We start from the raw sequence: 72,089 nt of genomic DNA, 5'->3' as shown, positions 1-72,089 counted from the left end.
TAAGGAGCTCACTACCCCTGATGTGGACTTGCAAAATTGAGGTGCACAACCTTAGGGAAGAAATATAAAGACGTGTGGAAACTAAAGATCACTTCTTTAGGGAAAGATACATTACATTTAAGAGAGATGCACTAATATGATTGAACTATAGGAAACCATATCCACTGATATGTTGATTACAATTCTTTGTTAAAACATATTTGAAAATGCCTTCATTACTATTCTATTGTGCTTGCACACCTTTACACAACTTCACAAATGGTTCATACAACATACTAATCGCATACATACATCTTCAAACTGATCTAATCCCTTATATACCATTCACACTCAAAATAAGATCAATTAGGTTGGCTTAATGTGATGTAACATGTTGGATAAAGATAGTCGGCCCAAAAGAAATCTCCAATGCAATGCAAAAGAAAAGTGAAATGTGCGATGCATCACACCATGTTGGCATGCCTTCCTATTCATTCCAAAATAGCTCCTATGATTCCACACGCTACCACTCAAACCAAAACATTATAGGTCAAATCTAAAAATAGTTAAGACACAATAACTCAAATAACTCTAATTCCAATGCGACCACCAAAGACACGTGGATGCTCAAGAAAGAATCACTTGATATTTAGAACACTAAATAATCAAGCCACATGACCAAATACTGGAAGGAAAAATAATGCAATGCATTCCTTTACATTGTCACTTTGTCACTACACAAAATTGAACTCAGATCAGCATACCTCTATCACTATATAAACAACACCAACTATAGACCACCAAAATTATCTTCAAAGATTTTCATAATCCATTTATGACAACTTGATATACCATTTGAAGTGACAAAATTTAGTCACCAACCATCCACATGACTAAAGAACTAATCCACTATAAATGCACTACTCTAGATTACATATGAACCAAATATATCATTGAGTTAAATGTCTAAATCAACAAATTTGGTATTAATGACAACCAGAACTCATATTCATAATAATTTACTCTTGAATCTTTGAAAAGTTATATGAAAATATTGTCTTCCATACCATGCGTAAAATCATGCCACACGATAGCCTCTTTTATCATTTTTCTATTTTTAACGACCAATTTTTTTGGTGTATTTATCCTCTTGCAACATTATAGTAGAATGAGATTGCACATTTATTTTGAAAATTTTCCCTATTTTTCTGTCTTAAAAATTTTTTTTCCTAATTTTCATAGAAGCTCCTTTTATTTACTGTAATCATATAATTTGTATTTTCATTAAATCTTAGGAAGAATGCTAGGAACCCTATTCTTCATGAGGGTTTAATTCTCCTTATTCTTGAATATTTCAAGTCACTTATCTCTCCTTCCAATTTATAAGAGTGGTCCCCCTCCCCTAAGCGATGAGGAGGAATTAGATTCTAAAGAAAGAGATGAAATGGATACTAAGACAGGGACTCCAATACTAACAACAATGAGTCTAACTCCTAGGAGATTGGCTCCATTGCCCCTCTTGATGTGAAAGGTAAGGGTAAGAAAAGGAAAAGAGATAATGTGATTATCTCTAGTTCCAATGGTTTTGATTTTGAGGGTAATAGTTTTTTTGGAAAGTGTAATTCAGCTGACGAGAGAGGAAAAAAATTAAGATTGGGGACCAAGTTACTACTCCCATGGGAAAATGTTTTTTTTGGGTAAGCCACTTCTCCTCCTCCTTCTCCCCCGAGGAGAGGTGGGGATAGAGAGAGTCATCCTCCTTTTCCAATAAATTTGTAGGACTTTTTGAACCCATGATGGGGTTGAGATGCAGGGTGAATCAGTCTAGAACTTCAAAATGGATTAATTATTAAAAACATTAAACCATCCTACAACAATACTAAAAAACACATCAACCATCAACACATGAACACCAACTTTATGTGGAAAACCCAAATAGGGAAAAGTGATAATGAGAATAAAACTCACAATATGAATAAAATAATTACAATGTATTAGGTTTATATCCAACGAGAAACATGCCCGTTATGGACTTCCAATAGTAACACACAGTACCTTAGAGAAAGATACATGGACTTGCACAAATGAGGCACATTACTTCAGGGAAAGATACAAAGAGTCGTTGAAGGATCAATTGCCAATTAGCAACAATGAAAATAGAAAAATGATATCAGAAGGACTTCCTAATCATCAAATCATCCTTGAATGTTTATATCAATATACCAACATCATGGAAAAAAATTCTGAAAAACAATCATTTTCTCAGCACATTGTCTCAAAATGTATCACCTTCAAAAGTCTTCACAAACTAACTTTCACACATCTATAGTTTCCAATTTGCTTTCTGTAGTCACATAAATCTGTCCACTTAATTAAATGAATATTTAGTATTTATTTGATTATTTAACCATCAATCAAGAGTTAATTAAATTAATATTTAATTAATTCATCTTAACCCTCTTCTCCTATTAATTAAATAAATTATTCCATTTATTTGATTTAATTCACTTAACCAAATTCAAGCCATTAATTAAATAAATAAATCATGTTTGTTTAATTAAATCTTCTCTCAAATTTAAATAATATTTATTTAAATCCCCCAAAATCCCATCTCTCACATTTAAATAAATTAACATTTATTTAAATCACCTTTATCCTCCACCCACTTGCATTTTCCTACAAATACAAGTTGCACAACTATTTTAAATAAATAAATTATTTATTTAAAATCCTATTTATCCTCACCCACTTGAAACCTTTAATGGTTTCCCTTAAAGTTTTCAAACTTAATGGCTTCCTTCTAGAGTCTTCTCAAACCTTTAATGGTTTCCTTAAAGTCTTCAAACTCAATGGCTTCCATCTAGAGTCTTCTTCAGCCTTTAATGGTTTCCCTTAAAGTCTTCAAACTTAATGGCTTCTTTCTAGAGTCTTCTTAAGCCTTTAATGGTTCCCCTCAAAGTCTTCAAGCATTTAATGCTTTATCTTCCTTTTTCTCATGTAAATAAATTTAGATTTATTTAAATAAAATCCAAAATTCACATTCACATTTAAATAAATTAATATTAATTTAAATATCTATCCAAATGCAAACTACACCATTTAATTGAAATAAATGATTTTATTTTAATTGAAAATCCCAAAATTTCTCCCACTTGCATTCTCCTACAAAATCCACTTGCGTGCCTAAATCCCTTCTAGATTCTTCTAACTCCTTCTAATTAGCCTAATCCTATCCTAATCATTGTCACATTCCTAAATAAAAGGAAGTCATTTCTCAAAAACCTCCAAAGTCTTCAATAACCATTAAAGGCTTTATGTCTTCAAATGGTTAACCTCTAAAGTCTTCCAAACCATTAAAGGCTCTTACATAACCATTTATGGTTAACTCACCTTTTACCTTTGGTTAGAGACTTTCATCTAACTTAACCATCCTTTTGACTCATGGGTCTCTTCAAAGCATTTATTTCTTTGACTAAGGTAACCATTTAACCCTTGCACATTCATTTATCTCTTGGATAAAAGGAATATCCATGAACCTAACCCTAACCCAACCCCCCAAGGTAACCATCATGTCCCCTCAAGCATTTAATGCTCCTTATCTCTCCTCTCAAGCCTCCTCATGGTGGCACTTGTCAACATGGGATTGGGTTGAAAGTCTCACATAGATTGAATATCTTTCAATCCTAACCCTTATTAAGATTGCTCAATCTTAACCCTTCATTTCCCGATTTCTTCTATAAATAGAACCCTTCTCCTCAAGCAAAGAAGGAAGCATTAGAGTATTGTTGCTATACTGGTATTAGCATAGTTTTTTCATAGCATCTCTATCTACACTTGCATAAAATTTGTCTATCACATCCAACCATCTTGAATCTCCATATGGCATCCATGGCTAGTGCTCAACGATGAGAGCTACACTCATTTGGGACTTGGAGAGGAGAGGAACAAGGGAGAAGCATCAAAAGGCATCATGGAAGCATCTTAGGGAGGCTCTTCTCCTTTCTTTTGTTTTGTTAAACTTCTTTCATGCTTTTTGAAATCTCTTTTGATATGTTTGGAATGGTTTTTAGTTCTTTGTTTTGGTTTTTTGGTGTTATGGTTTTAGTTGTAGATTTTCTAATAATTTTTTTGTGCAGGTTTTAGGAGTTAGTTTAAAACATTTTAATTTCTTTGGTTTAAAACTTAATCTTTCTTGTTTTTCACAAGTGGATAAAAATAAGTTCACATTTTCTATTTGGTGCAACTAAAACAAACTCAACTTTTTCATTTGGTGCATAAAAAAAGAACTTCATCTTTCTTGTTTTTCAGAAAGGGATAAAATGAACTTCACATTTTCTATTTGGTGCAACTAAAACAAACTCAAGTTTTCATTTGGTGCATAACAAATAACGTCATCTTTCTTGTTTTTCACAAATGGATAAAAAGAACTTCACATTTTCTATTTGGTGCAACTAAAACAAACTCAAATTTTTATTTGGTGCATAAAAAGAACCTCACATTTATCTTTTTTGCTACAAAGGCTACACGACATTTTGATATTTGGGTTAAAAACAACACCATATCTATTGGAGCAACATCTCCAAATAGTTAGATCACATTGCAATGAAAATCAGTTAAAAAGAACAAGTGTTTTCAGTGATTGGCATGCTTGTGCAAAGTTTGTCAAGTGGTCCTACTTCTAACACACACTATCCTCTCCCTTGGATTTCATGGTCCTAGGTGCAAGAGAAAAGTGTTAGTAACACTCAAAGTTTATCTTTTTAAGAGAGGCCTACCAAGAGACACATCACTCCTGGGAATGACCTCGCACGGTAAATCCTTCTAGCCACTATAGAAATCAGGTGTGAGCAAAAGTTGTAGCCTTGGGTATAGTTGTTCCTATAGTGTAACTTGCCGAAAGGACAAATGGGCCCCACCACAAGTTACAAGACTCTTAATTGAGTCACTGCAAAATGAACTTATGTCCAAAAACATCAAAAAGTTACTAGACACTTTTTTATGTAGAAACCCACCCGTTCTATTGATTGAAAATATTTGTGATAAATTCAGTGTAAGAGCATAGATTGTTTTGCTCCCAAGATACTCACCATACATATTTCCTTGAGTAGAAACATAGCTTTTTGAAAGGATACTTGTAGCTTGATAAAAGTGGTGACTCCCCCATCATAGGGATCATCTATTTGTTATGCTTGCGCAAGACTTAGTATATCACATCCTTACCTACCATGGTGGGATTCATAAGGTATGTAGTACCAAAGTTGAAGAAATATCAAGATGTGGGCTGAAATTATCGCAACTAGCCATTTGACCTTAGGGATGAACTGAGCCAACTTCAAGCTTTTTTATGGAAAAACATACGCAAAAAAATTTGGAAAAAGGGTTAAAAAGTTCAAAGATTGGGTTGATTTAGACACACCTATTTGTGCCTTTTGAGACAACATTATTGTGTTTGTGTGCTTGCTCTATTTTCTTATCAAAGAAAATCAAAACCAATTCAAAAACAAGTATTCATCCAACACAAAATTTTCAAAAACCACCATTTGGCAAAAATCAAAACAAAGTGCAAACAAGATATCAAACTATATGACCATCCTTCACATTTTGAGAAGGAAGAATATTCATCAACATATCAATTTGAAGAAAAGACCATTGAGCTCAAAGGCTTTCACCAAAAGAAGGAAATTTTTCTATCTCAATAGACAAATTTTTGTCTCACATAGAGCCTTCTTGCGTCATATGCATCTATATCTTCAAGGAAAATCCAACAAGTTTGATGAAGAGTCTTTAAACCGCAGAGATTTTACTCAATATAGAGCTTTGAGTTATCATAAAAACAAGGGAGGCAAAATCAATCCTACCTTCTTTCCAGACATCTGCATCACATATAACATAGCTCGGGAAGAACCACCAACCTCCGAAAGAGAAGAGGAAGAATTTGTCCCATTTGTAACACAAAGTTTTTATTGAAGTTAACATTTCATCCATTCTCACATTCACACATCATCAATCCATTCCAAATATCGGAACATAAAGAGGTCTTGTCCTAAGTTCTTTTTCAATATTACTTGAATCAAACACAACACATCACTTTTTAGAGTGTCTCTACATCTAGGATAAACTCATCCTAGGAGGCATTTCTACGCAGGTTAAAACTAGTCTATGAGTGCATCCTCTCATTACTTGGTAGTTGGGTCTATAACACATCTCAAGCCTCTCTAAACCTTATCATATCAAACATTGTCAACCAAACACAACAAACAAATCACAGGACTTTGGTAACATCTACCTTTACTGTTAGAGATCCATATGCAGAACACTTCACCAAATATTTATTTCTCATTCCATCACCAACTCATAATCATTTTCACCAAACTTCAACAACTACTTTCAAACAGAATGGCTCAAACCAGATCAAGGTCTAGACAACTAGAGATCGAGGAGGAAGTGGAGGAAAATCTCAATGAATTCCAAGAAGCCCTTAGAGGAAACACAAATGATGAAAATCCGAGTACTCCTACTCTTACAGCAATAGAAAGGGCACAACACAACCCCCTCTTCAATCGACTTTTTGACGAAATCCTCAAGAACAACGCTAATGCTCACTTTTTAAGACTTTCCCAAGAGGGAGCCAAACTACACTCTAATTTTGATACTGCACAATTAAGGCAAGCATTGGAACACCATAGTTGTAATGAGGGTGAAAGAGGTCGCAATAACTTCAGATATGACCTTCATCAAGAAAATTCCCCACCTCCTCCTCCTAATGACATTGACATATTGAGGCAACAAGTCGAGAAACTAGCCCAACAACTCCACAATGGTGTGAAAACTACCCAGTTTTCACTTAATGATATTTGTCCCTATCCCTTTGATAAGACTCTACATATGCCACCTTTTCCATGAGGGTTTGAAACACCTAAGTTTGAAAAGTATCGGGGAAAAGGAGACCCTCGAGATCATGTCAGAGAATTTCATTCAGCTTGCCTAGAAGTGGCATATGAAGACACATACCTAATGCGCTTCTTTCCTCAGAGTTTGGGAGGGATAACCACGCAATGGTTTTCCTAACTAACAGGCGACATTAGGATATTGGAAGAACTGGTCCAGAAATTCATTGCATATTATTCACATAACATAGAACACGATGTCACCATGGCCGATTTGTGTAACATCAAGCAAAAAATAGGGGAGTTATTTTCAGCTTTCCTGCAACGATGGCAACAAATGTCTAGCAGACGTTCTCTTTAGTTACCTGAACGAGAACTGGCAGAAATATTTATTTCCAACTTGAACGAAGAAATAGAATTCCATCTAGACATGAAAGGCACAGATTCCTTTAATGACATGATCACCCAAGGTTTAAAATGTGAAAGGGACCTCATCAAAAAGGGACTTATCAAGATATAGAATGAACCAAAAGATGGCCCTCGACCATGTTTTAATAGTGATAAACCCAACTTCTAGAATAAAAACAAAAACATCTTCAATGATGAGGTTGTAGATGCAAGGACTATCAAGAGTGCACAACCTGTGGTCCGATTTGTGGGGCAAAACCCCCCTCCTAAGAACAACACGGTTTCTCCCTCGCCAAATCAAGGATGCAATGTACTGCAAGAGGAACCGAGACAACGCCAACCAAATTATAAACCAAAATGTACATACACTCCCTTAGGAGAACCTATTGAAATAGTGTTATGTCAGTTGGTCTCTTCAAATCTTGTGACCTTACCAAAGACATCCAATTACGAACCTTAGGTCAAACCTCCATGGTGGAGGGATAATGAACATTGCAAATTCCATCAAGGGAAAGGGCATAAAACAAGTAACTGTCATAGATTGAAAGATCTTGTTCAGGATCTTATAGATCGAGGAGAGATTGAAATTGAAGGACACAACCCAAAAACCACAAATAATGATCATCTTATGTTTAAGAATCTGCTTCCATCACAAGATCAAAGGGGTCCTTCCACTTCAGGATGAAACACAGATACAACCGATTATACATGAGCCACCTATAATTACATTGTGAATCACCTATATGATGCCAATGAACAAATTGCAACCATTACCATCAAAGATCCAAGCTCTACCTGCAATGTTGTTATGCATCGTGGCAAGATCACCATTAAAGCAGCTCCACAAGGCACAACTTCCATCCCAAAGTAGTATAACCTTGTGGATCAGTTAGATAAGATGACCACACTTATATCCATCTTAGAGATTTTGTGCCTATCCCCATCTCATAAAACAATCTTGGATCAAGATCTCCAAGAGGTGTCAATCCCTGCCAATCTAAATACAAATCAATTTCAAGCTATGGTTGGTAGTTTGAGGTCATCACCATGTCTCACTTTCTCTAAAAGTGACAATACATCCTTCCAACAACCTCATAACGCCTCACTCCATATTGAAGGATTTATCAACCAACACATAATCAAGCGAGTCTTGATCGACAATGGAGCGGGCCTAAATATCTGTACATTACAATTGGTCACAACATTGGGATATGTAGTTGAATTAGTGGATCCCCGCAAAAAGATAACCATAAAAGCTTATGATGATGCAAAGCGTTCATCCAAAGGAGCAGTTGTGTTACCAATCCAAGTGGGCCCAGTGGTGAAACACATCATATGTCAAGTTTTGGACCTTCCTCTGCAGTATAATTTGTTGTTAGGAAGACCTTGGATACACACCATGCAAGCCATTCCATCCACCTATCACCAGTGTATCAAGTTCCCTCATAACGTTGTAGAAATTACAATCCTTGGTGATGCAAATCCATTTGCATATTGTAATAATATCAACCATCAACTAGAGATTATCATTCCCAACAATAGAGAAGCTATCCCATCCACATCATATGTAAGCCCAGACTCTCTTTCCAGTTCAAACACCACTATACCAAAGCAAGTGAATCTAAAGATGAAAATGGCAGAGGACGGTCCTGGGGAGTACAATCTAAGCCAACTCTTTTGTGTTGGGCAACTACCAACTTCCCCTAGAACTCATGGTAAGCCTCAAAGGTTACTTAAAACACCATTGGTCAAGCCAACATGCACTTTGGCACCTTTTATCCTTGGAAAGAGTCAAGAAGAAGAGACCAGAGATGAGGACTTAGCAGAATGGATCTATAAAGATCCTATCACCATGGAAATCCCACAAGCTAAGCTTCCCATAGATCAATACGGAAATGACCTTCTCATTATGCAAAGAATGGGCTATGATGGTCAGAGTGCTTTGGGACCTTGCAAGCAAGGATGACATGAGCTGTTGCAGTCAGAATAAAAGCCTAAAGATAACACTGGATTAGGCTTTCAAAAGGAGATTCTTCTTAAGCTCAGATTGAAAGGAAAACCGAGCAAACCTTTATATTAGCCTAATACTCTAAAGAGGCCACCCTTGATTATATCAGTAGCACCAAGAACCACACCAACTGCCCCAATACAACTAAGAATCCTAGCAATACCATCTACAACACCAATCATCCCACCAATCAAACTAGCAACCCCATCAGCAGCAGCTGCTGCATCAATAGCACCATTAGTAGTATCAAAACCCCCAACCGTATCGACAACACCGACAATTCCATCAGAAGCAGCAGATTCAACAACACCAATACTCCCAGTATCGGATTCACTAATCCCAATCATCCTTCCTACAGTACCAATCATTCCATCTCCAAAGGTACATCAACTGGTCACACCTATGATATTTAACTCAAAGGATATCCCGGTATGGTATAGTAATCGGATACTGGAAAGTGACTCAGAGACCGACTCACATGACTGAGAATTTGATTCAGTACATCTTAATACTTCAGATAAGGAAGATGCATCACCACCTCCACCTCACAAAGAAATCCCTCTTTACAGAGAAGCACAGATTAAAACCTCTATGGTTCCTGAATTGGAGACATCTTCCACAGACCCTACGTCACATCCTACGCCTAATTCTGACAGGGAGAGTACCATCAATGACCTTCACCACAACGTCTTAACCCTCACTGACACATCTTATGAACTTAACCTGATCGATGAGGTAATGCCCATTATTCATCCTGAACTCATCAAATGGAACCAATCTAATCCCCCATGCCTTGACCATTTTCAAAATGATGAGGCGATCATTCTTTTTGGAACTATGGGATAACATACCAAGCAGGGATCACAAAGCTAGATTCACCATTGAACTTAATAGCACAACATACTTCGGGGCAGATGCCAAACCTTTCATCTCCAAAAATATTACAATAAAACAAGGATCTTCTAGTGAAAACCACACTATGGCACTGTTTGATCCCAAAAATGTAAAAAGAAAGAGCGTATCCAATGGTGAAAACCTCTCTGAGGTGCCTACGGATGAAAGGTTTGACATTCTCCCTTCTAGTGCAAATCAGAAATGATCAACAATCCTTATTGAGGAAACAAAAGAATTCAACGTAGGGACCCCTGAGACTCCTCATCACATACATCTGGCATCTCTTTTAACTTTAGAGGAATAGCCTAAGTTTGTCAAATTCTTCCAGAAGTGTCAGATCAACTTCGCATGGTCATATGCAGGCATGCCTAGTCTTAATCCTAATTTATTCATGCATCACCTCACCGTGGTAGATGGAGCTAAACTAGTAAAATAGAAGTTTCGTAAGATGAACCCCCAGATTGTGGTACTAGTCAAAGTAGAACTTAAGAAACTCATGGATGTTGGTTTTATTAGACCAATTGATTATGCAGATTGGATCTCCAACATTGTACCTATCGGCAAACAAAATGGGGTCATCTGTATTTGTACTGACTTCAGAGATCTAAACAAGGCATGTCCTAAAGATGACTTCCCCCTACCAAACATTGACATGATCGTGGACCTAACAGTAGGACATGCTATTCTTTCTCTCATGGATTTCTTTTCAGGGTACAACCAGATAAAGATCGGTCTGAAGGATCAACATAAAACTGCCTTCACATGTCCATGGGGAACATCCTGTTGGAATGTAATGGCTTTTGGTCTAAAGAAAGCAAGGGTGACCTATCAAAGAGAAATGACCACCATATTTCATGATATGATGCATACCATAATGGAAGATTATGTTGATGATTTATTGGCAAAATCATTAACAAGAGAAGGTCATCTAGTAATATTAGAGAAAATCTTTGATAGACTAGAACAATATCATGTTCAACTCAACCAAAAGAAATGTGTCTTTGGAGTAACCTCAGGGAAGCTGCTAGGATACATTGTCTCAAGAAAAGGCATTGAGGTTGATCCTGCAAAGGTCAAAGCAATCATGGACATGCCACCTCCAAGGAACATCAGTCAGCTAAGGACATTACAAGGGCAGCTACAATCCATCTGAAGATTCATTGCACAACTGTCAGATAAGTGTCACCCCTTTACACACCTATTACACAAAAACATCCACTTTCAATGGGATGCCAGATGCCAGCAAGCTTCCAGATACTTAAGGACTATCTCATGAATACACCATTGTTGATCCCACTAGCTCCAAGTAGACCTCTATTGCTCTATATTTCAGCAACTAATATAGCATTGGGAGTACTACTGGCTCAACATAATGTAGAAGGGAAAGAGTTTGATGTTTACTACATCTCTCGCACACTAGTCGGATATGAACTCAATTACACACCTATTGAGTGAGCTTGCCTAGCAGTAATCTTGGCAGCCACTAAACTGAGGCACTACCTGTTAACACATAAAATACAATTCATTGCAATGATCGATCCACTAAAGTACTTACTCAGCAAAGCAGCATTAACAGGCCGCTTGGCCAAATGGGTGATGATTCTGAGTGAATTTGACATCGAGTATGTGGACCATAAGGCTATCAAGGGGCAAGTTATTGTAGATCAGTTGGCCAATGCACCCCTCATAGGTGATCATCCTCTTGTTTCCAATTTTCTCGATGAAGAGATCTTCATGATCACAGTAGCACAACCATGGATTCTATACTTTGATGGTTCATATACTAGGCATGGGTTGGAGGCAGGCATTCTGTTTATCACACCTCAAGGTGACCACATCCTGAAGTCTTACAAGCTAACTTTTCCATGTACAAACAACATAGCAGGATATGAGGCCTTGATCACAGGACTCAGACTAGCCATACAATGGAAACTAAAAGAGCTACAGATATATGACGACTCCCAAATGGTCATCCAACAAGTCACAAATGAATATCAGACCAAGGATAACAAACTCATGCCATACAAGAAAATGGTGGACAACTTAAAAGAATAATTTACTACTGTCATCTTTCAGCAGATATCTAGAGATCATAATCGAGTTGTTGACGCTATGGCTACCATTGCATCTCTCCTAGATCTTCCACAGAATTCAACACGCTACGAGTTCTTGGTAGAACAACTTTGGATTCCCGCTTATGATATCCCCGAATCTAAGATGATATGTTGCCTTGTCAGTTCTGAATCCCTATGGTACAGTCAGTTTTACACCTATCTACGCGATCACACACTTCCTCCTAACCAATCGAATAACCAACGTAAAACCTTCATTCACCAAACTGCTCGATATACCATCATTGCTAAAACCCTATACTGACGCAGTCTTGATGGTACTCTCCTTTGATGTCTAGAATAGGATGAGATAACAAAGGTCTTGGAAGAGGTACATGAAGGAATTTGTGGGACTCACTCAAGTGGTCCTTCACTAGCAAAGAAGATCTTGCGTGCTGGATACTATTGGTCGTCCATGGAAAAAGACTCCTACTATTTTGTCAAAAAATGCAAGAAATGCCAAGTTCATGGAGACCTGATACATGCACCGGCACAAGAATTGCAACCAATCACAGCACCATGGCCCTTTTGTCAATGGGGACTTGACCTTGTGGGTAAAATTCATCCATCTTCATCCTACGACCACAAATTCATTATTACCGCCACTGAATACTTCACAAAATGGATCGAAGTTGTTCCACTTACCTATGTCACCGGCAAGAAGATGCCTCATTTATCCTTAATTAAATCATCTGATGGTACGGTGTACCCATGTCCATCATCACAGATAATGAGCTTCCTTTCAAAAATCAAGATGTCGGTGAGCTCTGTGAGAAGTTCCACATCCAACACCGCTTTTCCACTCTCTATTACCCACAAGGAAATGGTCAGGCCGAAGCATCATACAAGAACATATTAAGAATCTTCAAGAAGACAGTCAATGATGCCAACCGTGATTGGCATGTTTAACTAAATCCAACACTATGGGCGTATCAAACTAGCATTCGAACCCCTACAGGCACAACTCCCTACTCACTGGTCTATGGCGTAGAAGCCATCCTTCCTATTGAGGTTGAGATACCATCTCTATGGGTTTCCTTGCATAATCTCATAGATGATGAAGCATATAGAGTACCATGTCTCCAAGATTTAGAGCTACTTGATGAAAGGTGACAAGTTGCACACAACCACCTCAAAGCCTATCATCAGCGAATGAGCACAAGCTATAATCATCGAGTAAGACCTCGTACATTTGAGGTAGGTGATCTTGTTCTTCGAGAGAATCCTCGTAACCAACCAAATGGTGAACATCAGGGAAAGTTTGAATCAAATTGGTTGGGTCCATATGTTATCACTGTTGTACTTGGGTCTGGAGCATATCAGTTGGCTACTTCAGAAGGAGAACCGCTAGCAAATCCTATCAATAGAATGCACCTCAAATGGTTTCATACATAAGTTGTACAGAGCATCAGGCTCCCATACATATCAAAAAAACACCAAAAACATTCAGATCAATGTTTGAAAAAAAATTTAAAAATAAAATCAAAATATTAAAGAAAAATCATGCATCCAAATGGTGAACAACAACTCTGGTGGCACCTTGGGTAAGTACGATGGTGAAAACCTAGCAAACAGGCACCACTCATAAAGGCTATGGCTCCATTGTCTTTCAGACTTGTTGTGATCACAGTCATTGCATCCACTCATCCATCAGTCAAAGCCATGGCTTGTTATTGATCTGCAATCAAGGATAGTACTTCATGCGTCTTGCATCCCGCTTTTTCATAGTCATGTCTAAACTGGGGGCAATGCCCTTAACCTATTTGATGGAAGTGGATTCTACATTACTTGTGATTCATTGAGTTAATCATTCAAAACTATCTCACAAAATACCAAAAACATTCAAAACTGTCTCACAAAATACCAAAAACATTCAAAAACACTCACAAAATCCATAAAACATCAAAAATCAATCAAAAACTTGGCAACGCCTTGTAAATGTGCATCCAAGAAGATACCAAACACACATTCTGAAATACTCGAACGATGACCCCTTATTACATCAACCAAACATTCAACATCGACACACAAACTATCTTAACAGGGATAAATCTTTCCTCACCAAAACAAAGACAAGATAACATTTTTCTTTGAAAAAAAAATTATGTTTAAGCTATCAAGTACTTGATCGGTTTGTTAGTCATTTATTCATTTATATCAGGTTCCTACGCTACTATGGGATATCCACAAGTGATTAGAGTAGCCAGGATGGTTCCTAAAATATCATTTGTTTTAATGTCTACAATTTATTTCAATGAAGTTTTGGGGCATGTACTAATGGTGTCTACGTGGGAAGTTCACTAAGCTACGTAACCGTATGCAAAATACAGTCATAGATCACTATGGCTTGCTGACTACAGCATATACGTCAACCATATGAGCATGAACCATTATGGAGGGTCCATATTCTTTATTTATTTATGCTGCTTGCTTGCAGGTACAATGCTCCAAACTTGGTTCCTATTGCCTCATCCAAGATTGATGCTACCATGCTCAATGATGAAAAATAAAAGCACTATGGATCGTCATTCCATCTCATCTGTATATATTGCATTCCATCCATCCATACATTCATAATAGATGCATATCATGCATACATAGTAATGACACTAGATACTCTATTTTCCTCTTCTTCCATAGGAATGAGTCATAGGTCCTCCATTTCTTCTATCTAAAATCGAACCCCCCCTCACCCTCCCCATCTCGATAATCAGCATCACATACCCTGCATCATTTTCCATCAACCCAATCAAGCAAGTTACTCTATCTACACAGATACATCGACTCCCACACACCTAGACTATCAACAGATACTCAGATCAAGTATCTTCCGGTCTCAACAGGTAATCAATGATGGCACACCTAGACTACAACATGCATTTCTCATAATGACCTAGTCTCAACGGGGCTGCTATAATTCACCACAACCATCCATCACACACACACACAATCAATTGATCAACCAATCAAACACAATCACAACGAACAATTATATCAATCCTCTAAGTTTCAATGAGTATTTTGCTTCAGATACCTTGACTTCATCGGGCAATTACATCAATTGTCTAAGTCACCAACAGGTCACTTTGATTCACTTCCTCGGACTTTATCCTATCCAAGCAAACAATTGACATCAACTATCATGCTTTGACTCGACCGGCACAATTTAACCAATTGCACTAGATTGTCCAACCATTTTGATCAATTATATAGCATCAATCAAAATCACAACACCACATTTACACCATATCTCCTGCATAACCTACAGGTACTCACTGGCTTGCCATTTCTCCGTATATTTTCTTCCATTCTTCCACCGTTATTGCTAATTTCTTCTATTCTACCTCCCCTCCACTTCTCATTCTTTTTCGAGAGATCGCCCGACTTTTCAAAATGTTTCGGCTCATCTCTCGAGGGGGCATACCACCCACTAAATTAACATTTATGGGGCATATTTCTTCACACCTATTTTTCTTTCTTTGAAACGACGCGATAAAACCGCACCATCTCATAGAGGGGCAAATGTAGTCACATAAATCTGTCCACTTAATTAAATAAATATTTAGTATTTATTTGATTATTTAACCATCAATCAATAATTAATTTAATTAATTTAATTAATTCATCTTAACCCTCTTCTCCTATTAATTAAATAAATTATTCAATTTATTTGATTTAAATCACTTAACCAAATTCAGACCATTAATTAAATAAATAAATCATGTTTGTTTAATTAAATCTTCTCTCACATATTTATTTAAATCCCCCAAAATCCCATCTCTCCATTTATTTAAATCACCTTTATCCTCCACCCACTTTCATTTTCCTACAAATGCAAGTTGCACAACTATTTTAAATTATTTATTTAAAATCCTATTTATCCTCACCCACTTGAAACCTTTAATGGTTTCCCTTAAAGTCTTCAAACTTAATGGCTTCCTTCTAGAGTCTTCTCAAGCCTTTAATGGTTTCCCTTGAAGTCTTCAAACTCAATGGATTCCTTCTAGAGTCTTCTTAAGCCTTTAATGGTTTCCCTTAAAGTCTTCAAACTTAATGGCTTCTTTCTAGAGTCTTCTTAAGCCTTTAATTGTTTCCCTCAAAGTCTTCAAGCATTTAATATTTTATCTTCCTTTTTCTCATGTAAATAAATTAAGATTTATTTAAATAAAATCCAAAATTCACATTCACATTTAAATAAATTAATATTTATTTAAATATCTATCCAAATGCAAACTACACCATTTAATTGAAATAAATGATTTTATTTTAATTGAAAATCCCAAAATTCCTCCCACTTGCATTCTCCTAAAAAATCCACTTGCATGCCTAAATCCCTTCTAGATTCTTCTAACTTCTTTTAATTAGCCTAATCCTATCCTAATCATTGTCACATTCCTAAATAAAAGGAAGTCACTTCTCAAAAACCTCCAAAGTCTTCAATAACCATTAAAGGCTTTATGTCTTTAAATGGTTAACCTCTAAAGTCTTCCAAACCATTAAAGGCTCTTACATAACCATTTATGGTTAACTCACCTTTTACCTTTGGTTAGAGACTTTCATCTAACTTAACCATCCTTCTGACTCATGGGTCTCTTCAAAGCATTTATTTCTTTGACTAAGGTAACCATTTAACCCTTGCACATTCATTTATCTCTTGGATAAAAGAAATATCCATTAACCTAACCCTAACCCAACCCCCCAGGGAAACCATCATGTCCCCTCAAGTATTTAATGTTCCTTATCTCTCCTCTCAAGCCCCCTCATGGTGACACTTGTCAACATGGGATTGGGTTGAAAGTCTCACATGGATTGAATATCTTTCAATCCTATCCCTTGTTAAGATTGCACAATCTTAACCCTTCATTTACCAATTTCTTCTATAAATAGAACCCTTCTCCTCAAGCAAAGAAGGAAGCATTAGAGTATTGTTGCTATATTGGTATTAGCATAGAGCTTTTTCATAGCATCTCTATCTACACTTGCATAGCATTTGTTTATCACATCCAACCATCTTGAAAATCCATATGGCATCCATGGCTAGTGCTAAAAGCTGAGAGCTACAATCATTTGGGACTTGGAGAGGAGAGGAACAAGGGAGAAGCATCAAAAGGCATCATGGAAGCATCTTAGGGAGGCTCTTCTCCTTTCTTTTGTTTTGTTAAACTTCTTTCATGCTTTTTGAAATCTCTTTTGATATGTTTGGAATGGTTTTTAGTTCTTTGTTTTGGTTTTATGGTTGAAACTAACTTATTAACATTGAACTTTGTTGTTGCCTTGTCACCATTTCCATGACATCACTTTCATATCATTTGAATTTGGTTCTCATTGATTCGTACTCTATCCATCAAATATAATACGTTGTAACACACTCTACTCATACATCTGCACTTCTTCAATATAATCTAATTGATCATCAAAAATGTAATTGAGGGTTGCCTATAACTAGAATAAACATTATAAGACAAAATAAGCCATGTGGATAGAAAATACTCAAGGCAGTTCGCTCTAGGTGAAAGAGGGGACCGAAATAGATCAGAGCACACCCTCCCAAAATATCTTTTTTATAATGTAGTTATTTTTTATATTTTTCTTTTATTTTTGGGTTTTTATTCTTTTTACTTCAATTTTTTTGTTTTCCTCTACTTCTTCTTTGTAGCTCTTATTCTAGTTATTTTATTTTTGTAGTTCTTTTTTTATTGTTATCCTTTCTCATATCAGAGGTTGGTAGTTCTAATTAGTATTTTAATTCTTCCATTTATTATCTTGTCTCTCTCTTACTTATTTCTTCTTTTTTAGTTCCAGTCTTCTTCTTTTTCTTTTAGTTATTTGGTCATTCTTCTTTTTAGTAAGTTAATTATTAAATTTATTTTTATTTTCTCATTTCTTTTTATTTAATTTATTTTAATATTGTTTCTCTCTTGTTGTGCTTTGTTTCATCCATTTAGTTTTCTTGGATGTTTTTCTTCATTAGTCTCCTTTATACTTTAAGTTTAATTCTTGTTTATTTCCTCTTTTATTGACTTATTGTTATTATTATTAGTCTTCTTTTTTTATTAGTTATCTACCATTTACCAATTTTGTTTTACCTCTTCATTGAGGTTTCTTGTTCTTTTGGTCAATTTGTTTAATTTATTTTTTGGTTTTTAATCTTGTTGTGTTACTTTGTTTTATATGTTTTTCTTCTTTTGGTTCTTTCTTATTATTTTTGGTGCTTTTCATTTTCCTTGTATTGGATTTCTCCTTCGACCTCATGTCATCTCCTCTCTCCCCTCTTCTCCTTCTTTTTATATGTGATTCTAGTTTGTATCTTATCATTTTATGTTTCTCAACTCCCTTGTATCTCGATGATGGATCATGGAGTGTGATTTAAAACATTGATTAAAAAAAATTTACACAATCAAATCCAAAATTTAGAATCATATCAAATTATGAATTGTGGAAATCTAATATCGTTAATTGAAGAAGTTTGTTGAGCAGGCAAAATTTGATTGGAGGATATGAATAAAAAGTACATAAATATATATCAACTATAGGTTGACATTGTTGAGGTCCTCAAAAAACTACATTAGTGGTGCTTGTTTGTGTTTATCTTTTCTTTTTGGTTTGTGATTGACCCTTTGTTGTTGGTGTGCTCTTTCTTTTTTGCTGGTGGTTGGCTACTAGTTGGTTGCAGTGAGTATTCTTTATGACAACTTCTTGTAAATAGGGTTCCGGATCTCTTCTAAACCTATTTTACCTTTTAGCAAAGCTAGAGGATTCCTATTACAATATAGAAAAATAAACAACTAATGAATTAAAAACTAATTTTTGTTTTCATTTTGTCAATACTCGAGAATATTTTCTATTATCTATTATATTATTATTTCAGAAATAAAGTATCAAAAATATTTAGTAGAAATTAAAACAAATAATTTTTGACCTTGGATCACTTACAAAATTGATGAATGTGGCACTATAAAGTAAGAGGGGCTCTACTTAAATATATTTAATTATTATTGAGTATCAATTTAAAATCTAAAGATTATTTATACTCTTCAAATAAAATTTTGACTCATAATTATTTTTAAAAGTTAAAATATTTTTATGGCATGATGTAATGGTTGTTAAGTTATGGTGGTGTTGTTCTTACAAGATTTGTGTTTTTTGCTTAAAGTTTATATGGTTCATAACTCTAACTCAAAAGTGTTTACCCCTTTAAAAAAAAACTTCTATAATTTATTGCATTATTATTGAAAAATAAAGTGCTAAAAATTCAATGTTAATATGATACTATAAAGTAAGATGAACTCTATTTACATATATTAATAATTAAATATATATAAAATAATTATACTCATCAAATAAAAATTTAACTAATAATCATTGTAAATTTATTTTTAATTATTTTATACACATATAAATATAAATTCTCATTTTTGGAACACCTATTCCACCAACATAAACTTCACAACCCCATAAAATAAAACATAACTTTTGAATCTCAAAAATACATATATTATTAGTTCCTGCAGGAATACTTATGCATCCATGATGTTCTTAGATACATTAAATAGTAATTAGTCATAGTCCTTGACAACGAATCAATGTTTAAAATTTTTCAAACTAAAATAAATTTTTATCTTTTCAAAAGTTAACATGCACAATTTTTAACAAAAAATATTTAAAAACATGATTTATTTCTCATCTAATTGATCTACATGAATTTTAATGGGCATAAAATTTAATTTTTATCAACAAAAAAATAAGAATTTCCCTATCAAATGTCAAATCACATTAAATATAATTTATTCTCATATATTATATCTGTATTTATCGATTAAAGTGCCCTTCCTCCAACTTTCGGTGCACAAGAAAAAATGCAATAAATGAGTTAAATATATATATACGTACGTACCTACATGTAGAAAATTGTGAAGCAGACATAGAAAAGAAGGACGTGAAATGACAGCGGAGAATGCAATGTAATATCAATGCGTATATGCCTTTTTTAAAAAAAATCAAGAGCCCTCCATTCGCTACAAAGAATGGCTTAAATTGATGTCAAACCATATATTTATAAAGTACATATATATAATTACTATGATTTTATAGCGAGATCATATTAAATCTCCATCATTTCACTATTTTTAGGTACAGATCTTAACCGTGTTTTCCTCTTACCAATAATTTTAGAAAAACAATATTAAATTGTTGTGCATCATAATAAAGGGTTTTAAAAAATATTCCTTAAACCATAAAAAATAATCTATCAATTGACATTCTAAATTTTGCCAACATGATCTATGAATTTATTAGAAATCGATTGATTTTGGATTTTGATAAACTCACACACAAATGACCATTTATAATGAAATTTATGCATCAAATTTACATTAAAACAAATCGAGATATTGTTATAAGGGTAATGACACAAATTTTCTATATATTAAATTCCCTCCCTTTTTTCCCTCACCCTCTCTACCTTTCTCTCTCTACCTATCTATCTTCCTCTCTCTATCTCCTTATATATCTATTTCTCTATCACTCCATCAAAGTGTCATATATATCTCTATTTCTCCCTCTCCCTTTCTCTATATATTTATCTATCTCTTTACCTCTTTCTACCTCTCCCTCCACCTATTCAACTCTATTTGTCTATCTATTTACCGCTATCTCTCTATTTTCTCTCCTTCTCTCCGTCTATGTTCATCTCTCCCTTTCTATCTCTACACGTTTCTCCTTACTCTATCCAGATGCTTTCCTGTTTTCTACTCTTAACTAACCACTATTGAACAAGAACTTGATGCATTGCATCTTGTTCTAAACCTGAACCTATGCGTTTATATGATTTAAAAGCACTTTTTCTTTAGGAGATTTTTTTTTCCGAAAGGAAATTCAAAGCATATTAACCGGTTCTTTGCAATCCATCCTTAAATTGATTCTTTAAAAATAGAATTCTAGAAGTAAAAGTTCAAAAATTATGTGTAATCCAAAACCATTAGAAACGGTCGAATCTCCTGCAGTCTCTAGGCATGCACTTTAATCACACATCTTAAGCTCTCTCCTCTCAACATATACTCAAATGCCTTGTTGATATCAGCAAAGTCTATGTTGTGCGTTATGAACTTTTCCAATTCAACCTCCTGCATCAAAACAGAGACACTTGAGCTAATGTGTTTGCAGCCTCATTAGAACACAAATTTGTAAAATCACTTCTGAGAACTAACTATGGAGTTTTCACCTCTTAGATAAACATTCATGAATTCTGAAAAAGAAAAGCAGACAAAACTTTACCCAAAATACAGAAGGAGAACAGAAGCCTGAAATCTGTAACACTTACGTTATTCATGTATTTGTCCACCACAACTGGCAGATCCGACTTGGGCTTATAGTTCCCAAAAAAGGTTCCTTTTAGTGTTCTCTCATTCAGGAAATGTATAGGACTCGTGCAGAAGGCTGCATCAGAATGAGCCACTCCTACTCTAACATATACATCTTCCTCTCCTCTAATGGAAACAAAGACTAGCTCAAATTAGTTTATAAAACATATACATCTTCCTCTCCTCTAATGGAAACATCATTTTCTTGGTACAGGGGAAGAAGAGATACATCATGACAAGATTCGAATGCAATCTAATTTATTCTAATTTTCATAAAAGCTCCTTTTCATCATGCAATCTTACAATTTTGTATTTTGTATTACAGTGGACTTACTCAAATTCATCACTCGTGAATCCCTGATTTTCGTGTCTCTTTTAAAAAACTAAAGTGCAGGTATGAAAATAATGAATGTCTTCTAATTTTTTCTAACATTTTTTTTTTTTCATATTAAAGATTATAAATTGATTTAAATTAATAGTGTTGTATGATTTTATGGGTTAATATAGTTCTAACTCAAATGTTATGTTTTTTATTAGATTAAGTGGGGAAAGACCTCAACCCGTTATAAATCCAAATAAAAAATCATTAGTCAAAAAATAAAACAACGGTTTGAAGATCAAGCCCACCAACCAAACAAATAGAAGGTTTATAAACTATTCATAAAACAACTGCCACTAATAGAGTTCATAAACAACAACCTAGAAACATCTAACAATAGAAAAGAACACAAAGAAATAATTAAGGGGACACTAAGAGTTGTAGCTCCATCCATCAAGCATCTCCTCTACTTCCACTTGTCAAATGGACAAGGCACAAATCTTTTTTCTTTTGGCTTGAGCATTTGTCAACCTCACTTGAAAGTAAATTATAATCAAATGTTAAGTTAGGAAAGTAAATTATAATGATGAACGTATTTAATAAAATAATTACAAAATATATGATCACTAACATGATGAGTGATTCTAAGTTATCTTTGTTGTAAAAATGTTACCTCTATATTAATCTAATGCTTTGTATGTTGTTTAGGATAAAGTATATAAATTTGTATCTTCTCCACATTCTTAGATCTATCCTTTGTGTGTAGATATGATCTTGCTCGATATATAATAATGCTTGTCTACTTTATTCCTTGTACAATCTAAAGATACCTTTAAAAAATTGTCATTATGTTGCAAAGGATCATCTAATTCAAATATTGAAAAGGTGTAAAAATCTAATTATATTTATATATTATTTTTTTATTATGCACAAAGATGAAAAAAAGTATTATTAATTAGTCCTTGAATTCTTCTAGGATGAGAAAGGATGATCAAATGTGAGAGGATATCAAAATAACATAAATTTATTCCTTTAAATCAATGTTGGAATGGGTAATTGTGAAGACACACTCCAAATTATAGTTGTCTAGATGTTAAGGTTTTTTCACTATGTCTAATAAGAAATAAATACTTATGGCATATGCAAAAATGATATGATTAGTAAAAATAACCATATGTATGGTCATACATTATGTTGGTGTACATAGATAGTATTGATCAATTTGGTCATTTGTATTTATCATAGGTCCAAGAGTACCATTGACACAAAATCGGATCTACAATAAATACATGCAATATAAAAACTAGGTTAACAATACACGTAGATCATGTGTCCTTGTCAAAAATGCATATCATTCTCCCTATTAATAATTGGGCTCAAGAACAAAGGTTTCACAACTTATGATTCACAACTTACCAATTTTAAATTTATTTTATTAAGGGAAGGTGAATAGTAAGTTGTCACTTTTATTTACACTTATACCCTCTAAAGATCCATATTCAAAGCTCAAAAATTTATGTGTTTTCACACAATGATAGTTAGTAGGAACAACATGCACCTTAAAGAAGACATTCAGTTCATGTGATAATTTAATTAGATGAGCTTCTTGATAGTGGGAGTGGACTTTTACCCCTATTTCATTCATTTCTATCAATTTTTATGCTTTTATGAAAAATGTTTGTATTTTTAATTTATGCGTGAAGGATAGTTTCCATTGTTTGGGTTAACCTATTTACTCAACCCATTAGCCATGAGTCTTAACCCATAAAGTTTTCTCAAGTGAAAATAGTTTACCTTTGCATCCACCTAACCTACAAATTTGATTCTCATGAAATTATTATTTGTTTTTGTCATTTTGAATGGAATTTTTAAATGTACATGCATAGCAATAAGAAAATTCTATTGTAGATCCATTAAAGGAAACATCACCTCTTGGTAATGATTTTGGAATATATCAATTTGAATTTTCGCACAATGATAGTTAGTAGGGACAACATGCACCTTAAATAAGGCATTGAGTTCATGTGATAATTTGATTAGAAGAGATTCTTGATAGTGTGAGTGGACTATTACCCTATTTAATTCCTTTCTATAATTTTTTATGCTTTTATGAAAAAAATTGTATTTTTTATTTATGCATGAAGGATAGGTTCCATTGTTTGGTAACCTATTTACTCAACCCATTAGCCATGAGACTAACTCATAAAGTTGGCTCAGGTGCAAAGAGTTTACCTTTGCATCTACCTAACCTACAAATTTGATTCTCATGAAATTATTATTCATTTGTGTCATTTTGAATGGAATTTTTAAATGTACATGCATAGTAATAAAATTTTATTGTAGATCCATGAAAGGAAACATCACCTCTTGGTAGTGATTATGGAATATATCAATTTGATAGATTATAAATAAGTATTATTAAAGGAGGTTGGTTTGAAACATATAGAAACATTAGTAACCTTACATTATGATTCCTAAATGTTCACTACGCTCACCAAGTGGTGAGATTCAAATAGAAGGATCTTTCACTTTCTTATCAATAAGATGATGGTAAGTATGTATGGTGTATGATAGATTTTAAAAATTCTACTTTAAGGGTAGTGAGTTGAGACTAACTAAACTACACATTAACAAGACTAGCAACTATATAAATGGTGTACTTTGCATCTATGCTACTATCAAGGTGGAATTAATTTTGTAAATTTTATGTACTTGATACTAATATTAAGGATGCAAGTAGATATGATTAATTATTAGACTTTAATTATATCAAATGACAAGGCATATTATATTTCATATGATCTAGTTTTATTGTTCATAGAGGCTAAGAGACATCAAAATTTATTTTCCTCCAATGCCACTACATACTTCCTTTACTCTATGGCAATCTTTGGAGGATTATAGGTGAGGATTATATGGCTCTTTAATGAATTACTCTATCATAGACTCATGTACGTGAGCATATATTCAAGTGTCGCATTCTCTATATCTTACATGTAGTTAGATATAATATTTGTTTCTTGTTAGGATATTTGCCATATCCCTGGATAACAACCAACTTCTAATATCCATTATTACCATTGTAATTTACAATAGAGGTGAGAACCTATAATCATGTGATGACTTATTTGATGTTGAATGTGCGTGGATCATTCAATATTAGTATTGATGAATTTGGATGTTTAGTTTAAGTGCATCTTAAAATAAACTAAAGCCTATCCTATGAGTTATGTGAGGAATATTGTTTGACTTATAGGTACTAAGGTTGAAGGTGAACTAGTAGATTATATGGTCCCATAGGGAGAGATACAGAAAGAAAGATTATAATGCTAACTTAGTGTCAAATAACCTTGGGAGTATGTCTTGTCTTCACCATAGGTTCATCTAAAGTATGTACTTGCTACAGATTATACTATTTAGTATGGTTTATTTAGTGATTAGTGGAGTTTGTAGGTCTTGGATTTGAATTTTTATGCTTGACGCTATCACGAGATTTGGATCATGTGATGCCTAAAATCACACTTTTTCTTCCCAAAAGAGATTGAACCTCACACCACACTAGTGAACTCTACTCATGGTTCTATTTTAGAGAATCCCTTTCAACTTCCTAGACTACACCTCCCCCTATTTATGTGCATTCTCTTCACATCCAACTTGTGCATAAACCCCTATTGAATAGAAGTATGCATGAGCTCTATATGCAAGTCCCCTTTCATCTAGGTTCCACTAGCAGTACTTAACACATCCTTGGCATTACCATATTTCACCTTGTGAATCTTACTTTACACCCTGTGTAACCATTTTGCATCCCCACGTAGTCTTCACTCCCTGTCTGGGCAATTCTTCACACTTATATCCTCTTTAAGGCATAAGTATTATTTCTTCACTCTAATCACACTCCCCAAAGATGTCTCTTAATACTATATTAGCCTAGACTCCTCGATTCCACTGTATTGCATGCCCTTGGGGGTATGGTTAACACTCCAACAATAACATTCCCTTTGGAAAGCCTAAGTATTGGACTTTCACTCTAATGTCTAGCTTGACTCAACTCCCCAAGTGAGTCCCTTGGCCATCTCCTTGCATATGCCTATCATAACTCTCATTGAGTTCCTATCCATCTTCTACCCAATTCCTTGGTTTCTCATATTCACTTCTAGCTTCAAAACAGATCTAGTTTCAACTGTTCACTATAATTCCTACATTTCTACCTTCTAAGCTTACTGCATGGCTCATTTCCTTTCTTGAGCATTTCCTTAGATTCTAACTCCCACACCATGTCGAGCCCCTATTTTTGGGATCATATTTTTTAAATCATGCTCTCTCTACAACATCCATGACAACCTAGAAGTGTACCTAGCATAGCACCCAATTTTTCAATTTTTTATCATGATGCTTAGCAATCAACTCCAATGATCAATATCCATCCCCAACTCAACTCACACAACTTTGTGATTTCTATAATATAATCTAACTATGACACTCACATGGTGTCACCCTATACTAGACCTACTATTTCTCTTCAAAAAGGATATGGACTTGATGGCTACCTTGAAATACAACTCCTAGAAGTGGAGGAAATGCTACTCTTCTTCATTCCTATAAACCATGGATGACACTAAGCTCCCTACTAAGATATTATTCTAGGACTGCCTCTTCATCATCCATGAGGGGAAGGAGTCTTAGGTTTACATTCAATGGTTTATTGTGCTCTTGGGTTCCTTGATAACTCTCTTGGCCCATGACCATTCAACCAACACTACCCCTCTATAAGAGTTATTTGTATAATTCCTAGACTTTTATAGTGTGAGTGGATTATTAAGCCCTTCACCACAACAAGTGACCTCGATAATTCACCCCAAACTTCAACTTGAACTATGAACACAAGACTCATCATAACCTCCTCAGCACATCATCATGACCTCCCCATCACCTCATCCCATAACTACACATCTTGACACAAGTCTTTGACTTCACCCCTTAGACATACTTGCATCCAACTCCACGTTTCTATGAACTCCTAGATTGTATTTGCATCTAATTCTAACTCTCTACACAATGAATTTTCACTGCAATGTTTAACCTCACTACACCTAGTGTACCCCTAACTCGGGGTCCCATGGATACCACTTTAGCACTTCACCTTAAAATTTGTGGTTGCATGCCTATGCATCTTGAAACCCTAATAAAACCCTACCTTTGCACTATATTACCTAATGCAACTCAATAAATTTTTCATTCCTTTATCACTCCCCTTGACAACTTAAAACTCCTTTGTAGCATGTCATATACATCTAGTGCCACTCTAGCTTGACTTATGCTATATTAGCCAATGAATTGACATGGTAGCTCACTCTAGTAATACTACAAGATGGGTTCTCTAGAAAGATTTACTTAGGAAACTCACCTTCATTCACCACACAATGTAACTCACCTAATGTAAGCCCACACATGTGACTTGATCCCAACTCATGCAACTTAGCCCAAGAGACCTAGTCTTCTCATGTGGCTATGTTCAAATGACCCTCAAGAATTACATGCACATCTCAAATCTTAACCCACCATTTTTAGATGAAAGAGTCCCACTTAGACTTGGGTAATGAGAGTTCTTGAAACTCGGGGCCTGAATATGGTGTGCGCCTGATAATAGGGGGCCCAACCCTTGCAAGAGAACGTAGCTCTGTATAATATCTCCCACTAGAAAATAGGCAGCACCCACGATGTTAAAACCTTCTTAATGCCATCCTTAACAAACTCAAAATTTATTAGGGAGATCTATATAAATCCCTATATACATAAGGGTGTCTCCCACACTATTTTCTACCCTATTATACTACTACATATTTTACATTTATTTCATGTTCACTTATAAATTTAGCTTAATGTGATGTTGATAATTAACTAATTTAGTTCATTTTCTAACGTTGAATAATTTTTAATAATATATTAAATACTAAAATATTGGAAAACGGGATATCTAGCCTACAAGTGCAAACAAAGAACCATTTCTCATTTTCGTATCATTTCACTAGGGGAACAATCAATTATATTTAACTTCAATCGTCAAGGAGAAGTGAGCATTATTTATTATTCTCTTTTGATTGATTTGACATAGTTTAGTATGCAGATGCACGAACTAGGTAAAATGATGCAAAATTGTCAAGATTCGGCATAAAGAGGTAGATCAAAATACAAAAGCTAACATAAAACTATAGATCTAGAAATGAGATGCAGAGAAGATGTTTTTACTAAAATCTAGAGCTAAAATTTTTGATTAACCATTCTAGGTTCCTTAAAACTGGAGGTGCTTCCACCAGCTTAAACTACATATTCTAGATCGAGATGATCTATAGATCACTCCCTCCAAAATTCAATCAAAAGGTGTCATTTAGTTGTATAAATCAACATAGACCTATTGAGTTCACCTATTCAAGGTCTGGAACAATACATCAGTTTTCTCTACACAATTATTTAACTTTAAATTGTTAGGAAAATGGTGCCTCAACCTTGCTTTTTTATAACACAACTTTACATTTGAGCATAGATTGGTCCATTTTTTTCCCCAAATTTATGGATTGGTTAAATAAGACTGCTAGTAATTTTTGTTGCAATATCATGACTAAATTTGAAGCTATTAAAGTTTGGACCATTTTTTAAAGTTTAATTTGAAATTTTCAAAGTCAATTTTGAAGGCCTTAGAGGTATTTTTGGGCCTTAAAGTGATTCTAAATAGTGTAGTTAGTTATATCTTGGTAGAGAACTTCACAATCTTCTTGAAACTTCAAATGGTTTGTCAATAAAACACCTAAAACAAAACAAAATTTAGGGCATCCAAAAGTTAGGTCTCCTAAAATGGGAAACATCAAAATGTGTTGGACACATAAATAAGCTATAAAAGGGAGTTACATGTGTTGGTATATATTCTGACACATCATAGGGCATCTTGTATAGAATTTAAGTTGGGTGCCACTTTGCATTAGGAAGAACTTTCCCACTTCTTGAAATCCTAATTGCTATGATTTTAAATTTGGGGCCCATAGTGGTTGTATTAGTGTGCTAAATGCCATACTTTAGGAGGTATATGATGCTAATTGCCATAATCCTATCATTTTGTGTTTAAATCAAGGTTAGTAAAAAGTGTACAAAGCTTCCAAATATGGACATGTTAATGAAGTATGAATCAAGGACATGCGACACAACAACCGAAGTGAGTGCAAAATTGAGTGTGAAATTGTAGAAGGATACAATTATGACGCGATATATATATATATATATATATAAGAAAAGAAGAAAAAAGGAAAGATGAAATAGAAATTAAGAAATTTTGCGTTGAATTGAAAGATAGTACACATTTAAAAATAAGCATCTAGCTTAGGAGGTATGATTTTTTTAATTTCAACACCACAAAAGTCAAAGATGGAATTAAATTTGTAGGTCAATGTAAACTTGAGAGTAGTAAAGAAGAAAAGAGGGCCCATGAATGAAGAAAGAGATTGTGGCTAAGTGAATGTGTGTTCTATAACAATTTTTTAAGCCTCGAGATTATTTTGCACACCGTATTGATAGGTAATTATATTCGTACTACTATTCACCAATTTAGGGTTTATACTTTTTAGTTTATTAGTGTACATCTAAGTTAATGGTTGTAATATGATGTTAGAATGTCTTAGATGCCTTTCACTTTGAGTTTTCATTTTGCATTTCCTTGAGTTTCCATTTTATTATGTGGTGTTATTTTTAGATGTAATTAGCTTATCTATATTTGTTAGAGAGTTGCTTACAAATATCTAAGCTTCTTGTAATAATCAATTCAATATAATATTTTTGACAATAGTACTTTTGATATTCCTTAAACAATATTGTTGGCATTTTTAGATACTCCACTCTATTTCACATTTTTGTTAGTGAACATTTTATAAAATGGATTATTTTAATATTTTTTCTTAGTGTTAGATATTAGCTCACAATCAACATTGAATCTATTTTCAAGTTTCTTGTTTGTGTAGGTCAAGAGATCAGATTTGAAGATTGTGAATCTATTTTCAAGTTTCTTGTTTGTGTAGGTCAAGAGATCAGATTTGAAGATTGTGAATCTATTTTCAAGTTTCTTGTTTGTGTAGGTCAAGAGATCAGATTTGAAAAGTAGTCATTCCTATATTCTTTTTCTTTAATTATACACATATTTTCAAACTTTAAAATTAGTTTATTTTTTCTATACTTTTGCTATGAAAGAAAGACACACATATTTTCAAACTTTAAAATTAGCTTATTTCTTATGGTTCTTTTTACACTCCTGACCGGAAGTAGGTAGGGTGGTGTTGACCTTGGTTCATGGGCTGGAGCCTCTTGGGAGCCTCCATCCCACGGGAAACACCACACGTTTGTAGTTTCACCAGCAGCATCTGAGCCAGGACCAGCAACAAAGCAAGCAGCATCTCAGTTAGCAACGTCGAACAAGATTTATTTTTTCTATATTCTTTTTCTTTAATTATACACATATTTTCAAACTTTAAAATTAGTTTATTTCTTATGGTTCTTTTTACACTCGTTATTTTTTCTATACTTTTGCTATGAAAGAAAGACACACATATTTTCAAACTTTAAAATTAGCTTATTTCTTATGGTTCTTTTTACACTCGTTATTTTTTCTATACTTTTGCTATGAAAGAAAGACACGGTTTTTTAGATTAAATCAATCCATACATTAATCTTATATAGAAAATTGATGTCAATCGTTTAAATCAATATGTATTATCTCTAATTCATTTTTTATAAAATTAGCTTATTTCTTATGGTTCTTTTTACACTTATTTTTTCTATACTTTTGCTATGAAAGAAAGACACGGTTTTTTAGATTAAATCAATCCATACATTAATCTTATATAGAAAATTGATGTCAATCGTTTAAATCAATAAGTATTATCTCTAATTCATTTTTTATTTAATTTTTAGTGCATTTTTTTTTTACTATGAATAATGAGATACTTTATATTATTTAAATTAAAAAATAATATAATATAACTAAATATCAAAGATATAATTTTGATTTCAAACCGAAAACTCAAAGAACACATTTTCCATAATTTTTATTCCAAACCCAAAATTCAAAGAACGCATTTTATTTTACAATATTTATGAACAAATAAGTTTTAAAACTTACATGATGATAACTATGTTTTTAAGTTCTTGATAAGATATAATTCTTTGCAAGCACATTTTCTTTACAATATTTATAAACAAATAACACTAACCAAGTTTTTAAATCCTAACGATGACAATAAAACAAAACACTTTTGACATATGGTTCAATTATCTTTTGTAAACCAAAACCTCCAAAACCCCCTATATAATATAATAATAATGTAATTTAATATAATATATAACTAAAAAAATAATATAACTTAAGTAAAATTTCAAATAATTAATTTTTATTCCAAATCCAAAACTCAAAGAACACATTTTTGTTTACAATTTTGTATGAACAAATAAATATTAAAACTCACATGACACTAAGTTTTTAAATCTCTCATAAAATCAGTTCTTTGCAACCACATTTTCTTTACAATATTTATAGACAAATAATACTAACAAGATTTCTAAATCCCTGATAGCATAAGTTCTATATATTCAACCAAAACAACGACAACAAAAAAAACCAAAACACTTGAACATCGACGCTCTTTATCTTTCTGCCAGTTGAACGATCTTTTGTAAACCAAAACCTCCAAAATCCTAGAGACTTCTCCACTCTCTAAGCATTCACCTTGATTATGCATCTCAGGCTCTCTCCTCCCATCATCAACTCAAATGCCCTGTTGATATCTGCAAATTCTACTTCGTGCGTGATGAACTTTTCCAATTCAATCTCCTGCACAAAAAACAAGCACCACAGCTAATTTGGCACTAGGAACTTGAGATATATATAGAAAAGTGTTTGGCTACCTTTTACAGAAGATTCATGAGCTTTGAGATTGACAGCACACGATTCTTTACAAAAATCTTTACCTGAAACACATGCATAGAAAATGAAAACCTGAAATCTGTAATGCTCACCTTGTTCAAGTATTTTTCCACCAAACCTGGAAGATCCGATTTGGGCTTATAGTTCCCAAAAAGGGTTCCTTTTAGTGTTTTTTCATTCAGGAAACTCACAGGACTGGTGGAGAATACTGCATCGGAACGAGGCACTCCCACTAAAACTGTCACACCCCACCCCTTAAATGCACACAAAGTACACAAAGTTTCCTTCAAGTTAGTTTGTGCAATATATTCATCTTTTTTAACAGTAATCGAAACATCATTGATTTACTACAGGGGAAGAAGATATACGTCGTGACAACATTCGAATGCTTGAATCGATTGACTCCCAGTGCACTCGATACTGTAGTCTACACCACCATTAGTTCTTTCAGCAATCACCTGTGAAAGAAAAAGAGATTCACTCATATTTTTATATTCTGATATTAAGAAGGCTGATATGCATAGATTCCTGGAAAAACTATCACTTTCTTTTTCTATCCCCTGCAAATTGATCGAGCAGGTCAAAGTATGTGATCAAAACAACATAACCAATTAAGGTTAACAAACCTGTTCAACAGGTTTCTGGTGATCTTTTGGGTTTATACATTCAGTTACTCCGAATTGCTTTGCTGAAAAACGAAAGCAAGACAAACAATGAGAAAAACACGAGTGAAAACAGAAAGTGCAACATAGTTAAATATAAAATGCATCGAAGTATTCTTCACACACCTTTCTCAAATCTTCCAGGATTTATATCAATGCCTATAATTCGGGAAGCCCCAGCAATTCTTGCTCCTTCAGCAGCCTTAAGAAGAAGAAAAACAGCACTAAAATAAGAGATTTGAAGCTCCCACAGTTGACAATTACTGAAAATAAAAGGAACACTTCAAATATCCATAGTTAAAAATCTTCAGACAATTTTTACCAGAATTTTACTCACACAGCAAGGAGTAATTAGAGTGTGCGAATATGTGTTATGCTTACCGCAAGCCCAACTCCTCCAAGACCAAATATTGCTACGGTGGATCCCTTCCTTGGTTTGGCCACATTTAATGTAGCACCCATCCCTGATTTCAGTCAAAAGTGTAACTACATATATAATACACATTGAACAAAACTTGGGGATATCAATTTACTACTAATGTTAATGCACCTGTGGAGACACCACAGCTTAGAATACAGACTTTGTCAAGAGGAGCTGCAGGATTTATTTTGGCAACACAGCCAGCGTGTATAACGGTGTATTCACTGAATGTGGATGTCCCCGTGAAGTGATAAATGGGTTGTCCTCTGATGGAGAACCTCGACTTGCCATCACTAATCATAACTCCGCTGTCCGGGTTAACCCTTAGAAAGTCACACAGATTGCTCTCTTCTGATTTGCAGTGCCTGCATTTGCCACACTCTCCTGTAAACACAGGCAGTACATGGTCTCCCTCCTTGAGATCTGTTACTCCTTCCCCCACACTTTCTACCACTCTGCCATCCACCATGTCAATAGATTAAGTTGTCCTATCAACTGAGACCAAATAACTGAAATTCATTCAACTATTTCTTTCTCAATTGGTGGCACTGTTTAGATAAAATTGGGTATTTGTGGGTAGACTAGCTTCACTTCAGTTGAACATTTGAGTAATTGGAGAAAGACTTTGGATGAAATTGGGTATTAGACTTCAGTTACACATATGAGTAATTGGGTATTTGCTAGACTAAACTGGGTAATTGGAGAAAGACTTTGGATGAAATTAAGTATTAGACTAACCTCACTTCAGTTATTCATAATTGGGTATTTGGTACTTGGGCTATACTAAACTAGTTTCATATGTACATTTGGGTCATTTGGTTAATTGGAGAAAGTCATTTGGGCTAGACTAAACTAGTTTCATATGTACATTTGGGTCATTTGGGTAATTGGAGAAAGTCATTTGGGTCATTTGAGTAATTGGAGAAAGTCTTCTGATGAAATTGGGGTATTGGGTGTTTGGGCTAGACTAACCTCACCTCAGTTTCACATTTGGGTAATTAGAAAATTTCTTTAGATGAAATTGGATATTGGGTACTTTGGGTTAGATTTATCCCAGTTTCTTGGATAATTGGAGAAAGTCTTCCGATTTTGGGTATTGGGTATTTGGGGTGAAGTCTTCGGATGAAATTGCGGTATTGGGTATTTGGGCTGAAGTCTTCGGATGAAATTGGGGTATTGGATATTTGGGCTACACTAACCTCACCTCGGTTTCACATTTGGGTAATTAGAGAACTTCTTTAGATAAAATTGGGTTTAGATGAAATTGGGTATTGGGTACTTGGGTTAGACACATCCCAGTTTTACATTTGTTTTATAATTGGATAATTAGAGAAAGTCTTTGGATGAAACTGAGGTATTGGGTATTTGGGCTAGACTAACCTCACCTCAGTTTCACATTTGGATAATTAGAGAATTTCTTTAGATGAAATTGGGTTTAGATGGATAATTAGAGAATTTCTTTAGATGAAATTGGGTTTAGATGGATAATTAGAGAATTTCTTTAGGTGAAATTGGGTTTAGATGAAAGATACCCAGTTTTACATTTGGATAATTGGAGAAAGACTATGGATGAAATTGGGTAACTACTTGGGTTAGACTTATCCCAGTTTTACATTTGTTTTACATTTGGATAATTGGAGATTTGGATAATTGGAGAAAGACTATGATGAAATTGGGTAACTAACCTCAGTTGCACACTTAGATAATGACTAATGACTATGGATGAAATTGGTATTAGGTGCACAAACTCACCCCAATTGCATATTTGGATAATTAGAGATTTGGATAATTAGAGAATGACTATGGGTGAAATTGGGTATGGGTATTTGCACCCTTAGATAATGACTATGGATGAAATTGGTATTAGGTGCACAAACTCACCCAATTGCATATTTGGATAAGTAGAGAATGACTATGGATGAAATTGGTATTAGGTGCACAAACTCACCTCATTGCATATTTGGATAATTAGAGAATGACTATGGATGAAATTGGTATTAGGTGCACAAACTCACCCCAATTGCATATTTGGATAATTAGATAATGACTATGGATGAAAATGGGTATTGGGTAATTGGGCTAGACTAACCTCACCTCTTGGGTTATTGGAAAATTACTATGGAAAAATTTGAGTATTGGATACTTGGGCTTGACTAAACTCACTGTGGAGTATTGGATACATGGAAAATTGGGTATTGGGTAATTAGGCTAGATTAACCTTACCTGAAGTACACATTTAAATAATTACACATTTGAATAATTGAAAAAAGTCTGGATAAAAATGAGTATTGGGTACTTGGGCTACCACATGTTAGATGCGGTATTTGGATAATTGAAAAAACACCTTGGATGAAATTGGATATTAGACTGAGCTATACTAACCCCACACTTTCTACTGCTCTGCCATTCACAATTGCCAAATAGAGTAGCTAGTCCTTTCAGACCCACATGACTCAAAATAATTAAACTATTTCTACTCAATTGGTGCTAGACTTTGCATGAAATTGGGTATTTTGGGTACTTGGCTAGGCTAGTCTCACCTCAGTTGCACATTTCAACTAGCCAGCCAGATACCTCAAGTCCTACCACTATTTGAAATTGTTTGACATATATTATTTTAGAGATATGAGATAGAAAGGCAATGGAGCCTACCCAGCTGCTTCATGTCCAAATATGCGCGGAAACACAGGGGTTTGGCCCTGCAGTACAAGAAAAGGAGCACTGTGATTCAGATTAAAGAAAATTTCAGCTTGTTGGTATTGATAGTACTAGCTATACCTTCGCTAGCCAGAAAGAAAAGTCTGAGCCACACAAAGAAGTGTAATGGATTTTGATCCTGACTTCATTGGCCTGTGGAGGTGCAACTTCAACTTTTTCTATCTTCAGGGGCTCCCCTGCCGCCCATGCCACGGCAGCTGCTCACAAAACCAAATTGCAAAATTTCTTTGCTTTAAACACATAACATTGAAATGCAAATTGAAATGACCGATTTCTGAACTTTCAACTGACCTTTGCAGGTTATAACCTGTCCAGCAGTCGCGCTTGCCATTTCTGTTAATCTCACTGTAAAGATTAAGCTTAGATTTGTTTTGCACAAATGGAATGAAATCGAATTTTGAGAAAGGAGAACCTTCCTTATAAAGGGATTCATTTGCAGGTCTAGAGACAACTCATAACTGCAATTGACGGCTGTACGATCAGAAACGCAACGCGATAGCCATGTTTCCCATTAAAAATTTTGACACGTGTTTCTGTTTTTTGACGGCATATTTCTCCTCTAGCATTTTAAAACATTATCCCCATTTTTCCGAGTCTGAACAATCATCTATCACCTTTTTCGCTTTACAACAAACATTAGGATATTACAGTGTACATTTATTAGACTTATCTCATAATCTAAATGTTACCATTTTAAAGTTGATTTTTAAAACCAATTTCATCCAAAATCATAATTTTTAGTCATATTTAAAACTTCGAAAAAATAATTTAATATTTTATTTTAAAATATTTTCTATTTAACTAATTTTTACATAATTTATAAAGTAATATGTTTTATAATTTTAATATTATATGAAAAATTATAATTATCTTATATTATTTTTTATACAAAATTCATTTAAATCAATTTTTTTTTTAGCCTAGATATCTTTAATATATCTATCAAAAGATTTTTAAATTTTTTTTTGAGACAAATCATTTACACATCACACTATTAATATTTAAAACATACATAACACTATTAATAGAAACCAATAATAAATAAAAATATTAAAAAACAAATTCTTCAAATAAATATATCTAGATAAAATAAGATAATTATATTTTATATGTAAGGGATTTCATTGAATACTAATTTTATCATATGTGATTTAAAAATGCCTTATCTCATACCTAAAATTCATCTTTTTGCATGATTTTTTATTACTTTTTTTAAAACTAATTGTAATATCAAAACAAATGTCTTTGATTTTATGGAGTAAACTTTTTTTTGCCAAAATAAAAATATATAATATTAAACAGTGATAATTTGATTTTAAAAGTGTTTAATATTAATGTCTAATTTTGTAAGTTAATGTAATTTCTTATTAAATTTATGTCATAAATATAAATGTAGTAAGTAAAGATATTTATCTTAATAATCAAACAAGATACACATTGCATCAAGTTCTTGCCAAAAGTGCAATGCCTTTGTTGTTGTTGAAAGTACGGGTGCAATGATTAAAGTGTGGGTGCATGGTTAAAGTGTGATGCTGATGCAAAATGTTTTGGAAATCCATGAAATATGATAGAAAGCATCTTCTTGTGAAAAAAAGTGTAATTGATACTTGGTCATCCTATGATGCATATGTAACAAATTGTATAATATTGAATGTTGTTTAGGCTGAGTGAGGGTCCACAACCATGTTGACTTGTTTGTGCTTTAGCAAAAATGGCTAGAGTAATAATTTCAGATGAACTAGTTAACTAGTGTGAAATAGAATTAACTACAATAATTAACAATATGAAACTAGTTAACAAGTTTTAAACATCGACTATCTTTAGTTCCATAAAGAAAATGAGTGGGGGAACTAGGATTCTGAAATACTTATATCGCTAGGCTCTACTAAAATTTACTTGTCTTTTCAATTGTCTCTTCCCATCAGATTTAATATCAAATATTTCTATGGTAGTCGATGCACATATCACTGAGATGACATTGGGCATAAAAATTTTGTAGGAAGAAAAAGCTAATTATTACTTACCTTCAATTGTCTTAAAAATCCCTGTGTTGGAGAAAGAAGAGATCAATGACTACATTTGAGAAGAAAGAATAGAAATTGAGGTAAGAGGCACACGATGCCTTTGAGGAGATAAAATGAGAGATGAGAAAGGGGAAATTTGTAGCAATGGAGAAATGTCCTTTGGAGGACGTGGATATAGCAGATGAGCATAAGTTTGAGATAGAGTTCTTAGGGATGCATTAAAGTCCAATGTTCAAATAGGAACCTAATGAAAAGATAAAGTTGCTTGAGGAAGAGAAAAAGAAGATTATACACTTGTTCAATATAGAAGTAGAGAAAGGTGTAGTATTAGTAATTGAAGAGGATGAAGAAGATGTGACTATAGTAGTGGAATGTGAAAAGGCTACAGAAGATAAAGATGAAATGAAGAGGACATTGAGGCGGTAAAAAAGGATAAGGTAAATGTTGAGTTCAGTTTGCCTTTGTTTGCAAGGTTGAAAATTGGAGAGAATGCAATTACAAATTTTCATATGGGTGTTGAGTGTTTGCATGTAGAAATTATTGAGGATGTTGCAAGACATTAGTGGAGGTGGTCGGTCTATGATAGGCTAGATCCCACAAAGGAGGAGAGGAGAGGAGTGGAGAGTTTCTTTGGTAAAGAAAGACATTATATGATGGATGTGAGTTCATGAGGATGACTTAGAGGAGAATGATGCACACTTGGTGGAGGAGGATGACAAGTGTCCTAGCTAAGTGATGGAACTCACAAAAATTTTCCTATCCGATGTGTTAAGTGGAGTAGCACTCGAGCAAACTAGTGATCTACACCAACCAAAAACATTTCTCTTTTTGTTTTCTTCAATTTTAGTTTTGGTGTGACCTTTTTGGAATCTCTTCTATAGCCTTGTAGAATCCCATACCCATCAAAAATGATATCAGTGTCTAAACTTCTTTAAATCTCTGCAACTTCATTATGGCACTTTAAAAAGATATATTTTTATTTTAAGAATGTAATATTTATTTAATTATTAAATCTATAAAATTATAATTATATATACTATAAATATAATCTTAAAATTAATTATTAGTTATTAGTTTAAGATTAAAAAGAAAATTTAAATTTTCAAATGTATTAATAAAAAATAGAGTGATTAAAAAAAAATACAAGTACAACCTGAGTTGGCCTAGTGGTGGAGAACTTGTGTTCTTGAAAGAGAGGTCACAAGTTCAAAATCCCACAAGGGGGTAGGGTATGTATACCTTATTGGCTTTTGCCCACTACCTATCAATATATATATATAAACATACTTTGGTTTATTTTTTAATAGAATATTTGTTGTGTAATGCTTGTAATGAAATAGTTTAATTATTTATTTAATTTAAATGGTGTAAATCAAACCCATATATATATATATATATATATATATATATATATATATATATATATATATATATATATATATATATATATATATATATATATATATATATCACTTTACTTACAATACTATTAATAAAAAATGAAAAAAGTTATTTAAAATAGACATTTATTTTTAAAACATCTTTAAAAAGTCTATAAAACTGGCCATTCTTATAAATTTGCTCAATAAGAAAAAAAAATCGTCTATTTTTTTTTCATCTATTTATGTACAAATTATTGCTTTGCCCCTACATGATGGTGCCTTAAATTTTAGTGTTAAGTTAAATTACCCAAATGGAAAATGATGAGATCTATTTTTTTTTCCATCTATTTATGTACAAATTATTGCTTTGCCCCTACATGATGGTGCCTTAAATTTTAGTGTTAAGTTAAATTACCCAAATGGAAAATGACGAATAAAGATAACCAAGCTACTGAATGGTTATAGAATTGACGAACCATAAATGGAATGATTATATAATAGAAATAGGAGAATGTATAGTGTGTACGAGAAAAGTGGGTCGATGAAACTCAAAATGAGAAAAATGAGGCTCAAAGAGGCTTGCTCACACACCCACAGGACTTCTTGGTGCAAGTTATGGAGTCATGGAGAATGACTCAACTTCCCAAGGTTGGTTCCATAATTCTCTATCTCACAAGGTCCCTCAAGCCCATGGCTTTGCTCTCAGATCACTGAGCAAAGTGGCTTAGGGATGACGAATGCAAGAACGATGGATGCTTATGATTGATTTAGTTATGAAAATGCATCCTATCTATGTATGATTCTACAAATGCAATAAACTAGATCATAAGATGCCAAGATTAGTAGCAATACTATCCTAACATGATATACTAATTTATGAGTTAAGCTAATGATAAGGAAAATACTCTAAAATGCTTATTAGATTAATTCCTATTGCAAAGAGAGGCTAAATGCATTGATAAAATTGAGCATAAATGAGATACTAAAAGCTTGCATATATATGGATTCTGGATTTTAAAAGCTTGCATAGATTGCTTAAATGGAGGAATGAGAGCTCTATTTATAGGAAAAACAGGGCAATGGATGGTCAAGATTGGATGATCTTAACAAGGGCTAGGATTGAAAGTTATTAATCCATGTTTACAATTGGCACCAATGAAATGGTGATAATTGTCAACATAAGGTTGGTTGAGAGGAGATGTAAGAAGCATTAAATGCTTGAGAAGACCTCATGGTTACCTTAGGGGGTAAGGGTTAAGGTTAGGTTAGGGTTATCCATTGGATAAAGCTTTTACCCAAAGGATAAACTCTTGTGCAAAGGTTAAAGGGATAACCATGGTCAAAGCAATGAATGCTTGATGAGACCCTTAGGTTAGATGGAGGTTGAGTTAAGAGAAAAAGTCTCTAATCATGCTAGAGGGTTGAGTTAACCATTAATGGTTTGGAAGACTTTGGAGGTTTGAGAAGTGACTTCCCTTTGTTTAGGGATGTGACAATATTTAGGAGATGGGTTAGGCTAATTGAGAAGTTATTAGAATAATCTAGAAGAAGGTTAGAAAGGGGTTTAGGAGGCAAGGGAGATGTAGGAAAATGCAAGTGGGTGGGGAATAATAGGATCTAATTAAAATAAATTGCTTTATTTCAATTTGGTTGCAAGTTGGGAAATTGAATAAATTATATTTATTCAATTTGGGGTGGACTATTAATTAAATGTAAATTTAATTAAAGTAGCTAGAAAGGGGTTTAATTAAATAAAATGATTTATTTAATTAAATGATGCAAAAGGTTCTAGTGAATTTAACTAAATAAATTGAATAATTTACTTAATTAAATAGAGGAATGTGGGTGATTTAATTAAATTAGATTTAACTAAAATAGAGGAATGGGAATAAAATGAACATTAGATATTCATTTAGGAATATGGTCATTTTTATACGTCTACATTTTGCCCCTCTTTGAAGTGACATGTGTGCACGTGTTGATTCAAAGAAAATGATGTGTCGTCTACATTTTGATTATGATCAGTTTGATGTCATGTCGATATTTTTATGTTGTGCCCCAGTTTTTATAAACGATGCCCCAGATTTGATGAATGATATTGATGATGCCCCGGATATGAAGAATTGATTTGATATGAAACTGATATGAAATTGATGTCGAGATTTGATATGATAATGCCCCCTCGAGAGATGAATAAAAAATTTTGAACATTTGATTTGGAGAAATTTTGATAATTTTAATTGCATTTTAAAATTTTGGCTATGTTGAATGTGTTTAAATTTTGATTCATCTTCCGATAATGATGTTGAGTAGGGCCTGTATGAGATATCGCGAGCAGTGTACGCTTTCCCCAACATAACCCTAATTTCATTTGACCCTATAAAAGGGGAAAAAGTGATTCCTTTTTTCTCATTTGTGTGTGTTGACTTTGGAGATAACAACATTTAGAGAAAAGACAACATGCCTGTTCCCTATTCTTATCATCAATTTGAGCGCGTTCAGAGGCATCGGAGGCCTACTACGTATGGAACACAGGTAAGTCAACCTTTTTGACACTTTGTTTTTTTATTTTGTCATTTTTTTTTTTTTTGGATTTTGCATGCGGATTCTACGTTTTAGTGCGTCCAGTTGAAAGGGTAGCGCATACGAAAAATTTTGTAGCGCGTAGGGTTGTTGAATAGGGTAGCGTCCGAATTTTTTAGGCTAGCGCATCATGAGGTTAGAGTAGCGCATCAGATTAAGTTAGTGCACTGGGGGTACAGGGTAGCGCGTTCGGTAAGAAGGGTAGTGCATAGAAAGTATCCAATGCATAGGGTTTATAGGGCGTTGCAGGGGTAGGTCAAGATAGTGCATAGGTCTGACCTAGCGCATAGGGAGAAATGTGTAGCACGTGGAGGGGATAGAATAGCACATAGGGCTTTTGTAGCGCTTCGGGTAAATTAGGTGGCACGTAGGGTGAATAGGATAGTGCATAAAGTCAGTTTAGTGCCTAAGGTGGACAGAATAGCACATGGAGAGGACATGTTAGCGCATGAGAGGCAGTTTAGCATGTAGATTTGGAATGAAGAAATTTTTTTAGAGTGATGACGGTTCTGTCGGAATGTTTTGATTCAACTTGATTTGATTTTCAATGTTTCAAGTTGATATAGAGTTGATGTTGATTTGATATGATATGTTGTGTTGATATGGATTTTTGATATGAATTTGTGGAGCTTGAAGTGTTTTTACAAGCCGTTTTGATTTATGGAACTTGAATTGTTTTACAAATTGATATTGGTGTGAAACTTGAGCTGTGTTACAAGTTGATATGAATGTGAAACTTGAGGTGTGTTACAAGTTGATATGAATGTGAAAATTGAGGTGTGTTACAAGTTGATATGAATTGATATGATGTGGAACTTGAGTTTAATTTGTTCAAATTTTTCAAGTTTTTGATATTGTTTTGATTTTGATATCCATGTATTTTGATGAGGGAACTGATATTGGATTGGTTTTTCTTTTGACAGGAGCGTCTTGGAGTGATCCAGTCACGTGAGCGATTTTCGTGGTCGTGGTCCTTGATACCGCGACTGACACAGGCAGATAGAGACATTATAGAGAGGTGTGGCATGTCCTGTTTATTAGATATGCCTCGGTTTATTATGATCCGGGGTTTATTGACAACTCTGGCTAAGAGGTGGCACAGTGATACGAACACCTTTCATTTGGCGACGGGTGAGATTATAGTGACCCTAGAGGATTGCTATCGTATTCTGTAGATTCCAGTGGTGGGTGCATTGTTACCGTATGAGCAGACTGAGGAGGGTGGTACAGAGGCACTTTGTCGGGTGTTTTAGGATGATACTATCTGTGGATATGAGATCCCGTGGCAAGAGTTCCTAGATTTAGATTATGCACCCCTACCATCAGTGCTGACAAGTTTTATGGGTGGGTTTCTATGTCCTGACCGTAGGTTGAAGGGACTATCAGTGGGATGGGGATTAGTTTTGGAGTACATGGTGACACAGGGTCGCTGATATGCATGGGGGTCAGCGATGTTGGCTCACTTATACAGGGATCTACACCAGGTGGTCTATTTGGGATACAGCAGTTTGTTAGCTGGAGTGACACTACTACAGGTATGGGCATGGGAGCATATTCCTGTAGCCAGGCCATTGGTGGATAGGGATCGGCCTGTTGGGGGTCCATATGCATATGGTTATCGAGGGGTAGTTATCCAGTGTAAGCTGGGCAAATTGGAGCACTAGAGGAGAGTACTGGATGATATTGATACGATCATCTGGCGACCATATACAGGTTGTGAGGTATGGGCTGAGGATGAGATGGAGATGCCTCATGTATTTATTTCCAGGTATTTGATAGGGCGGACACCCTTTGTGATCGAGAGGTTTTTGCATAGTCGGGTATTGTGGCAGTATGGTCATCAGCAAGGGATACCTCAGGGAGCATGTTTGTATGCGCGACAGAGGTCCCTGAGGAAGGATATTCCAGATTGGGGGCCCACTATTGATAGTACGGTGACAGTAGAGGAGTTTTTCCATTTAGCTGGTTAGATTTGGGACTATGCCCCGGAGATAGTAGATGCAGGTATGACAGATGAGTTTGCGGCACTTTTTGCAGCACATGTAGTTGCTCGAATATCGGATCCAATAGAGATGATTCCCGCTTTTGATGATGATGAGGATGATCAGCGAGGAGAGGGTGGTGAGGAGATAGAGGGTGGAGGTGGTAATGGAGGGGGTGATGATGGAGGTGGTGGAGGAGGTGGGCGATTTGCTAGAGGTAGATTGGATCAGGGGAGGAGAGGAGATAGGGGTGACAGAGGTCTTCAGATTGAGAGAGGAGTGCGGCGAGTTGTGGGGGATAGGGGGAGAAGAGGTTTGGTGATTGGAGCTGGGGATAAGAGGGGTGTTGGAGAGGTGATAGCGGCGGTGGGAGGTGATGATGAGTTTAGACGACCGACCTAGAGGAGGAGGTCGGATGTGTTACCTCCACTAGTACCGAGGACGGGTAGGGGGGCTGGTGCTACCCCTTCACAGGTACCATTGCAGATGTAGATTCTGACTCATGCAGAGGATACGCAGATTAGATCGCTGCAGTTGTCAGTGCAGCATTTGCAGACACAGTTGTTGTCATAGCAGCGTTAGATTGCGCAGCTAACCACAAAGCGAGATACAGCTTTGGAGCGGTTAGGTCGATCTGAGGAGTTTGTAGCGAGTTTGCAGAGAGCTGCAGCAGGTGAGCTGATGAGAGATACTCTAAGGGAGCTGGCTTTGAGAGTCAGGGAAGCGAAGTACTACTGGCAGCATTATGAGGAGGTAGTCCCTAGAGAGCGTCAAGTACAGAGTTTAGCACAGTCGAGATACAGTCGATCTCGAGAGACGAGGACGAGGACGGAGAGCAGATGCATGACAGGGCCTCATAAACAGGATCCTCCTGGAGATCTAGGTGTTGGGACATCTACAGTGAGATCATCTCCCTCAAGAGATAGTCATACCTGAGAGATGTTGTCTCTATTGTATTTTGATCATTTTGTTGTATTGGGTTCAGACATGACATATTTTGTGCGTTGATCCATTTTTGAGATATATAGATGACACCATTTTCTTTGATTCTTCATGTGATGTGTTTTATAATTTTATGTTGTGCGAATGATTTTTATGATGATGATTCATGCTTAGATGGATATATGCGATGAAAATGATGTGAGATGTATGTATGATTATGATATGCAACTAATTATAAAATGATATGTAACTAATGTAAAATGATATGCAACTAATGTAAAATGATATGCAACTAATGTTCTTGAGCATCCTCATTCTGCATTGGTCATTCCTGTATAGCCACATGTTGTTTGCTTTCTTTGTAAGTATCATCATTGAGCATTGATTTGTTTGGGATATGTTGAAAATTTATACAAGCATAATGATATAATTGAACCATAATGACCTGAGAAAAATTTACATGATTTTTGATTTTGCAAGATAGCACAAGCATCAAGGTATGATTGAACCAGGATGACCTGAGTGTGTATTGCATATAAACAGACAAGATTAAACCATGTGTATGCATAGATTTGAATCATGTCTTTAGTGATATATTTTGAATCACGTCTCGAGACAAGTATCTACACAGTATAGATGATTGCCTCATAGACAGAAGACTAAGAGAATATTGGAGGCCTCATGACTTTCTCTAGCTTTTAAGCATGGTGGAGAAAATATAGAGGATCCACTAATTTAAAAAGTTTAAGTGCAAAAAGAGTCAAAAATTTATGCAAGATACGACATTTGATACTTAAGAAAATCATCCATCATGTTTTGTTAATCCTGATAAGTGAAAAATGTGTGGTTCACGGGATTGTTTTTGATTTACTGTTTTTGATGCTCGGATTTTTGTAGCAAGTTTTTGATATTGTGAATGTTTTTGCAAGTTCTAATTGGTATTGCTCCTAGATGAGTGTGCCCCAAAATGTGGATATGTACAGTGATTACCAAACCATGGTGAGATATGATGAAAGGATATGCGGATAAAACCAGGATAGTGACTATGCTAAGTATGTCCTGGATGGATGTTGTGATATAACTGTTGGGTGATGACTGATAATGATTGGATGTGGATACTTTGGTATGTTAGTAAAAGATAGATAGAGGAGTTGTCCTCTCACAAAAGTGCCTGTTTGCTAGGTTTTCACCAGTTGCCTTTATTGTACCTTTTTATTTGCTTTTCTTTTGCTTTTTCCTTTTTTGATATTGTTGATTTTTTGACTTTTCCATGCTTATAGACTACTCAAGTGTAGTATTTCTTCAAGTGGATGTTGTTAGTTGGTTCGTCAAGCACATCTCCTTCTAAAGTTGTTAGTTGATAAGTGCCTGATCCATAGGCTGATCTGATGACATAGGGACCTAACCAATTAGGTTCAAATTTTCCTTTCTTTTCCCGATCTTGCTGATTTCTAGGATTTTCTTTGAGTACTAGATCACCAATTTTAAAAATGCAGGGAATGACCTTGTGGTTGTAGCTCCTACACATGCGTTACTGATATGCTTTGAGATGAGTGTAGGCTTGTTGGCGTCTTTCATCTAGAAGTTCAAGCTCTTTTAGTCTGTTAACTCGATACTATTCATCTGGAATTAGGCCTTTCAAAGATACTCTGAGAGATGGAATGTCTACTTCTAAGGGTAAAACTGCCTCTAATCCATATACCAATGAATATGGTGTAGCTCCTGTAGGTGTGTGGATGCTAGTTCTGTATGCCCAAAGTGCTGGATTGAGTTGTACATGCCAATCTTTGCCTACATCATTCACCATTTTCTTTAGGATTTTCAATATTGTTTTATTGGATGCTTCTGCCTAACCATTCCCCTGTGGGTAGTAAGGTGTAGAAAAACGATGTTGGATTTTGAATTTTTCACATAGTTCTCTTACATCTTGGTTTTTGAAAGGTTGCCTATTATCTGTGATGATGGAACTTGGAATGCCTTATATGTAGATCAGATAATTAAGGATAAAGGAGGCTATCTGTTTTCCAGTTATTGTGGTCATGGGGACTACTTCAATCCATTTGGTAAAGTATTATGTTGCAGTGATAATGAACTTGTGTCCATTTGAAGATGAAGGATGGATTTTTCCAACCAGGTCCAGTCCCCACTGACAAAAGGGCCAAGATGTTGTGAATTGTTGTAGTTCCTGTGCTAGTGCATGTATAAGATTGCCATGGATTTTGCATTTAGGACACTTCTTTGCAAAATGATAGGAATCCTTTTCCATTGTCAGCCAATAATATCCCATTCTTAGAAGCTTTTTAGCAAGAGTAGTACCACTGGAATGTGTGCCACATATACCTTCATGAAGCTCGTATAAAGCAGAGTCAGATTCATTACGATCAAGGCAATGAAGAAGAGTACCATCTAGACCTCGACAGTACAAAGTATCAGTAGTAAGGGTATAACGAGCAGCTTGTCGGATAAAGTTACATTTTTGGTTTCGGGATAGGTCAATGGGTATGATATTGTTCTTTAGATAGTCATATATTAGGCCATATAACGGAGAGTCAGCACCAGTTAAGGCATATATAACATGGGAATCAGAATGATCATAGGCTGGGGAGAACAGTTGCTCTACTAGAAACTCATAACGACTCTGTTGCCCTGGGATTTGTAGTAGTGAGGCGATAGTGGCCATTGCATTGGCCGCTCTGTTGTCCAACCTTGGTATTTGCTTGAAGGTGATGTGTACAAAATATTGTTTGAAATCATCCACCATTCCTTTGTATGGTAGTAGCTTGTCATCTTTTGTCTGGTAGTCATCGTTGATTTGATTGATAACTAGTTGTGAGTTCCCGTAGACTTTTAATTCTGTGATTCTCCATTCTACTGCCATTTTGATGCCTATGACTAGCGCCTCATATTCGGCAATGTTATTTGTGCATGAAAACAAGAGCCTATATGATCTTGGTATGGTGTGTCCTTCAAGGGTGATGAATAGAATGCCAACACTTGAGCCGTGTTGCGTGAATGATCCATCAAAATATAGGGTCCATTGTGTTGTAGAGATAGCAAGAATGTCTCTATCTAGAAATTTAATCTCCATAGTTTGTTTTTCAAGTAATGGTGCTTCAAATAGTTGATCTGCAATTGCTTGTCCTTTGATAGCTCATCGCTCTGTGTAGTGGATATCAAATTCACTAAGAATCATGACCCATTTAGCTAATCTGCTTGTGAGAGCTGCTTTGCTGAGTAAATATTTGAGAGGATCAATTTTTGCGACTAGTTTGATGGTGTGAGCTAGCATGTAGTGACGAAAGTTTTGAGAGGCAAATACCACTATTAGACAAGCCTTCTCAATGAATGTGTAGTTAAGTTCATATCCATTTAATGTCTTGCTGATGTAGTAGATTGATCATTCCTTGCCTTGGTGATCTTCTTGTGGCAATAATGCCCCAAGTGATATGTTTGTTGTTGAAATATAGAGAATGAGTGGCTTCCCTGCCATTGGTGGTACTAGAACTGGTGGGTTCATCAAATATTGCTTGATTCGGAAAAATGATTCAACACACTTGGCTTCCCATCTGAATGGTACATTCTTATGTAGCAAATGATTGAATGGTAGACTTTTATCTGCTACTTGAGTGATGAATCGTCTGATTGATTGTAGTCATCCTTGTAGAGATCTAAGCTGACTAATATTCTTTGGTGGTGGCATCTCTATAATGGCTTGTACCTTTGTTGGATCTACTTCAATACCCTCAGCTGAAACTATGTAGCCTAGTAACTTTCCTGATGTAACCCTGAAGACACACTTCTTCAGGTTGAGCCTAACTTGGAATTTCTCCAATCTATCAAAAATCTTTTCTAAGATGCTTAAATGGTTTGCTATGGTGAATGATTTAGCCAATAAGTCATCCACATAGTCCTCCATGAAGGTATGCATCATGTCATGACAAATTGTTGTCATTGCTCGTTGATAAGTTGCTCCTCCATTTTTTAAGCCAAATGGCATGACATTCCAACAGTATGTTCCCCAAGGACAGGTAAATGCTATTCTATCTTGATCCTCTGGGGCTATCTTGATTTGATTATAGCCTGAAAAACTATCCATTAGTGATAGCATTGCATGGCCTACTGTGAGGTCTACAATTATGGCGATACTAGGTAAAGGAAAGGCATCCTTTGGACAGGCTTTGTTGACATCTCTGAAATCAATGCATATTCTAATACTGCCATCTAGTTTTGATATCGGTACAATGTTGGAAATCCATTCAACATAGTCAAAAGGTCGAATGAATCCGACGTCTAATAGTTTCTTCAGCTCAGTTTTGACCATGAGTGCCACATGTGGATTCAACTTTCTCTACTTTTGCTTGGCTGGCTTAGCTCTTGGAGTAATGGATAAGTGATGCATGATTAATTGTGGATCAATCCCAGGCATGTCCGCATATGACCAAGCAAAGTTGCTCTGCTTTTCTTTGAAAGATTTGACAAACTCTGATCTTTCCTTCTTTGTTAAAGATTCTGCTAGGTGTATATTTATGGTTGCTTCCGGAGTACCAATGTTGATTGATTGAGTGGGCTCAATCAATATGGGCGATCGCTCATGATAGCGTTCAGGAAGAGTGTCAAGTCTCCCATCTTTAGGTGCCTTGCAAAGGTTTTCAGCTTCAGATACATCCTTTATTTTTACTTTTTTGTGATCTTTTGCTGCCATTGACTGGTTTTCAGCAGTAGATCTATTCTTTTATTCATTTTTGCGACTGAGAGACTTGGCACTCCCCTGATTGCAGATGTCGTTACTATGCTCACTGGTAGAGTCTATTTTTGGGTTAACGGTACATAAGTAATGGATAATGGATTCATCATTTGGGAAGATTGGTATGTCATGGTTTTCAGGTTTGTCCCAGTCTATGAGGTCAGGAAAGAAAAGCGACAAGGAGTCATTAGGTGGATCAAGTTTTGTTGTTGTAATTGTTAGGATAGAGTTATCTTCATGATTGGTTGGGGTGTTAAATAAGTTAAGGATCTCGTCGAGGTCTTCGATAGTATCATTTTCCATATAAACTTGCTCATAATGTCGCTACTCATTTTCCTGGGCGTCATAGATATTTGTGGCCCAAATTCTGTGTTGCGTTCTTCTTGAGAGATGGGTGTATTATTGTCATTTGCACACATATCTTCAGTAATGTTAGAACCGCTGCCCCATTCATATTCATTTGAATCTGTCCCAGAGGAATCATCCCAGATTCTATCAGTGTTGTGAACTGGTATGTTGTAAGGTGAGAACAAGTCTTAGATGATTGAGACAAGTTTGATAGTCTTTTCTGATTCTGTGTCTGATCCCGCTTCTACTCTTTGCATTTGTTCATATACTGTCTCTCCTCAGGGAGGAATGATGTCATTAGATGGTGATTTTTCTTTGTTGGATATTGGTTCTTGAATATGATGTACTTATGTAGATGTTGCCTCCTCTGGAATGATGGGCTCCTCTGGGTGTTGTTTCTTTTCTTGATGTTCTCATTCTTTACGTATCATCTCAGCTGATTCAAATAGTGCTTCCTGCCAGGAGTCTTTTGTGTACTTCTTCTTTGCTTTCCACTGAGGCTTTTGATATTTGTGTGGTGCCTTCCTTGGTAGTAGAGTGAGTTCAAAACCCAACCCCTTTTTGTCTTTACTGAATTGTGAAGGAAGATTTAAAGGTTCTGTGACAAATTCCTGGCACTTACCAATAGGTCCTTTGCCATTGTATCCCATTTGTTGCATGATCAAATAGCTTTTTCCATACAAGTGTGTTGGTATAGCTACTTCCACAATAGCTGCTCTATCTTCTTCTTCATCTTTGTACAGCCAACTAAGGATGTCCTTTTCTTTTGATTCATGTGCTAGAGTGCCTAGTTGAATAAATGTGCCATCAAACTTGGTGATGGACTTAGTTGCTTGATGTGTTGATGTTGTAGGTAATCCATGAGATTTAGGCGATGTTGGTAATTTGGCCAAACACATGGGTTCCAAAGAGTATTTTCCCATGCCTTGTTCTTTGATTTTCATTTTCTATTTGAAATCTATAGATAGCGATGTAGACTTTTCTTGCTGAAGATCTGGTGGTGAGGAATTTTGTTTTTCTCTATTATGTGGAACCAAGCTATCCTGGGCTGCCCCCATAGCATTACAATGTTGGAAAGGATTGTGATCCACTGATATAGAAATTTCTTGTCCATTGTAAGGGAATTTAACACACTGATGATAGGTGGAAGGTCCTGCTTGCATTTCATGTATCCAAAGTCGACCCAACAAGATATTGTATGTGAGATCTATGTCCAAGACTTGGCACATAGTATCTTTTTGCATTGGTCCTAATTGAATTGGTAACATTACTGTTCCTTTAGATGATCTCTCTTCATCATCATATGCCTTTATAGTGATCCTTTTGTGTGGATCAATGGACTCTTCAGAGAAGCCTAATGCACGATTAAGTTTTAAGGTACAGATATTAAGTCCAGCTCCTCCATCTATTAATACTCGTTTTACTCGGTGTTTATAGACCATGACTTCAATATGGAGTGGAGTATTATGCAGATGGCTTAATGAGGTATTATCATGTTCAGAAAAAGTGAGGTTATGAGGTCCTGTCATATGAGCCACCATGGTTTGGAATTTGTCTGTATCCAAATCTTGAGGTACATTTGTTTCCAATAACACTTGTTCCAATATGTCTTTGTGTTTTGGAGATAGTTTTAGTAACTCTAGTATGGATATTTGAGCAGAAGTTTTGCGCAGTTGACTAACTAGATAATATTAAATCTTGGGTGCAGTGTTTGTTGTTGACATATGTCCTTTGAAGACATATTTTTGGGCTCTGGTTGTTACGTTGATGGATTCCTGTTCATGCTTATCTCTAATTGTGATAACATTGATTTTATTGTCTGTAGCTAATATATGATTGATAGTTTTATTGTAGATGTGATTGATACGAGCTCCACGTGTGTCGTTTGAACTTGAAGCTCCATCCTTGTTGTAGTTTAGAAGAGGATTTTTTAAGGCTCTATGATCACCATTTGTTTTGAGACCATCGATTGTTAAATCGCCTCTATCAATCATGTCCTGAACAATGTTTTTCAGCCTCATGCAATCATTTGTTTGATGACCTTTGTTACGATGGAAATTACAAAAGTGTGAGTCATTCCACCAGGGTGGTTTAATTTGTGGTTCAAAGTTGTTGATTGCTGGTAAAGAGATAATTTTGTTTGCCAAGAGTTCTCTGAATGCTGACTCCAGTGATTGCCCCAATGGTGTGTAGACACATTTTTGAAAATTGTTGGTGTTACCTCGTGAATTGTTATTAGGCCCTCGATTTGTGTTATTGTTTTGAGCATTGTTGGTATTGTTTGCATTGTTGGTGTTGGTTGATCCTTGATTGGTATTTGGTGTGTAAGTATTAGTGTCTGGGTTAGCACCTTTAGGATTCTTTGTAGCTTGAGGATTACCTGATAATGCGAGCACAGACTATTTTGATTTTGGATCATTTGATTCATTGCCTCCTTCATTTCCATTGTTTTTGTTTCTGGTCCAGAATCTGGATTTGTCTCAGAATCTGGATTTGTCTAAGTTGTTATTGTTTTGATTGTTGTAGTTGGATGAACTTGTTCCTTCTTTGAATAATTTCAACGTTCCTTTCTTGACACATTCCTCTTCTACTTGTATGCCATTCTCAATCAATTTAGCGAAAGATGGTATGCATTGAAGTTTGAGTATGTAACTCATTTCACTATTTAAGTTGTTGATGAAAATCTCCATCTTTTCCTTTTCAGGCACATCTCGAGGATATCGTGAAACCATACGCTGCCAACGTTGAAGGAATACCATGAATGTTTCATTTTTTTTTTGTTTGGTGTTGCATACGTCTAACATGGTGATCGTGTGTTGAATGTTATAGGAATATTGAGTTATGAATTTGTTGACTAGTTCATCGAATGACCTGACAGGAGGTGTGATTTTAGATAACCATTCCATTGTTTGTCCTCCCAAAATTTTTGGGAACAATCTCATTAAATAGGTGTCATCATGAGGAAATTCAAGACTTATGGTATAGAATTCTCGTACATGATCACGTGGATCACTTTTCCCATCATACTTGTCGAATTTTGGAATGTCTAAATTTGGAGGAAAATGCACCATGTTCAATCTTCTATCAAATAGATAAGGACAAATTTCGTTCAATGAATACCGTACTGTTGTCCCTTGTTGCATGTCTTGCATTTGTCTTTGTAACATTTGCATTTGTTGAGTGAGAGCAATCAAAGGTGCATTATTCTGCTGAGGAAAGAGTTCTTCCCTTGCATTGATTCTAGGCTGAAATGGCATGTGGAATGGTATGTTCTGCTTGGGGATGTTTTGCTCAGGGATATTTTGTTCAGGGATATCCTGTTCAGGGTCACGTATTTCTTCCTCTCTATTCATAATGTTGAGATCTTGTTTTGAAAATGTCTGTGTCTAGATCTTCAGGAATTTTAACTCCTTTGCTTGAGAGCATGAGTAGATATTTTTCTTTGTCATTTTCTATGAGCCTTTCTACCAGTTTTTGGAATGAAGCACTTTCTTGACATTCTTGAAGAAGTTCTTTAGAAATTTCAGTGTCCTCTTGTTGTGGACCTTCAAAAGGATTAGATAACCTTCGATCCATTCTTTATTCTAGTGTTGTTTCGCTTTGTTTGTTTCGTTGAGCGTGAGTAATAGTAGGCATCTAATAGAAACTTTATGTGATAAAAGGAATAAAATCATCTTCGATGTTTTGTTCAGGGGTTGGTGGTTCAAGTCGGGTTATGTTGTAACTGATGCACTCGTCAGGAAAGAATGCTGGATTGATCTTTCCTCCCTGGTTGATTTTTTGATTGAATGTGGATTTTTGACAGAATGCTCTAGTCTTCAAAGGTTCCTTGTCAAATTCGTTTGATTTTTTTTTGAATATAGAGCCTTATGTGACGAAGGAATGTTCGATGAGATTTGAAGAGTTGACGAGTGATGTATAAAAGTTTATTTCGTTTGGCAAATTTCGAAGAACTTGGTTGTTGTTTCTTCAACTTAGTGCTACGATAAATATTCTTTCTTCTCAGAATATGAGGATTAGTCATGCGTAAGCGACCAATGGGTTCCTTTGATTTGTTTTGGATTCAGTTTATCTTGTTTTGGAAACTTAAGTTTTACTTTATCAAAATGAAGGTTTAGATGCCCCCTCACAACAAAGTGCGTCAAATGATATGGAATAGAGTTTTCCCGAAATGTAAGCTTGATTTGACAACTTGAAGTTTTAAAGCAAGTGTGTTTTTAGGATAAAATCTGTGAGATAAAAAGGACCTCTTTGTCACTTGTGATGATGTTTCCCAATTTTGATAGGATAGATATGTTTATCGTGTGACTTGTTTTTAGATTTTGGACAACTTTTGTTTGATTGGAAACTTGCTTGAGAAATAGCTTTCGATACTCTGTTTTTGGTTTTCTGATTTGACGAAATACAGACTAATGAAAGAGGTTTCTGAAAATTTTTTCAAAATTTTCTAATTTTACCTCTGTTTTGTTCTCTATTTTTCTAGTTTTGACCACATGCTAAAATAGAAGCTCTATGTGCTACTGAAAGTTCTCAACATGCTAGAGAAAAGACTCTACGTGCTATGCTGCCCCTTGTTACGCACTAACTGGTTTTACTAGTTTAAATTTATTCTCTGGTTTTCAAAAGATCATGCGCTATTATGAGTCACCAATGCGCTAACCTGTTTTCTGAATGCGTTGAAGATTAACTTTCACGCACTAGGCTGATGTTTCAATGCGCTAAACTATCTTCAATATGCGCTAAACTCTTTTTGATACGCGCTAACTATGTTTGTTGACTTTAGGTCCTGGTGAAGCGCTACTGTTGATACTTTACATGCTAAAGATAAGGTTAGATGTGCTAAAGTATGGTTGTCATGCACTAAGATGTTGCTCTTACACGCTAAACTGCCCTGACTTGATTGTTTTTTGCAATTTTTTGAGTTTGTCTTGAGTTTTCAGTGATGACAGATGATTTTCTTAAGTAATAAATGAAGACACGACACCAAAGAAGTAACCATTTTTGCTTAATCTAAACAGTAAGTGTATGTTCTGCAAGGATGTGTTCTAATCCCCAATGTTTTAACAGGTTTGGATACAAAGAATACACTCCAAATAGACTCTTTATTCAAGGGTCATAAGTAATACCATAGCCCACTAGTCTCGATACTCCGTTAGCTCAAACAATCGTGTCACCCCCTAAAGGGTGCCCATTTTTTTGCCTTTTGCTAGAAATTAACTCAAAGTGAATTGCTCCACAATTGAGTAGTTATCTTGGGAGATATATGGTGAGTGATCTTGGGGGCAGATTCTTCCCCACCCTTGCACTATGATATTACAAATGTCTGGTTACTGACTCAGCTCAAATTTTCTATGCTAAAGTTCGTAATCAAACTTCCTATTCGGTCGTCAGTGATAAACTCCCTCAGGAGGCTTCCCAACCTTTAGAACAAAGGCTTTACGTATCTCAAGGATACTGGGGGAAGGCTAATCATTGCGCACATCCGTTGAAAAGGACTTTCGTCACTTTCCACATTTGATTATAGTGGGTTGGAACTCTTGGCTTCAAAGTTGTTCCCCACTTAGGTCGTTCCCTTCACACCAGCCAAAGAATGGCTTTAAGAGTTTTTCAACCCCTCGGGAAGGCAGGCCTGCTAAAGGATGTAAATGCAATAAACACTGAAAGCGTAAGAGTGGTCTGGATTTTTGATCACCCAGTTAAGGGGAGAGCATATTCCTTCCACTTTCGAGTCAAGGCAAATAAGGTTCTTTTTATCCTTTCAATGCAATGATTTGCTAAAGTCTATATGGAGATGTTGCTCCATGAAAACATGATGTTCTTTTTAGCTTTTCAAGGCAATGGTTTTCTGGTCTATTGAAAAAGAAATCTGGTCAACAAAATGAATGCGATGCTTGGTCAACAAAAGAAATCGATTGAAAGGGGAAGAGTTTTCTCTCTTTAGTTGAAACAAACTTTTGAGACTTGGTGTGATTCTTTACTTTGCTAAAATCTAAAAATGGATCCTTTTAAGCACCAAAGGATGGTGAAGTTGTTTTTAAAGCCCTTTGCAAAATGAGAGATTGTTTTTGTTCTTTTTAATAACCCAAAAGAAAAATTCTTCTCCTAGGAAAGCAAGAAAGATTTGATTTGTGGTTCTTTTTAGGTACCCTAAATGAAACATGAGTTCAGTTTTAAGAATAATTAAAAAGAAGTTCAAATTCTAACTAACTTAACTAGGTCAGTAAAATTTCTAAACTATCTTAACGATCCTAAAAAAGTGAGCTCCCATCTGCAAGAAAATTTGTTACAACCCTGTAAGACAAGCAAAATTGTTAGAAAATTGGTGGACTTCAACAAGTCTAATTTCACACTTGGTTATAGATTTTAGTTTTTTCTTCTGTCTGTGATGCGCTACAAAACAAACTGTACGTGCTACAATGTAATCCGGATGCATTATCTAAGAGCCCTGACGTGCTAAATTGTTTTTCCTATGCGCTACTCTGTTCTTCTCCCGCATTGATACCTACAGGAAAATATTAGTGGAAGTCATGCGCTAAAGAAAAGACTTCACGCGCTACAGTATAGACTAGATGTGCTAAACAATGTACAAGACGTGCTATAATGTTGATCGGATGCGCTAAGGAAAGTTCCCCATGTGCTAATTCTTGTTTCCCGTGTACCTGCAAAAGTGCTTATTTTTTAAAACCGATTTGATTAATGGGGTAGTGCCCCACGGTGGGCGCCAGAAATGTGTGCGGGAAAAGTGGGTCGATGAAACTCAAAATGCGAAAAGTGAGGCTCAAAGAGGCTTGCTCACACACCCACAGAACTTCTTGGTGCAAGTTATGGAGTCATCGAGAATGACTCAACTTCCCAAGGTTGGTTCCATGGTTCTCTATCTCACAAGGTCCCTCAAGCGAATGGCTTTGCTCTCAAATCACTGAGCAAAGTGGCTTAGGGATGACAAATGCAAGAACGAGGGATGCTTATGATTGATTTAGTTATGAAAATGCATCCTATCTATGCATGATTCTACAAATGCAATAAACTAGATTATAAGATGCCAAGATTAGTAGCAATACTATCCTAACATGATATACTAATTTATCAGTTAAGCTAATGATAAGGAAAATACTCTAAAATGCTTATTAGATTAATTCCTATTGCAAAGAGAGGCTAAATGAATTGATAAAATTGAGCATAAATGAGATACTAAAAGCTTGCATATATATGGATTCTGGATTTTAAAAGCTTGCATAGATTGCTTAAATGGAGGAATGAGAGCTCTATTTATAGGAAAAACAGGGCAATGGATGGTCAAGATTGGATGATCTTAACAAGGGCCAGGATTGAAAGTTATCAATCCATGTTTACAATTGGCACCAATGAAATGGTGATAATTGTCAACATAAGGTTGGTTGAGAGGAGATGTAAGAAGCATTAAATGCTTGAGAAGACCTCATGGTTACCTTAGGGGGTAAGGGTTAAGGTTAGGTTAGGGTTATCCATTGGATAAAACTTTTACCCAAAGGATAAACTCTTGTGCAAAGGTTAAAGGGATAACCATGATCAAAGCAATGAATGCTTGATGAGACCCTTAGGTTAGATGGAAGTTGAGTTAAGCGAAAAAGTCTCTAATCATGCTAGAGGGTTGAGTTAACCATTAATGGTTTGGAAGACTTTGGAGGTTTGAGAAGTGACTTCCCTTTGTTTAGGGATGTGACAATATTTAGGAGATGGGTTAGGCTAATTGAGAAGTTATTAGAATAATCTAGAAGAAGGTTAGAAAGGGGTTTAGGAGGCAAGTGGGAGATGTAGGAAAATGCAAGTGGGTGGGGAATAATAAGATTTAATTAAAATAAATTGCTTTATTTCAATTTGGTTGCAAGTTGGGAAATTGAATAAATTATATTTATTCAATTTGGGGTGGACTATTAATTAAATGTAAATTTAATTAAAGTAGCTAGAAAGGGGTTTAATTAAATAAAATTGATTTATTTAATTAAATGATGCAAAAGGTTCTAGTGAATTTAACTAAATAAATTGAAAATTTTACTTAATTAAATAGAGGAATGTGGGTGATTTAATTAAATTAGATTTAACTAAAATAAAGGAATGGGAATAAAATGAACATTAGATATTCATTTAGGAATATGGTCATTTTTATACATCTACATATAGAAGTATATAAAAATGCATGAAATAAATATAAAAATGAGTGAATATGTTTTTAATTTCATTAATCTTTAAGATGTGTTTTACTGTTCGTTGGGATTAAATATGAAGGCTATTTATAGCGAGCTATCCTATTTTACCGATGTGTATATTTGGGCTCATTTTGCTTTAGCTCTAGTTTTGTTTGTTCAATGAGAATATAGAGATTACATTAGTATGGTAAGCTCCAATTGCAAATTATTTGGAATCTGATGAAATGCCTCAAAGAAAGATAGTCTCATACTCTGTCGTGGCATGTCTAGAATGCAGAAAATGGATTTGTTAAAAGGGTTTTAGAAACTTTCAAGCAAATGCAAATAGCAGCTTGCATAAGAAGCGCACATGAATTGTTAACATAATGTCTCAAATGTCATTACATCGAATGCAATGATTATTAGTTCAAAGATCACTGAAATTTCAAACAATTTGCATATTTTCAATGCATCCAAAAAACAAAGATTTCAATCTCAGAATTGGCTACTACTCCATGTAATCTACATATTTTGACCTCTTAACATAAACTTAACAAGCAGCGTAAATTTCATACCGTCATCCCACAAACTCCAGTAATCAACAATTCAAATGTAATATACCATAATACAAGGGTAATTTTTTGTTTGTTGTATGGCTAATGTGTAAAATTCTATATTTTAGCACCTAAAAACATGTCTCCTGAATTGGTATTTCGCAAGGAAAGATCTTCCTTTTTAATTTGATAGTTTACTCATGATCTAATTGAAATTATTTGGAGATCAAGCTCTTTTCTCACATACTCCACCTTATTTATCAACAGTGTTAGTGTTTTAAATATGGCATGTCATTTCAAGATCTATATACAATGTACATGTCAAATTTCTATGTATCAAGTCTTATTTGTTCAATTAGATGTCCACTAAAATCTTAAATTTATGGTGGATCATCAAAGATATCCCTATGTATGCTTCAATTTCTTATGGGGGAACACTATGGCGTAGTTTCACAACAATTATGACTTTGGACAAAATATTCCATCAAATTGGAGAGGACCTAGCACAACTTAGTTTTTGTGCCCTTCTCTCAAATTTACAAAATGCAGAGCCTACAATTGCAAATTGGCAACTTCTAATGTTACGAACAAGCTCCTCACTCACAACTAAAGAGCGATCTCATTTCTCATCCACCATACATTTATTTGCAAGGAATGAAATGGTGTCTTTACATAATAAATGTATGTTGTTAGGTTTAGCAATGCCAGTAGCATTATCCACAGCAGAGCAACTTAGAGGATCAACGTGCTCAAATCCCAAAAAGAACAACTTGAATCTAAGATACTACTATGTATTGGCCAAAAGGTTATGTTATGTTCAAATTTGTGGGTGGAAAAAAGGCTTGTCAATGGTGAACTTGGAAAAGTTAAAGCAATTGTATATAGAAATGGAGAAAGACCACCCCAACTTTCCTTTATTTGTTGTTGTTCGCTTAAAAAATTAGAGAGGACCAATGTGGGATCACAATCAACCAAAAAATGTTCTTGTAACCCCTTTAAGCCGTTGTGTTCGCCATCAAATACCACTAAAAATTACATGGGCATTAACTATACACAAATCACAAGGGCTCACACTTCAATAAGCAACAATCGATATTGGCAATATTTATCGTCAAGGATTAACATTCACAGGTATCTTCAGAGTTTGTGAACTCACAAGTGTCCGCATACACCCTACCTTCACATTCAGAAGATATGCACACATGCAAGCCATCCCATATGTTGCTATCACAAAAAAGAAGAGGAGCAATTGCTACCATTATCAAATACAAAGTCTACAAACACAAATCGAAAGATCGCCAGGTTTGTTCACTCAATCACTTTTTTTTGTATCTAGTATATATAAAATCTAAACTTTTTAAACATAAGAAGATTGAGGATATTGGTTTTTATACCAAGCATTTGGTTCTACAAATATTCTAATAACAATGTTAATCAATCAATCATTTAACAAAAGTTGTACAATTTTTCACATTCTAATTATATCTTTGGGCGTGTGCACAAAGATGGTGGTCAAAAAAGTGGACACCACCCAAAAAAAACTTGGAAAAACAAGCAGTGCGTATGCGGTTTTAAAATTTGAAATTCCCGCATACGCACTTAGGTTTGTTCTTCCCGAGCCTAGAAAAGGTAGCGCATACGCGTTGCTTTTAGGAAAATAAGTGCATATGCGTTACTCCTATGAAATTGAGCGCGTATGCGCTGCTCATAGGAAAATGAGTGCATACGCGCTAATAATCCAAATAAAACCGCATACGTGGTGCTTGGTAAAAAAAGTTTTAAAAAAAAAACTAGGTCTCATTTACCCATGAATAGCGCGTTTTTAACTTTGTTTTTTCCTCATTTCCTCTCCTAAACTACGAACGGGGTGCTAGATTTGTCCTCCAAGCTATGGATCAAGGTTAGTTTTTGTTTATTTCTGTCTTTCTTTCCGGTTTATGCAATTTTTTTTACATTTTGAATTTAATTTCATTAATTTTGATTAGGTTGTTTCTTTTTTTGTTTCAAAAACCAGATTATTCTAATCCAAAACAAGAACAACCAATTGCACCTCCTGAAAACACACAAGACCAACCCCCAATTCCTCCTTTTGACGGCACACCTGAAACACAGGAAGAATTAATTAATCAGTTAGGACAAAATACGTCTAAAATCAATAGCCTGATTGTTAAATTGAAAACTTCTGAACTTGACCATCATCAATCCCTCGCCTCTAGCCTAGAAACATTAGCTAGTGGTGTCATAGTTGTTTCCACAGGAAATTACCAAATGGGGAAGCTTTAGGGATAAGTGTCATCAATTCTATGCCAAAGGGCTATCATACGATGGAGTAAAAAATAAAAATATTACTAATTAACAAATATGTGACCTTTTTGTTGATCCCAAAACTGGTCAATCATTACCTCTTAATGCAAAGAGGTTTCCCATACATTGTTGTACCAATGTGCAAATGAAGAATCTTTTTTGGCAGAGGTGGTGGATGGTCTTTGATGATCCACCTTGTAATAATTATGAGGTGCCATTATATTTTTTGAGAAAAATATATTGTGAATTTGTGCTCAATGTGCGGCCAAACTATTTTGACATGAGACAATTTCATGGTAGAGGTGGTGGCTCTGCCCAAGATAGACCTGGAGCCGTAGGATATTAGCCACAGAGAGTCGCTGCCCCCTAGCACCCAAACCCAAGGTGCATCATGTTGTCCCATTAGAGCTGAAAGAGTCGATGGAGCTACAGACTCTTCAGGCGGCCACAGCATTGACTGGTGCCATCATCCAGCATGGGACATCATTAGCACACCCTATTGTATTAGATGATGAGCCATTAGAGGGTGATAGAGAGCCCATCGAGCATATGTGTGTCAGTTGCTCGGGGATATGCTCGGGGATAGATGATGCAGCCGATGCAGATGGATCCTCATATCATCTATACACAATTTGCAGTTGTGGATGTCAGGCTCACACGGTTGAGGATGTCGCGCTGACAGATGAGTTGATGGACATGGTGTTTGCCCATGAGCCACAAACACAAGTGTGTTGATTTGAATTCATAACATTTTATTTATCAGTCATTTTAAATTTGTAATTACATAAATGAATTTTCATTTATACATCGATTTAAATTGAGACAAATAATATGCATTTTAGGATGCAGCAGCGGTATCCCATACACCTCCCCCAGTTACTATAGTTGCAACTTCGATGCCTGAGGTATAAATTTCTTAACATGTTAAAATAGAATAGTACACTTTGAATTCAAAAAAATACAAGATATACTAACTATCTTTAATGCTTGGTCCAATTTATGGTTTGTAGGTGTTGATAGGGGACGAAATGTCTTAGATTGATGACATCACACTCTCAGCGATCGATTTTGGCCTACAAGACTATATGGTATCATATTTTGTACAACTCTTTTTATGTATTGTTTTGATGGAATATGCAAGTCATTTCATTTTAGATTTTTAAAATTATGTTTAATTTATTATCTATACTAATATCTCATGTTAATTTTGTTTTTTTAGGGTACCCCCTCCGCGTCTAGGGCTCGTCCTAAGAAAACTTATTCCTTGAAGATGCCAAAACGTGGGAAGAAGGTAATTGAACACAGTTTTAGTTGTACAATTGTTTGAAAATGTTGAAATCAAGTATTAGTTGGGGTTTGTAGATTGATTAGTTTTTTTTGTCTATTTTACATGTACAGCGGCCATTGAGCTTTGTGGATTTGTTGAATGCACTTGATTCGCCCGCAGATCAAGAGAGGGCGGAGGTATGTATCTCTACTTTATTTTCTTGATTTCATAACTATATGCACGCGTACATGTGAACTTATGATATATTGTAAACTTATAATTTTTTCATACAAGAAATATCCATACCTATTTCGTCAATGGTGAACCCTCCTCCTTGCACTGGAGAAGCATCTTAGGATCTAGTACACTTTTGTTTGATATGTAAAATTAATTGTTTTTAACCTTCAATACTTATCATTATATTAATTGTATTTAATCTTTGAATATTTTTTGTATAGGTAATAGTGACAGTTTCTACATCGATGGTGAGCCATCCTCGATCCATTGGAGAAGCATCTCAGGCACAGTTATGTCATTGTTCTCTATATTATAGCTTTTAAGTATTTTTGATATATTTATGTTAGTAAATTTTATTAATTGTACATTTAATCTACAATAAACCCCTTCGCTGTACGGCCATAATGTGGATCCATTTAAGTATGTCTTCAAGAAAACTCCTAAGAGTGACAAGGAGAGGAGAGCGAAGACATTAGCTCCTAGATCAGTCGATGAGGTAATCTACATTTCAATTGCAAAGGAATTAAAGTTAAATGCATAGTTATGTTGTTAATTGTGAACTATTTTCTACAGAAGAATTCTAACTTGGCTTTTGAATTGTGGTTTTGCAGCCATCTACAGAGCCGCGTACTGCATCGAAGAGGCTTGATTTTGATGATCCACCACAAGTTTAGGATCATATAGTGTTAGTTTTGGTCATAGAATGACCAATACATGTGGATATATTCTACATTTTTATTGTATATCGATTTGGACATGGCATATGCCACATTTTTGTAATACTTGTATTGACTTGGCAGACATGCCTTTTTTTATATATATAAATATCGATATTCGATCCAATAAATGTGTAATGAGTTCATTATTTTGTATTCGTTGTGTTTTTTGGTTGTCCTTTTATAAATTTAAATGAATATTTGCATATGCAATCAACAATATGAATATAACAACAAAAATATATGATATAAAACATTGCAATTGTGGAATATGATTTGATAAAATTTCTAAAATGTTGAATTAACCCTACAAAAATCCTTGTATTCAGTTCATTATTGTGTATTCATTGTATTTGGTGGTTGCCCTATTATAAATTTAAATGAATATTTGCATACGTAATCAACAATATGAATATAAATGACAAAAATCGACAATATGAATATAGGGTAAGTGCACCAAGATGGTGAACAAAAAGGGGGGTATAAGTGGCCACTTTTTTTTTTTTTTTTTCTGAAAATGGGTAAACCTAAACTTCAAAGAGATAATCGAAGGTCACGCACTCAAAACTAGGAGTTGAGAAATGAATAAGAATTGTAGTACTCTTAATCTAGTTTCTAAACTACTAAAGTTTTTTAAATTGGATAAGATTAAGAGGGTCAAACCTCTTTCGCACGAAAAATTGTTCCTAATTTTTTTTGAAAAACATAACATAGTTGTTTTTGTGCGCTGCACAAAATATATAGTTAGATTTAGTATTTTGTAAAAGCCTTTGGTAGGATGATAGGTAAGATTGAGATCTAGAAGTTTTGTATTTTTTTGTAATTTTTCGTTGAGTATTTTGTTTTTAATGATTTTTTAAAGTGGCCGCATCCTGAAAATTTGGTACTTGTTTGTGCGCTGGGTATAACTTGCATCAAAATAATCGAAAATGAAAAAATTCTTTTAAAAATTCTATAGAATCTAGTGTAGAACAATAATATGTAATTTATTTTGAATTTGGTCAAGTATATCAAAAGTTATTAAAAAAATGGTAGATGTATGTCTGTGAGGGCTGTCAAGGCACAGGTAAAGAAAATTAAAGTTTACTATGCTAATGTTGTCTAAAAATAGAAAAATTTATATGGTCAGAAAGATGAGAAGACGTGTGAGATTATGGTGGTAATTTTAGAGATACCCACTTGATCATTTATAAACCTGATGATGATGAAGTCGAGAAATCATGTTGGAAGATGAAAAAATGTGTAAAGGGACATAAATGGAGGGAAAATGGGTTTGGAAGTCTTAGGGTCATTTTCCAACCCTCTTACCAAGCCAAAAAATGCACGAGTTCTGATGTGCAAGATTACCTGCTCGGGTTTTGAAAAACAAAAAGTATCATTCATAGTTATACATAACCCGTACAGGTTATGTAGAACTAAAACCATCATTTTGAATTTCCCAAAACCCATACGGGTTATGAAAAACCAAAATTATGGTTTTTCATAACCTGTACTGGTTATGAAAAACATCATTTTGAGTTTCACAAAACCTGTACGGGTTATGAAAAACATCATTTTGAGTTTCCCAACACCCGTATGGGTTATGAAGACATCAAAATGTATGCTTGTAAACTTAGCATATAATACACATATGTATAGACATACATATATAATATGTGTTTATGTATGTATATATGCATATCTATAGTTATATATACATATATTTATATAGATATATGTATATATATTTGTATACATGCATGTCTCTCTTCTTTTCCTCTCTCTCGTCTTCCTTCCCCCATCACCGTCTCTATCTATTCTGGGCCCTAATTATCCTTCTTGAGTTCTACCTCATCTCTCTCCCCCTCACACTTCTCTCTCTGCCAAGTCTCTCACCCTCTTCTCCTTCTCATTCTCTCTCTACCTCATCTCTCTCATCTCTCTCTCTCTCTCTCTCACGTTATGTTATCATATTATCACCCTCTCCCCCTTCTCTCTCTTTCCCTCTCCCCCTACCTCTCCCTCCCCCTCTCGTTATCTTATCATATTCTCTCTCCTCCCCTTCTCTTGACCCTATTCTCTCTCTCTCTCTCTCTCTCTCTCTCTCTCTATATATATATATATATATATATATCTTACCCCCTCTCCCCCTACTCTCTCTCTAACTGCCCTTCTCACCCCCTCTCCTTATCCTATTCTCTCTCTCTCTCTCTCTCTCTCTCTCACACACACACACACACACACACTCCTATTCTCACCCTCTCTCCCTTCTCTTTCTTTCCCTATCTCTCTTCCTATCCCCTTCTCTCTCTATCTCTAACACTCTCTCCCTCCCCCTCTCCTTATCCTATTATACCCCTCTCTTCCTACCCCCTTCTCTCTCTCTCTCTCTCTCTCTCTCTCTCTTAATCCTATTCTCACCCTCTCTCCCTTCTCTTTCTTTCCCTATCTCTCTCCCTCTCTTCCTATCCCCTTCTCTCTTTGTCTCTAAATATCTCTCCCTCCCCCTCTTGTTATCCTATTCTATCCCTATCTTCCTACCCCCTACTCTCTCTCTCTCTCTCTCTCTCTCTCTCTCTCTCTCTCTCTCTCTCCTATCCCCTTATCTCTCTGTCTCTAACTCTCTCCCTACCCCTCTCCTTATACTATTATATCCCTATCTTCCTACCCCCTACTATCTCTCTCTCTCTCTCCCTCCTCCTCTCCCTACTCTCTCTCTCTCTCTCCCCTTCTCTCTCTCTAACTCCCTCCCCATCTCCTTATCATATTCTCTCTCTCTCTCTCTCTCTCTCTCTCTCTCTCTTAATCCTATTTACACCCTCTCTCTCTCTCAATCCTATTCTCACCATCTCTCCCTTCTCTTTCTTTCCCTATCTCTCTCCCTCTCTTCATATCCCCTTCTCTCTTTGTCTCTAACTCTCTAACTCTCTCTCCCTCTTCCCCCCTCTCTCTCTCCCCCTCTCCTTTTCCTACTCTCTCTCTCTCTCTCTCTCTCCTCTCTCTCTCTCTCTCTCTCTCTCTCTCCTTTCCCCAATCTCCCTCTCTTTATCCTATTCTCTCTCTCTCTCTCTCTCTCTCTCTCTCTCTCTCTCTCTCTCTCTCTCTCTCTCTCTCTCTCTCACACACACACACACACACACTATCTCTCCCTCTCTTCCTATCCCCTTCTCTCTGTCTCTAACTCTCTCTCTCTCCATCCCCCTCTCCTTATCCTATTCTATCCCTCTCTTCCTACTCCCTACTCTCTCTCTTCCTCTCCCTCTCTTAATCTTGTCATCACTCTCTCTCTTCCTCTCCCTCTCTTAATCCTGTCATCACTCTCTCTCTCTCTCCCTATCTCTCCCCCTCTCTCTCTCTCTCTCCTCGCTTCCTATTTGGTTCCTAGTTTTATATAACCCATACGAGTTATGCAAAACTAAGACAAAAACTTATAGGTTTTCATAACCCGCGGGTTTCTAAAAAGTATAATGTTCCTCAAAACCCGTATGGGTTTTGAGGAACTTTTGATTTTTTATTATAAAAAAATAATGTTCCTCAAAACAGTACGGGTTTTGAGGAACTTTTGATTTTTTACTATAAAATATAATGTTCCTCAAAACCCGTACAAGTTTTGAGGAGGAACTTTTTATTTTTTAATTATTTTTGGCTAGGCGAGCGCATTTTTGAATTTCCAGAACACGCATGGGTTATGAGAAATTTCATTTTTTTTTTTGCATGTGGCCACTTTTCTATTCACCATCTTGATGCACTTACCCTATAAACAACAATGTGTTTGGTGCGAGAGCACCCTCATGCTCGCAATGGTCAAATTTTGTTCGTCGAGCACCCTCATGCTCGCAATGGTCAAATTTTGTTCGTCGTGTGCACAAACCGACAACGCAAGCACGTCCGAGTGGGCAGGTTTATGCTAGGCAAGCCCCTGTCGTGCATCCCAAAGCGTCGGAACGTCGACAGTCATACCGTACTGGTGTGATCTCTCAAGTGCCCCGAGTCCAAAAAATTGTCAAAATTTGACGGACTGTTTATTCAAATCCAGGAAACATATGGTTGATCCGTTTGATCTCATGGGGTTGCGTGAGGCTCCTCTATAATGGCCTATCTCAGTTTTCGACGACTCAAAGCCATTTTCGATTAGTAGCATTTTTTCGCCTGCTACAAAAGTCATCAGTTGCATGCAATGAAAAGTTGCAAGAGTGGCTAGAATTGATTCGGTTCGTCATGTGCACAAACTGATGTCGTGAGTGCATCTAGGTGGGTAGGTTTACACTAGGCATGCCCCTGTCGTGCATCCCAAAGCGTCAGAACATCGAGAGTCATACCGTACCGGTGCGATTTCTCAAGTGCCCTGAGTCCAAAAAATTGTCAAAATTTGACGGACTGTTTATTCAAATCCAGGACACATATGGTCAATCCGTTTGATCCCATGGGGTCATGTGAGGCTCCTCTACAATGGCCTATCTCGGTTTTTGACGACTCAGAGCCATTTTCGATTAGCAGCATTTTTTCACCTGCTACAAAAGTCGTTAGTTGCATGCAATGAAAAGTTGCAAGAATGGCTAGAATTGATTCGGTTTGTCATGTGCACAACCGACATCGTGAGTGCGTCTGAGTGGGCAGGTTTATGCTAGGCATGCCCCTATCGTGCATCCCAAAGCCCTGGAACGTCGAGAGTCATACCGTACCAATGCAATCTCTCAAGTGCCTTGAGTCCAAAAAATTGTTAAAATTTGATAGACTGTTTCTTCCAATCCAAGACACATATGGTTGATCCGTTTGATCCCGTGGGGTCGCATGAGGCTCCTCTACAATGGCCTATCTCAGTTTTCGATGACTCGGAGCCATTTTTTATTAGTAGCATTTTTTCGCCTGTTCCAAAAGTCGTCAGTTGCAAGAGTGGCTAGGATTGATTCGGTTCGTCGTGTACACAAACCGACGTCGCGAGTGCCTCTGGGTGGGCAGGTTTATGCTAGGCATGCCCTTCTCATGCATCCCAAAGCACTGGAACATCGAGAGTCATACCGTACCGATGTGATCTCTCAAGTGCCCTGAGTCCAAAAAATTATCAAAATTTGACAGATTGTTTCTTCCAATCCAGGAAACATATGGTCGATCCGTTTGATCTCGTGGGGTCGCGTGAGGGTCCTCTACGATTTCCTATCTTGGTTTTTGACAACTCGGAGCCATTTTTGATTAGTAGCATTTTTTTGCTTGCTCCAAAAGTCGTCAGTTGCATGCAATGAAAAGTTGCAAGAGTGGCTAGAATTGATTTGGTTCATCGTGTGCACAAACCAACATCGCAAGCGCATCCGGGTGGGCAGTTTTACGCTAGGCATGCCCTTGTCGTGCATCCCAAAAAGCCAGAACGTCGAGACTCATACCGTACCGGTGCGATCTCTCAAGTGCCCTGAGTCCAAAAAATTGTCAAAATTTGACGGACTATTTCTTCCAATCCAGAAAACATATGGTCGATCCGTTTGATCTCGTGGGGTTGCGTGAGGCTCCTCTACAATGGCCTATCTTGGTTTTCGACGACTCAGAGCCATTTTCAATAAGTAGCATTTTTTCGCCTGCTCCAAAAACCGTTAGTTGCATGCAATGAAAAGTTGCAAGATTGGCTAGAATTGATTCGGTTCATCGTATGCACAAACCAACATCGCAAGAACGTTCGGGTGGGCAAGTTTACGCTAGGCATGCCTCTGTTGTGCATCCCAAAGCACCAGAACGTCGAGAGTCATACCCTACCGATGCAATGTAGAAGTTGCTTGACAACTTTTTTGACAATTTTTTTGACAACAATGACAATTTTTGCTCAAATTGTATCTAGTCTCAATGTATGACCCCTATGACCCGATAATGACTCAAATCTATGATTATACAGAAAATTGTCTTACAAATCATCTCATGGGCTTTTATACAAAATTTGGCATTACAATATGTGTGATTCAACTTGATGCTCTGCAAAAAGGATAAGGTTAGGATAAACAAACACAAGACAAGGAACAAAACAAATCAATTGTTAGATGTTAGTGTTAGAAATCACAAATTAAAAACTATCCTAAGCAAGCATATCAAGAAAGACACTACTAAACAAAAAGAAAGCTTAAGGAGTCTACAAAAAGTAGCTAAACTCCTCCATATGCTCTCTACCATGCTGGTAGCTTCTCCTTCCTTGTTCCTCTCCTCTCCAAGTTCCAAATTAGTGTAGCTCTCAGCAGCTTTTTGCACTATGGATGCTTATGGAGATTCAAGATTGAAAATGCTTTTAATCTATTGCTATGCAAGTGTGGACAAAAGCTGAAATAAGAGATTTATCTAATTAGTTAAATGATTTTAAATCAAAAGAGTGAATGTGATGCTAAATGCTCTCTAAAAATGCCTATAAGTTAAATGCATACAAGTTTTCAGGATCTGGATTATGAAGAAATGGGCTCTATTTATAGGAAAAATGGAGCAATGGATAGTTGAGATTGAGTAATCTCGACAAGGGTCAAGATTGAATGATATTCAATCCATGTGAGGGCTTTCAAACCAATCTCAGGATGACAAGTGTCAACATGAGAGAGGTTGAGAGGAGAGGGAAGAAGCATTAAATGCTTGACATGACCTGAGGGTTAACCTGGGAGGTAAGGTTAAGGTTAGGTTAGAGTTATCCATTGGATAAAGCTTTTATCCAAGGGGTAAACTCTTGTGCAAGGGTTAAAGGGATAACCATGGTCAAAGCAATAAATGCTTGAGGAGACACATGGGTTACATGAGGGTTGAGTTAGGGGTCAAAGTCTTTAACCATGGGTGCAAATGAAGTTAACCATTAATGGTCATGTAAGAGCCATAAGTGGTTTGGAAAACTTTAGAGGTTAAATTGTTGAACACACAAAGCATTAAATGCTTTTCAAAGACTTTGAAGTCTTTGAGAAGTGACTCCAAGTTGCTTAGGAATGTGACAATATTTACAGGATGGATTAGGCTAATTAGGAAGGGTTTATAAGAATCTAGAAGGGGGTTAGGATTGCAAGTGGGTTTGGTGGATGAGGGAAAATAGGATTTTTATTAAAATAAAATTCATTTATTTCAATAAATAGGTGCAAGTTGCATTTGTAGGAAAATGCAAGTGGGGGGGGGGGATAAATGATTTAAATAAATATTTTATTTAATTTATTTAAAGGAGGAAAGGGGATTAAATTGAATGAATATGATTTATTCATTTAATTGATTGTGAATTTGGTTTAATGAATTAATTAAAATAAATTGAATAATTTATTTAATTAATAGGAGAATGTTTGAAGATGATTTAATTAAATATTAATTTAGTTAACTGATGGCTAGTGGGTTTTTAATCAAATAAATAACAAATATTCATTTAATTATACTGGACAGATTTATGTGACTACACAACTCATCACCATTTTAATATACAAATCATCTCATGGGCTTTTATACAAAATTTGGCATTACAATATGTGCGATTCAGCTCATCGCCATTTTAATATACAAAATTTGGCATGTACATATATACAAATCAGCTCATTGCCACTTAAATATACAAAATTATGCCCCTAAACATGTAAAAATCAGCTCATGGACATTTATATATACAAAAAATGAATATAAAACAATTCGTCGACAATTTATACAAAATTCTCAAAATCATTCTACTCTGAACCATAGAATCAATCAAGTGAGCCTTCAGGATCGGCTCTAACCCGTATTGTGTCAAGTATTGCCTCGTGGTCAAATTCATGAACTTTCCATAAAATCTTGTTATGAGGTCTACCACGATGCTTCATCAAATGAATATTTGTTGCAACAACAAGGTTAGAGAAATGAAGAATATGTCTGTGTGTTTCAAAGTCCTCGAACAACCAAACATCATAATTCTTGATAGGGTATCTCCGAAACCATGTTCCTGTCACGACAACGGACTCTATTGGGTACTCAATACCCTCTCCATCAATGATTGTGGTTGTCAATTTTCTTTTAGGCTCAACACAACGACACAAATAATAATATGTTCCTTCTTCATTGTTCTCTTCCGCAACAACTGCATACACATGACCTGTATTTTATAAAGTGTTAATTAATACCAAAAATAAAGTATGATGTACAACAAAATAAACCAAAAAAGAATACTTGCAAAAAAATTAACTCAAAAAATCACTTGAATCCACTAGGTCGGATACATGGTCAAAATCCACTGATGTCTCCATCTGGCTCAATTGTAGTGCTTTGGGAATTTGATATGAATCAATGGGAACCAACAGTCTACAAGACCATTTGTCAACCCACTTTTGTGATTCACATTCTTCCCATAAACAATACATGCATGAAGAGAAAAAACATACCATATATCTCGTATAAATTACCAGTGAACTTGAATTTGAACTCATAAATGAATGCATGTCACTCGATCTTGCAACTATACAACAATCTGGATAGTTTTAAATGTTAGATTCAGTGATCAACCAAAAATATCTACGAACCAATGACATACCTAGATTACCTGGACCCATCGTAGACTTACACCATCGCACAATTGTTTTTGCATCTACCAACTCAGGATCTCCTTCGTACTTCAATTCTTCCCTGGTTAGGGCTCTTTTCACACATGCTCCTACACCATCATGCTCTCCCTTACCATGTCCAGCCTAAGTGAAATTCCAAAAATGTTGTACACCGCTTGACACATACATCCTTGTCAACCAATAAAACATCCTTGCATTCTTGAATCGTGCGGTGCAATTATCTGACCATATTAAGTATCGGTTATATCATATGTTCCTTTCCCTTAAACTATTATAGAAAACTTTAAAGCATCCCTGTACAAACTCTAATGAATGAGTGCGATCATCACTTATGTAGAAGTGATACTCTCTTACAACCTTTCTATCCTCCTCTGTGTTATCATCTGCATGCATGAATGCTATGTGTACAAAAATAGAAACTTATGTAGAGTGATAATACATGGATTGCACTTCATTTTTAGGTTGTAGTATATAATTTTCAATGAAATCAACGATAGAAACAATGGTGCCAAGAGGAAATGTGTCCTTACATAACTTGAATTGCTCATCTAACCATCGAGCTCTATGTGTATGCATTATGTACTCATTAACTAGTTTCTCTTGAAACATTTTCATA

At 35.5% G+C, this 72,089-nt stretch overlaps 2 protein-coding genes across 3 annotated transcripts; both read right to left on the bottom strand.

Moving 5' to 3' along the window:
• Positions 1-21,292: 21,292 nt before the first annotated feature.
• Positions 21,293-30,400, bottom strand: LOC131856421 (alcohol dehydrogenase class-P-like). Its single transcript, XM_059208210.1, has 3 exons — positions 30,264-30,400; positions 21,607-21,772; positions 21,293-21,409 (listed from the first exon to the last, which is right to left on the bottom strand). Exons 1-3 carry the CDS (start codon positions 30,398-30,400, stop codon positions 21,293-21,295), a joined length of 420 nt encoding a protein of 139 aa, XP_059064193.1.
• Positions 30,401-31,573: 1,173 nt separating this feature from the next.
• On the bottom strand, positions 31,574-36,113 carry LOC131044771 (alcohol dehydrogenase). 2 transcript variants are annotated; one of them, XM_057978201.2, is made up of 10 exons: positions 36,019-36,113; positions 35,788-35,924; positions 35,662-35,708; positions 33,139-33,464; positions 32,970-33,052; positions 32,715-32,790; positions 32,553-32,614; positions 32,295-32,384; positions 32,019-32,180; positions 31,574-31,833 (listed from the first exon to the last, which is right to left on the bottom strand). In XM_057978201.2, the coding sequence occupies exons 1-10, from the start codon at positions 36,056-36,058 to the stop codon at positions 31,717-31,719; spliced, it is 1,140 nt and encodes a 379-aa protein (XP_057834184.1). In that variant the 5' UTR covers positions 36,059-36,113; the 3' UTR covers positions 31,574-31,716. The 2 variants fall into 2 exon arrangements, with proteins under 2 accessions (XP_057834184.1, XP_057834185.1); XM_057978202.2 differs by having other exon boundaries at positions 35,851-35,924.
• Between the last annotated feature and the right edge of the window lie 35,976 nt (positions 36,114-72,089).

This window comes from Cryptomeria japonica, chromosome 7 (assembly GCF_030272615.1).
Source record: "Cryptomeria japonica chromosome 7, Sugi_1.0, whole genome shotgun sequence".
In the NCBI taxonomy this organism is placed as follows: domain Eukaryota; kingdom Viridiplantae; phylum Streptophyta; class Pinopsida; order Cupressales; family Cupressaceae; genus Cryptomeria; species Cryptomeria japonica.
Note: the sequence above shows the minus strand (reverse complement) of the source record. Positions and strands in the feature narration are given on the sequence as shown.

Excerpts from the sequence above, each read along its gene's own strand:
- LOC131856421 (XM_059208210.1), bottom strand. The coding sequence starts at position 30,400 with ATGCTGCTTGCTTTGTTGCTGGTCCTGGCTCAGATGCTGCTGGTGAAA. Across the intron at positions 21,773-30,263 it reads CACCACCCTACCTACTTCCG|AGGAGAGGAAGATGTATATG; the intron begins GTCAGGAGTGTA and ends TGTTTCCATTAG. Across the intron at positions 21,410-21,606 it reads TGGACAAATACATGAATAAC|GAGGTTGAATTGGAAAAGTT; the intron begins GTAAGTGTTACA and ends GTTTTGATGCAG.
- LOC131044771 (XM_057978201.2), bottom strand. The coding sequence starts at position 36,058 with ATGGCAAGCGCGACTGCTGGACAGGTTATAACCTGCAAAG. Across the intron at positions 35,709-35,787 it reads TTTCTTTCTGGCTAGCGAAG|GGCCAAACCCCTGTGTTTCC; the intron begins GTATAGCTAGTA and ends CTTGTACTGCAG. Across the intron at positions 33,053-33,138 it reads AAGCTGTGGTGTCTCCACAG|GGATGGGTGCTACATTAAAT; the intron begins GTGCATTAACAT and ends GACTGAAATCAG.